The 62,581-nt window shown below is 38.7% G+C and overlaps 1 protein-coding gene across 1 annotated transcript; it reads left to right on the top strand.

The window, feature by feature from the left end:
* Nucleotides 1-3,754: 3,754 nt before the first annotated feature.
* Nucleotides 3,755-48,936, top strand: smc3 (structural maintenance of chromosomes 3). The gene is made up of 29 exons (XM_072916385.1): nt 3,755-3,918; nt 8,849-8,924; nt 11,026-11,064; nt 11,178-11,245; nt 11,330-11,401; nt 16,037-16,116; nt 16,220-16,298; nt 16,448-16,565; nt 16,807-16,982; nt 17,130-17,210; nt 19,572-19,736; nt 20,650-20,771; nt 21,150-21,363; nt 23,379-23,482; nt 23,863-23,962; nt 24,372-24,532; nt 25,350-25,491; nt 25,689-25,839; nt 27,495-27,647; nt 29,145-29,296; nt 30,163-30,321; nt 30,946-31,053; nt 31,839-31,947; nt 33,358-33,605; nt 42,473-42,685; nt 42,770-42,961; nt 43,741-43,918; nt 44,973-45,079; nt 48,170-48,936. The coding sequence occupies exons 1-29, from the start codon at nt 3,904-3,906 to the stop codon at nt 48,239-48,241; spliced, it is 3,654 nt and encodes a 1,217-aa protein (XP_072772486.1). The 5' UTR covers nt 3,755-3,903; the 3' UTR covers nt 48,242-48,936.
* Nucleotides 48,937-62,581: the final 13,645 nt, after the last annotated feature.

Genomic DNA, 62,581 nt, shown 5'->3' with positions numbered 1-62,581 from the left:
TCCAGACAGATTTATTTTTGTATTTTTGGTCCAATATGGCTCTTTCAACATTTTGGGTTGCCGACCCCTGCTCTAGGGGAGACCGGATGCAATGGACGTCGAGTGGGTCTAGCATAATATTGTGAAAATCCAGTCCATAGTGGATCTAACATAATAGTGAGAGTCCAGTCTATAGTGGGGCCAGCAGGAGACCATCCCGAGCGGAGACGGGTCAGCAGCGCAGAGATGTCCCCAACCGATGCACAGGCGAGCGGTCCACCCCGGGTCCCGACTCTGGACAGCCAGCACTTCATCCATGGCCACCGGACCTGTGCCGGCCCCCTCCACAAGGGAGAGCGGGGCAGAGGAGAAAAGAAAAGAAACGGCAGATCAACTGGTCTAAAAAGGGGGTCTATTTAAAGGCTAGAGCAGGGGTCACCAACGCGATGCCCGCGGGCACCAGGTCGCCCGTAAGGACCAGATAAGTCGCCCGCTGGCCTGTTGTAAAAATAGCTCAAAGAGCAGCACTTACCAGTGAGCTGCCTCTTTTTTTTTTTTTTTACTTATTTACTAGCAAGCTGGTCTCCCTTTGCTCTACATTTTTAATTTTAAGAGAGACAAAACTCAAATAGAATTTGAAAATCCAAGAAAAGAGTTTGAAGACTTGGTTTTCACTTGTTTAAATAAATTCATTTATTTTTTTGCTTTGCGTCTTATAACTTTCAGAAAAACAATTTTAGAGAAAAAATACAACCTTAAAAATTATTTTAGGATTTTTAAACACCTATGCCTTTTTACCTTTTAAATTCCTTCCTCTTCTTTCCTGACAATTTAAATCAATGTTCAAGTGAATTTTTTTTATTTTTATTGTAAAGAATAATAAATACATTTTAATTTAATTCTTCATTTTAGCTTCTGTTTTTTCGACGAAGAATATTTGTGAAATATTTCTTCAAACATATTATGATTAAAATTCAAAAAAATTATTCTGGCAAATCTAGAAAATCTGTAGAATCAAATTTAAATCTGATTTCAAAGTCTTTTGAATTTCTTTTAAAAATTTTGTTCTGGAAAATCTACAAGAAATAATGATTTGTCTTTGTTAGAAATATAGCTTGGTCCAATTTGTTATATATTCTAACAAAGTGCAGATTGGATTTTAACCTATTTAAAACATATCATCAAAATTCTAAAATGAATCTTAATCAGGAAAAATTACTAATGATGTTCCATAAATTATATTTTGAATATTTTCAAAAAGATTCAAATTAGCTAGTTTTTCTCTTCTTTTTGTCGGTTGAATTTTGAATTTTAAAGAGTCGAAATTGAAGATAAACTATGTTTCAAAATTGTATTTTATTTTTTTCGTGTTTTCTCCTCTTTTAAACCGTCCAATTATTAATAATAACATAGAGTTAAAGGTAAATTGAGCAAATTGGCTATTTCTGGCAATTTATTTAAGTGGGTATCAAACTGGTAACCCTTCGCATAAATCAGTACCCAAGAAGTAGCTCTTGGTTTCAAAAAGGTTGGTGACCCCTGGGCTAGAGTATACAAATGAGTTTTAAGATGGGACTTAAATGCTTCTACTAGTATGGGGAACATATTCACCATTAATTAGTTGCTTATTAACATGCAAATTAGTATCATATTGGCTCTTAATTAGTCATTATTAAGTACTTATTAATACCTTATCCTGCATGGCCTTATTATACAACCAGTAAGCCATTAACTAAGAGTCTTCCCTCAATAACCTCAGAATTATTGCTTATTAGTATGTTATATGTTCCCCTAGTGTCCAAATAACTCTAAATTAAGTATTTGTTACTTTAATAAGCAACTAATTAATGGTGAATATGTTCCCCATACTAAAGTGTTACCGTATCTTTCATTGCCTGCTTGTTGAGGACAAAAAGTGACAATAATTTAAAACATTTGGTTATTAATAGAGATGTATGTGGTTACCAATATCGATATTCCTTGGTGCTCTCATCTAATTGGCGTAAAGATGTGAAAAACAGCATTTGGTTATTAACACATAAGGTTGTACACCACCAACATCCTGTAACATCTCACAGCAAGGAAGTCTTTTATCAACACCTACTTTTTATGTTGTAAAAAAACTCAACTATGTTTGCTAATGCAGTTGTTATGTCATCATCTTGTAAAGACCACACATTCATTACAATTCAACTTGGCCTGAAATAATAATATTATGTTCAAAGCACAGACCACAGATACATCAAATAAATCAATACCACCAATTAGCACGCAAGTTGTGTTTTGATGCCGCACAAACGTGGCGCTGTGGAGTGACGTCAGACGGCGACTATAGACCTGTCAGAGGATGCTATCTTCCTTCAGAGCAACTTTATGGGTTGTTATATTTCTTCATTTTTTTAATTTATTGGATTAATATAGGTCTGTGGATTATTGGGTCGATCGGAGGACGGTTGGTTAAAGCTAACTCTTACAGCGTGTGTGACTTTGAGAGACTTTTAAGAAGAAACAATTGTTGTGTTCCAAACTTTTGTGCGGTGTTGCTTCCTTATTTGTGATTATTCCAAGCTGATTATCACATCCTACCCGTGTTTTTTTGTATGCGTATGGTGGCCGCACCTGAATGAATTTGACATTGTGTGTCATAATTATGACGGATAAAAAAAATACAGACAAATATCATTTGGACCGGTACCAAAACATACCAGTACTCGTACACATCTCTAGTTGATCACATATAATATTATGGTACTACAGTCCATCGCCACAATGCGCTTTTAATATTGGGCCTTTGCCGCATCGCAGATTTTGGGGGGGGGATTTTTTTCAGCATATTTAAAAAAAAATGTTGGTCCGGAATTAAGCATTTTCAAGCATAAACGGCACAATAAACAAACTATCAATACTACGCTAGTTTAGGCCACTAAGGGAAACCAAACTAATTACAGTACGCTGTTCAGTATAATGGCTGTTGATTGGCTCAGCCTCAGACAACAATATTATATTGAATTAAAAGCGTGTTATTTCATGTCCAAATATTTTTTTTGATTGATTGAAACTTTTATTAGTAGATTGTACAGTACAGTGCATATTCCGTACAATTGACCACTAAATGGTAGCACCCGAAAACGTTTTTCAACTTGTTTAAGTCGGGGTCCACGTTAATCAATTCATGGGCTCTCATAATGTTGACAAAACGTATTTTAATTCTAGTTATGAAAATATTCCATTTATAATGAATGATTCATACTTACATATGGGTGGGACCAGTTGATAAACGAGGGAGGACTGTAGTTTAATTATTTTCAACATGCATACAGTTACAACAAACTATGCTGTGTTTTTCTGTTTATAATTATGATCACTAGTTTGAAGCAGTAATCACAAACTTTATTCAATGATGTTGAAAAAAAGTGCCAGTAAATGGTGCCGGTATCAGTAGTCCCTGACCTATGTTTACTTGGTATCGAGTCGACACCAAATGCCCGCCACTATCGTCTTGCCTGCCTTTGGCGCCTAGAAGACAAGACAGTCGGTCCATACCATGTTACAAATAGGTACGTAGTCAAAGAACACAGGTTTTAAATCCGCTTTTTATTCACGCTTACACGATATAAACAGATTAAAAGTGTACTTTTCAGAAGTAATACATACGCATCTATCCATGATTTGAACATAATTGATAAGTGTCGTGTGTTGTCATTTTCATATACAACCATTCTCCCCCTGTTTTTACACTATGGTATGATCCATTACAGCCCGCCCCCCGCCGCCATTTTCCGTGTTTTCTTCACCACTTTTGAATGCACAAACTGTAATATTTCAACTCCTGCGGGGATTTGACATACCTGGCCTCTCCAATTTTAGTGGGGGGCGAAAGGTTGCCTCCGAATTTGGCCAAGGATACGTCAGAACTAGACGACCATGTACATCAAACAGGTAAACTAACACTGTTGTTTTCTCTCCCTCTTAGCGGGCCGACTAGCTAAATGTTAGCCTGCCCGGGCTAGCTTAATGTTATCCAGCGAATGAACGCCGTTTAGAGTGTGTCGGTTTAATGCTGAATCCGAGGCCTTAACTTTATTTGCATACAAAAACTCATATAGTTAACGAAAGCACGCACGCTTTTAAACCAAACTCGCCCGCCCCTTTTCAAAGAGGCTAGGCTGACGCTACATGGCTAATGCTAACTGAGGCTGCACACTTCTCCAAACTATGCATTGCTTAGTTTCTATTTGTAAGTACTTTTTATATGCAGGTCTCGAATTTTACCTTTTTAAGTCAAGGTAAGTGTTGCCTTAAAGGAGGGCTCCTATTTTAGGGCACCAAAAAACACAGAGGCTATATCATCCCTACATGTTTCCCTGCTCGTTAGGGGATTTTCTAAATATATATATATATATATATATTAGGGGTGTGGGAAAAATGTTTATTCGAATTCGAATCGTGATTCTCACGTTGTGCGATTCATAATCGATTCTCATTTTTAAAAAATCGATTTTTATTGTTAATTTTTTTGATTTTTATTGAATTTTTTAAAATTAATCAATCCAACAAAACAATACACAACAATACCATAACAATACAATTCCAAAACCAAACCCGACCCAGCAACACTCAGAACTGCAATAAACAGAGCAATTGAGAGGAGACACAAACACGACGCAGAACAAACCAAAAGTAGTGAAACAAAAATGAATATCATCAACAACAGTATCAATATTAGTTACAATTTCAACATAGCAGTGATTAAAAATCCCTCATTGACATTATCATTAGACATTTATAAAAAAAGAACAATAGTCTCACAGTGGCTTACACTTGCATCACATCTCATAAGCTTGACACAAGCTTGAGGGATACCCTCCAATATTTGTGAAAATATTGGAATATTTTCACAAAGAAAAAATAAGTCATATTTTTGGTTCATTTAATAGTTAAAACAAATTTACATTATTGCAATCAGTTGATAAAACATTGTCCTTTACAATTATAAAAGCTTTTTACAAATATCTACTACTCTGCTTGCATGTAAGCAGACTGGGGTAGATCCTGCTGAAATCCTATGTATCGAATGAATAGAGAATCGTTTTGAATCGGGGAAAAAAATAGTTTTTGAATCGAGAACCGTGTTGAATTGGAAAAAAAATCGATTTTGAATCGAATCGTGACCCCAAGAATCGATATTGAATCGAATCGTGGGACACCCAAGGATTCACAGCCCTAATATATATATATAAATATATATATATATGCAATCCCCTGACGAGCAGCACACAGGGTTTCCCACACATTCATTTATTTGTGGCGGCCCGCCACGATAGAATTACGTCCGCCACAAATGGATTTTTCGGCTTTTGACTCGCTCTACCGCTCATAAAAGCAATGAGACTCTGTCTGTGAATGGAGCTTGTAGTTACAACACCGGTGCAGTAGGTGGCGGTAGCCTACTATGCATTGTAACTCGCCAATAGCAATTCATTCACCTGGTGCGCCAGAAGAAGAAGAAGAGGACGGAACGGACCGACCGGATGAAAATACGAGGGTAAGACGTCTTGGCGTTTCACCGACGTGAGCAGCCTGACGCTGCTTTATTAACATCGCCGCTGTTTGCTCGGGGGGCGGGGCAGACGCACGTAGTAACAGTCAGGTGTTTTCATTCGACGAGCTAACGTGTCCAGGTTATAACCCTGTTGTCAATATACACACGTGGAGACGGTGCTTCAGATATTGCATTAATACTGGAGCTAAATTGTCCACTGTCCACTGCAGCATGTGAATGCAATGAAAAGAATAAAATCTGAGCCAAGCAGCTCTTAAAAAGCTGTCCAGGTTAATGTGTTGGCCATTAAAGGCCCTTCATTTCAAGATGTCAACTGTGATTAGGCTTTAAACAGGTGGCTGACCTGTTCAGATGAGTGTAACTGCTACTGGTCAAATAATGTGAAATAGCATTTAATTTTACATGTATGCAATGCCATTTAAATGTAGTTATAGATAATAATAATAATAATAAATACTGTGTAGTGTTGTAAATAGTCAACGGGAAGGATTTTAGTAAGATATAAGCCATGAGCACTGGCTCCTGCATGTGTTGAGCTGCTGCCGCTTAAGGTTAGACGGCACTGTACATAGAGCGGTTCTGTTGTTAGTAATAAATTCTAATGTTGGATGTTCACTCCTTCACACAGATGAGTATAGAAAAATATTTCCAACGGCCGAAAAGGGCTCGACTTGGAGAGGAGGTAGGCCTACAGTCCAGACCACAGGAGGTATTATCAAAACGGTGTATACCAGGGGTGTCAAACTCAAATACAGAGTGAGCCAAAATTTAAAATTGAACAAAGCCGCGGGCCAAGGTTGAACAAATTAACCTTTTAATAGGGACCCAAACAAGTTTTGCATTAAATATTGAACAAGCAAGGCTTATATAACTTTATAGTGACATGCAAACTCCATCCATCCATCCATTTTCTACCGCTTATTCCCTTTGGGGTCGCGGGGGGCGCTGTTGCCTATCTCAGCTACAATCGGGCGGAATGCAAAATTGAGTTTCAAATAATAATAATAATAATAATTAAAAAATATCAATGGCATATCAAATACAATTTAAATAAAAATTGAATGCCTCTTTTCTATTTGCAGCCTTCTGAGGTAAATATCAACATTAACTTTTTCCACAGGCTAGTAAATTTGAAAATAAAATAATGAGTAGGCTAAAGTTAAATTATTTAGTATGCACTAATTAAAGGGGCAGAGCTTTAAGAGACATTTATAAGATATATTTTTTGTAAGAACCACAATTAATATATTTCAGTGAATAACTAATTGTTCAAATCTGTATATAAAAATGTACATAAAGTGTTGTAATTATATTCCAACTCCCCCCCCCCCCCCCCGGCCGGCCAGCCGGCCACACCACCGCAAATCGATGCCTGTCCTGTGGGAAACACTGGCACATATATATATGTGTGTGTGTGTGTGTGAGTGTATATATAAATGAGTTATATACAGTATATATAAGTACGTTTTTTTTATTCATTACTAATATAAACGTGTCAGCTTTTTGTCATGGCATGATGCCTTTGTCTCTATTTTTTACCTTTTGATAGAGGTAAGTATATTTTTTTAAATTTAAGTTGTGTACATGTAAAGGCTGTATCGGGACAGATCCATTAAGAGTTTGAGCAGAAACATGTGGTATAGGAATTAACTATACACAATAAAACATTAACAAAATGATGTGTCAAATGGTTTTTAATGTACCGTATTTTTCGGACTATAAGTTGCAGTTTTTTTTCATAGTTTGGTCGAGGGTGCGACTTATACTCAGGAGCGACTTATGTGTGAAATTATTAACACATTACCGTAAAATATCAAATAATATTTAGCTCATTCATGTAAGAGACTAGACGTATAAGATTTCATGGGATTTACCGATTAGGAGTGACAGATTGTTTGGTAAACGTATAGCATGTTCTATATGTTATAGTTATTTGAATGACTCTTACCATAATATGTTATGTTAACATACCAGGCATGTTCTCAGTTGGTTATTTATGCGTCATATAACGTACACTTATTCAGCCTGTTGTTCACTATTCTTTATTTATTTTAAATTACCTTTCAAATGTCTATTCTTGGTGTTGGGTTTTATCAAATAAATTTCCCCAAAAAATGCGACTTATCCTCCAGTGCGACTTATATATGTTTTTTTCCTTCTTTTTTATGCATTTTCGGCAGGTGCGACTTATACTCCTGAGCGATTTATACTCCGAAAAATACGGTAATACCTTTTGTGACATGAAAAAAACACAAGTAATGTAAACAATACATGGCGTTTACTTTTTGATATCAAAATAAAACACAAAGCAGTTTGGCTAATGAAGATGAAGTCTAATAAACAAGATGTGTTCTTCTCCAATGCCCCCTTGTGGTGCAGTACGACAGTTTGGCCAACAACAACAAAAAACCAGGAGTGACAGCGTGTTTCCTCACCTCATTAACTCTCAGTCACAGCAGCTGATGGACGCTGTATTGTCAAAATGGAAGTAACATCATATACCGGTAGTTGTTCTCCTTCGCTGTATACTTTTAGTGTGGGGACAAGTTACTCCAATATTGTCCACACCTGTCTCCATATAACAGCAATGCGCTCTTAAACACACAGCAGGAAGCGAGGGAAAATGACTGTAGCGTTCCGGAAGAGTTGGTACTGCAAGGCATTCTGGGAATGGGTTCTGTTGTGTTTATGTTGTGTTGCGGTACAAATATTCTCCCGAAATGTAATTGTCATTGTTGTTTAGTGTGGTCTCACTATATGGCACAGGTTTATAACAGTGTTGGCGTTGTTTATACAGCCACCCTTAGTGTGACATGCAAGTCTGTTGTCTTAAGTATACTCCAAAGGGATACCCTCCAAACGAAATTAACGTTGTTAGTCCATCATGAGTAATGAACCAAACAACGTTATTTCGCATGCGCCTGATTTCATGTAATCTAACATGCATGAATAAATGATGGCGTATTATAAAGGAGACTGTGTGACTAACCGTCTGGAATTTCCTCGCGAATTATCATTATGCCATTGACCATTATACCCCTCGTCCATTACCAAGTGAAAAGTCAAAGGCGGTCACGGCAAGTTGTTACCGCAAATGTTGGTCAATTTTTATGGGCATTACGGCAAATGAGAATGCAGTCGCGCCAATTGCCGTGGTTAAATTCGAGCCCTGTATATGTATTGTTTATATGAATGGTAGCCTAAGTATTTAATAAAACACAGAACACTGGTGGTGAAATTCATGCACAGAAGATAGTTGCTTTGTAGCGTACTCTGACAGATGACGATTTTTGTTTATTTGTGCAGGTCATCATCCAGGGGTTCCGAAGTTACAGGGACCAGACTGTGGTAGATCCATTCAGCTCCAAGCACAATGTCATCGGTGGGTATTGACGTCTTGCATAATTTGCACTTCTTAGTTCATTAGACTGTTGTCGTCAGGCTATTGTTGTGATGAAGACAAGCACTCATTAACGTTGACAAAAAAGGCTCATACAAGTGCATCTCTACAGTCATAGCCAGAAATATTGGCACCCCTGCATTTCTGTCAGATAATGCACCACTTTTCCCAGAAAATTGTTGAAATTACAAATACTTTGGTATTCACATGTTACCGTAGTTTGTTTTGGAACAGCACACAAAAAAAAAAAGCCAATTCTGGTATTATTTTACACAGAACTCCAAAAATGGACTGGACAAAATTATTGACACCCTCAACTTAATATTTGGTAGCACACCCTTTGGAAAAAATAACTGAAATCAATCGTTTCCTGTACCCATTAATGAGTTTTTTACATCTTGCTACTGGAATTTTGGACCACTGTTCTTTTGCAAACTGCTTCCGGTCTCTCAGATTTGAAGGATGTCTTCTCCCAACTGCTGTTTTTAGATCTGTCCGCAGATGTTCTATAGCAGGGGTCCCCAAACTTTTTGGCTCAGGGGCCGCATTTGGTAAAAAAAACCTGTCCTGGGCCCGTGCTGTGTATATATGTATATGTATGTATGTATGTATATATATATATATATATATATACTGTATATGTATTTTTTTTCCAAGCGCGATGATGTCACGTTATCGATGGGAAAAGGCATTTTTAGACAATATGATTTGCCTGAGCGGCTCGGAGACACCGAGAGTAACAAGGGGTAGAAAATGGATTTGAATGGACAGATTTAAAATATTGAAAAAAAACCCCAAAAAACCATTTTTTAAATTTTTTTACTTGGGACTTCGGGCCGTAGTGTGGGGACCCTTGTTCTATAGGATTTAGATCTGGATTCATTGATGGCCACTTCAGAACTTTCCAGCCCTTTGCCTTAAACCATTCAGTATCTAATTAGATGGGTGTAATTATGTTTGAGAAAATGATCTGGAAATCTCATAATAGATATACCACACAAGGTGGCAGTAAATATTTAAATAATGAACAAAGCAAAATATGTTCTAGACCACAAATCACTTTATATTCTCTGTTGCTCACTTGTGTTACCACATCTGAGTTATTGTGTAGAAATATGGGGAAATTAGGGCTGGTCGATATATCGCGGGTTTGTCTCTGCGATATAGAAAATGACTATATCGTGATATTTGAGTATACGTTCTCACGCAGTTGCTTTTAGCTGCGGGCATTACACTACAGGCTCTTCCCACTCCTTCTTGTGTCTCCTTCTCACAGAGACATAAAGCAAGCGCACCTTCTTACATACGTCACATACATATACGCCCTCGCGGAGCAGAGAGGTAGCGGCATGGGTAACGTTAGCTGTGGTGCGAGTGGTAATACGAGAGAAAGAAGATGTAAATCTGGTAACAAATGAAGGAAGAATTAATTCCCAAGAAAAACAGCAGGGGTCTATCGTCTGGCGGTGGTTTGGCTTCAAGCGGGAATATGTCGAACAGACAACCGTAATTTGTGAAGTGTGGGGCAAAATTTGTTAGTAAATATATCGTCCATCAGAATTTGTTATTGGCTCAGGCCTAGTTGTACAGGTACGTGCATACAAGTGTTTTAAGTTAGATTTTCTCTAAGGTTATATTTCTTGGGAAGCAGGTTATAGATTTCTCTATTAATTTTAGCTGTTTGCAAATGCAGCATATCATTGAATTTAAAGGTTTGATTAAATAAATAAAGGGTTTGTATGTTCTCTATATCCAACCCGATGTATTATTCTGCCTGACCTTTTTTGTAACACAATTAGTGAATGAAGTGTGCTTTTTAAATTATTTCCCCTAGGGCTGAGCGATATGGCTTTTTATACATCGAGTATATCGATATATCGTCCAGCCCTAGATTGAAGTCAGATTGCGTGCACAGCAAACTTGAAGAGATTGGATTCGACAAACAAATCTGAATCAGACATCCTATCCTGCAGTGTGAACATAGCCATAGTCTGAATTGAATACTTTGCATTCTAATTTATTGAGCTGAACTTGCATTGTTTTTTGTGACAACGTTCTCCTCATATTGTTTCTTCTGTCATAGTTGGGCGAAATGGATCAGGAAAAAGTAACTTTTTCTATGGTAAGTGAGCCCCCATGAAATGTTTCTGAACAACAACATACCGTAATTCGGTTCTTTCATTTGGAGGCAACTGTTCACTCTTTTTTTGTTGTCCTTTTTGTTGTCCTCCTCAGCCATTCAGTTTGTGCTCAGTGATGAGTTCAGCCATCTTCGACCTGAACAGCGCTTGGCCTTGCTCCATGTAAGTACCTGCAAGCTCTGTCACAATTTTAAACATTTATTTGTATAAGTACATCAATTATATCCCTCCATGATGTATCTGTAGGAGGGAACTGGGCCTCGTGTTATTTCTGCATTTGTGGAAATTATATTTGACAACTCTGACAACCGTCTACCGGTAAGACAGACAAACGTTCTGTGTTGTTTTTCCCTGCTTGTGCATCCAACGAATTATATGCAGTATATCATACAAATTCAAGTTAGAAATGTATTACTGTTTGGGTTAGACCAGGACTCACAAGCCATTTCTCCTTAAGATCTAATTTGCATAGTTAGTTCCTTCCTTAAACTCAAAACCCTACACATTATATGATGTATCACAACAGAACATTGCCATATTCTATATATACTTTTACGGAAGCACCATTTTTTTTTCAAGCCATTGCGGATAACTTTCTGCATCTCAAGGCCGAAATCTTATTTATTATAGCTATTATTTTTTACATTTTGATTTCACTGTAGTTTGTGCACATCTGGAGGTAAGAAAGACTCAAATGAAGTAGGGCTGGGGCAATTTGTCAATAGGGAAGTAACGATAAATAGTATAATGATGAACTGCAGTAAAACTTCCCACGGTTAGTATTCTCGTTTTAAATTAAAATGATTGTAAAACTGTGATTGATAACACTTGGATAAACTCACGTGCTGTTGACACTGTTCATTAACTGGAAAAGCAAACTAGTACTAGCTAGCTTGAATGCTTACATGAATAAAAGAGATATTAAACTATTTCCCCTTTAAAAGCATTTCACAATCTAAACTTGAATAAACACTTTACTGTTTGAGCAACTAAGATATTCAATTGTGCACGTAAAACCCTACAGGCTGCGCTCTCTTCGACAGAGAGATATTGAAGCAATATGACAACATGAAGTGAATTTGCGTGGTGTCACTGTCGGACGTGACGCACCCAAAACAGGTTTTTCCTTTAACATGGAAATAAACAATAAACTTTTACAAATTCAAACGGAAGAAGATAAACATATTCAAACACTCAAATAAAAAGTACCGGTAGTCAATGTCATCGGTGATGTACAGTAAATATGTTGACGTTGCATATTTTGCGTCACAGAGAAAAAAATGTCACCAGTGGTGTTCCTTTTATTCAGCCACTCATTAATGTTCGCCAATTCGCCACGGCAAAATTTAAAACTGAAAATGAGGGTATTTTACTTGACCATGTATATATGGATACATACAGTATAGCCCAGGCGTCGGCAAACCCAAAATGTTGAAAGAGCCGTACTAGGCCAAAAATACAAAAAAAATCTGTCTGGAGCCGGAAAAAATTAAATCTCTACATAAGTCTTACAATAAAGGCAACACGTGATGTTGAAATTTAATATTTATTCTACACATTTTTGCAACATTGGAATACATTCGTAAAATGGAGGCTTTTCAGAGGGTGAGATTACTCCTGAAAAATGCTGGCTTACAATGGCAAAAAGGTATTGATTTGTGTCAAGTTAAAGGAAACGGCAGGCTGTCTTCTTCTAATGGATTCATTACAATCTTTGCAAGCTGGGTAACATTTGCTGCGGTCTATAAGGGAGACAAACAACTGTCAGAAATGCAGCCAAAATTACATACTAGAATAGAATAGAAAGTACTTTGTGATCCCTGTGGGAAATTCAGCACCCAGTTCGCTCACAATAGACAATAAACATTTAGGTATTTTTACATGTGAATAATATAAATACAGTCTATTATACAGCATTATTCACATGTGAAAAACATAACAGTCTATTATACAGCATTATTCACATGTGAATAATATAAATACAGTCTATTATACATTTAAGTACGGTAGTCAAAAAGGAACATATGCATTATACAGTCTGATGGCTGTCGGTATGAAGGACTTCCTGTGTTGTTTCGTGTTGCATTTTGGGAGTCAGAGCCTTCCACTGAACGTGCTCATTCTCTCCGCCAGGTCCGAGTATAGTGGGTGGGAGGTGTTGTCCATAATGGCTAGGAGCTTTGCTAGATTTCTCCTCTCTGACACCACCGCCAGAGAGTCTAGCTCCACTCTCACCACGTTACTGGCCTTCCTTACCAACTTGTCCAGCCTGTTTGCGTCCCCCCTCTCAGTCCGCTAGGGCTGCAACTAACGACTATTTTGATAGTTGATTAGTTAACGATTATTTTAACAATTAGTCCACTAATCGGATAATAAAGCGGACACATATTTAATGGCTGTAAGTTTTTCATCGACTTCTAAATGCTGCTCATTCAGCTGTTACAAAAATGTTAATGCCTAATAAAATGTTGTCCATTTAAAATAAATAAAAGGCAAAGTGCTAAAAAAACAGTACTTTTTAGAGGCAGTATAGTACCGAATATGATTCATTAGTATCGCGGTATAGTATCGAATATGATTCATTAGTATCGCGGTACTATACTAATACCGGTATACCGTACAACCCGAGCCGCAACACACGGCTATTCCCGCTTCACACCACAGCCCAACCGACGCAGCCCTTAAAATAGAGTTGCGCAATTATGGCCAAAATAATAATTGCAATGATTTTCATTAATATTGAAATCACAATTAATAATCAAGATTATTCACAACGTTATGTAAAACATTTTTATTGCACTTATTATTTTAAACATCTGTGAACTTGGCTTTAATTTCTCAATAAAACTTAAAATAAAAGTAATTACCGTATTTTTCGGACTATAAATCGACGTTTTTTTCATATTTTGGCCGTGGGTGCGACGTATACTCCGGAGCGACTTATGTGTGAAATTAATAACATATTACCGTAAAATATCAAATAATATTATTTATCTCATTCGCGTGAGCGATGAAGCAAATGTCCGCAATCGTCACACACACGTCAGCAATCGTCACTCACACGCCAACCAATAGGAATTTGGCGGGGGCGGGTCATGGCAGAAGTGCATTGTGCGCTTTGGAATGCTAACTGCTGTATGCTATACGCTACTGCCGGAGCTATTAAAATGGATTACATCAACAATCGCGGTAACTTATAAAAACTGAGAAGGACTGAACTAAAATGGCACCGAAAAGGAAATCATATACTGTAGATTACAAGCTGAACGTAGTGAAATATGCACCAGAAAACGGCGATCGAGCAGCAGAAAGAATGGACGCTAGCGGGGCGCATACCAGGAGCGACACCGAGGAGGAAGATTTCATGGGATTTAGCGATCGGGAGTGACAGATTGTTTGGTAAACGTATAGCATGTTCTATATGTTATAGTTATTTGAATGACTCTTGCCATGATGTGTTGGTTAACATACCAGGCACGTTCTCAGTTAATGCGTCATATGGCATACACTTATTCAGCCTGTTGTTCACTATTCTTTATTTATCTTAAATTGCCTTTCAAATGTCTATTCTTGGTGTTGGGTTTTATCAAATAAATTTCCCCCAAAAATGCGACTTATACTCCAGTGCGACGTATATATGTTTTTTTTCTTCTTTATTGTGCATTTTCGGCCGGTGCGACGTATACCCCGGAGCGACTTATAGTCCGAAAAATACGGTAATCAGTAATAAAATAAAATGTACAAAAGACAAAGGGCTGACTTAAAAATTGATATGCCATTGCGGAGTGTGATCAATTAGTGCAAACAAGTGAAAAAATAAGATTACGCACAAAAGGCACACATTACAAAGAATACAGTGTGCTGCTCAGAGTATATAAATGTAGGACACATTTCTTTAGCCAAATAAAACATTACTACATACTGTGTTTTGCCGTGTCTTAGCGGTGAATGGATATGGGGTCTCTAGGTGCATGATTGACATTACGGTAGTTTTAGTCTGTACTTTTTGTTGCTATTAGTCAGGGATTTGCGCGTGTGGCAGGCTCTGTGAGCAACCATCATTGTATTTGAAGTGTTAGCTTTATGTCGCTGGCAAACGGGCAAAACCTTACCATATATGGGGATATCACAAATTAGAAAAACTTCAAATTGAGCAAATTCCAAATGGTTCGTTTGGAGGAAAAGGCAAGAGTGTGTTATAAACATCTTCGCCATGCCTTCATGGTTTAAAATTTTTGGGACTTATACAGATCCCAAATACAGAACAGGTACCAATAGGTAAGAAAAGTTGATACAGATCCCAAGTACAGAACAGGTACGAATAGGTGAGAAAAGTTTTGCATAAATCGTTCCCTTTAAAGCAGAACCAGACAACGAGGAGTCTAAAAGTAATGATAATCATTTTTATAAAAGTGTCATGTAGGTGCACACGCATGTGTAAAAAAAAATGGTTCAAGAGAATTGCAATGTCAATTCTAAGCAAGAAAAATCGTGACTCAATGATTTTTTTGATTTTTTTCATGCAGCTATATAACACATTAATATCAAGTTGTAACAACAAAATATGGTTTTGACATTAGTTTATTTTGCACATGCATACAGTTACAATATGGTATGTATTTCCAGTTTCTCATTCCTATATTTTCTAAAAGAAGTAGGAAGCAGCACAGTTTATTTAATCCTACCCTCTTTTCGTTTTATAGCAATTTCTAACATCTTTCGTTGTAATTATTGATTGTTTTTATTAAGTTCTCATAAATGAAAGTTATTTGTAAGGTTAAATAAGTCTAAATTGTCACCTTCACTGTGTGTTGTCCTACTTCTTACGACTTTTTTTCATAAAAGGCATGTCCCCTAAATTGGAAAATCAATTTGGTGTTAAAAAAATGTGATAATGTGGATGCAGGATAAGATGTCATAAGCAGCCATTTGTGATTGTGTCGACCCCCCCAGATTGACAAAGAGGAAGTCTCCCTTCGTCGTGTCATCGGTGCAAAGAAGGACCAGTATTTTTTGGACAAGAAGATGGTGACGTAAGTGTTACTGCATAGCAACTGGCCATGTCCTAATCACAGGAAATAGTGAGTCAGTGAATTCATGTAATCACATGTTTGATGGTGTCTGTGATTGGTGCAGCAAGAATGATGTGATGAACCTTCTGGAAAGTGCTGGCTTCTCCCGCTGTAACCCCTACTACATTGTCAAGCAGGGCAAGGTGATCAAACTTGAACGTGTTTTAATGCATCATAAGTATTGTTACTTTGTAAAAATCAGTAAGTCATCAGATGTGAGATTCGATAAAATAATGACAGGCACAAAATATGTAATGTTGTACTTGACAAATCTTTATCATATCTGACCCAGATCAACCAAATGGCCACCGCTCCTGACTCCCAGCGTCTGAAACTATTGAGAGAGGTAGCAGGAACACGAGTGTATGATGAACGCAAAGAGGAGAGTATTTCACTCATGAAGGAAACAGGTGGGTTCCAAGCCATGATATAACAACACACTGTCTCCCATTGTGTTGCTTTGGTGCAGAGAGGGGGGTCAGATTGACAATACTGGAGGCATAATAAGCTGTTTTGACACAATCCAATTTTGTCACCAATAAAAATGACACTATACTGTAGTTTCTTAGATAATTATGCCACTTAATCAGTTACCCTGTTTGTGTCCCTTTAGCAGTAAATATTAATAATGATAATGATTGTGTTCATCAGAGGGAAAGAGGGAAAAGATCAATGAACTGTTGAAGTACATTGAGGAGCGTCTGCACACTCTGGAAGATGAGAAAGAGGAGCTTGCTCAATACCAAAAGTGGGACAAGATGAGAAGGGCCCTTGAGTACACCATCTACAACCAGGAGCTCAATGAAACCCGTGCTAAACTGGACGAGGTCATTGTTGTTAAAATATTACCTCCATTCCGGATCACTTCTAGAGTTCTTTCCTTGCTTATTTGAATATTTAGAAGTCATCAAAATTACAACTTCTGTTGTACCAAATCCCAACATATAGTCATGTTTTTGTGTTGTTTTTTTCAGCTGTCCTCCAAGAGAGAGACATGTGGTGATAAATCCAGACAGCTACGTGATGCTCAGCAAGATGCCAGAGACAAAGTAGAGGTAAAAAATTAAATAATAGAAACGACTGTAATGTAACCGTGAATGTTAATTGATGTCCTTCCCATTCCATTCCCGTTTTTCCTTTTGAGTTAGTGACAATTTACCAAAACTTTGTACATGTGTGTCTAAATTTATAAATATGTTTTGATAGTTGGTATTGTTTGCAGAAATGTTGTGCCAGCAACTTTGTGTCAGTGTTTGTACGAATAGATAAATATTATCAGGTTCCCAATAATATTTAAATTGTTTAAAAGATGTCCCCTGGGCAAGGGATGTCCCGATCCAGGTTTTTGCACTTCCGATCCGATACCGATGTTGTTTTTGCACTTCCATTCCGATACCGATATTGACCGATACCGATACTGACCGATAATGGCCTATCAGAGCATGTATTAAAGTTTAAAGTTATTTAGCCTACTTAGTTGTCAGAATCATGTTGAAAAGGGTTTTAGTACTCTTGATAACAACTAACCAGCTGAATTAGGTGAGTTTGAATAATACACAATGGTTGGTAACAAGAAACTGACCTGTTTATTCAAGGATAAACACAAAATAGACAAAATTATACATGACAAACAGAAATGGCATCATTGAAACAAGGGCTGGGCGATATGGCCTTTTTTTAATATTGCGATATTTTAAGGCCATATTGCGATACACGATATATATCTCGATATTTTGCCTTAGCCTTGAATGAACACTTGATGCATATAATCACATCAGTATGATGATTCTATGTGTTTTGATTGATTGATTGAGACTTGTATTAGTAGGTTGCACAGTGAAGTACATATTCCGTACAATTGACCACTAAATGGTAACACCCGAATAAGTTTTTCAACTTGTTTAAGTCGGGGTCCACTTAAATTGATTCATGATACAGATATATACTATCAGATATATACTATCATCATAATACAGTCATCACACAAGATAATCACATTGAATTATTTACATTATTTATAATCCAGGGTGTGGAGGGGGGCGCCGGATGTAAGTGTCAAAAAGACAACTAAAAGAGTTTGATATGAGAATAAATCTAAAGTTAAAATATAGGGTAGAAATGCACCCATTTGCAGGAAATGTAGTCTTGATTTTCAAAATGTTCTTTCAAGGCTTGCATGTCTACATTAAAACATTCTTCTTCATACTGCATTAATATATGCTACTTTTAAACTTTCATGCAGAGGGAGAAATCACAACTAAAAAAAATCACTATTTTTTTCATACGGTGTTGATGTGGATATGTTTGCCTCGGCATTTTGATGGTGTGGACGTGTGGCACCGAATGGAGATAAGCGTCTCGACAGACCTTACAATATTTGAACAATGATGACGAAAACTGTTTTCTCTGTCATGTCTGTGTGTCGAAAATTGTTATGCGCTTATTTTTTTTATTTGATTTTGTGCGTGGCATAGATTTGCCGTGCGCAGAGGACGCTTGAGCAGGCGCGCACCTTAGCGCCTGCGCTAGCATCACAGCTAATGTTAGCCATGCTGCTACCTCGCTCTCTGCTGGGAGAGGGCGTATACGTATGTGACGTATGACGTGACAGTATGTGACGTGTGTAAGAAGGTGCGCTTGCTGTCTGTGAGAGGGAGACACAGGAAAGAGTGAGAAGAGCCTGTCGTGTAATGCCAGCAGCTAAAAGCAACTGTGTGAGAATCCACAGACCTGTGGATGTGTTGAAGGTGTGCCGGAAAATGCGGAACGGAAATTAGGGAGCAGCAGAAAAGTGGAATGAATTATTTAAATCGGTGCGTTGGAAAACACGGACCGAATTTTTTTTAAACTGGATCTGGATCGGCATTTTCCCATGCCTTGCCGATACGCATTTTTTTGCAAATATCGGCGGCCGATCCGTTCCAAATATCGGATCGGGACATCCCTTCCCTGGGGTAGCATGTCAGAAAATAACCGAGAACTGCTGAATTAACCAATCAACAAACTGTCATTGGGTGTAGTTCACACTCTTGAGTTTAAAGAACAGTTTTAAACAGTAGGAGAGAAAAAAACACGCCAAATGTTTGCTTTGTTGGGTTGGTGGCAGAAGCATCTAACGCTGGCAGTCCTACAACCATCTGGTGACGCTCTTAACGAGTTTATTTTATCATGCTCAATGTTTTAAATGCTTTACAAAGTTATTAAAATTATACAGAAAAACTTTTTGGCTTGGTAAATAACAATGTATGATATAATCATATTTTGTGAACGATACTCAATCCCTACAAAAAACACTGACAATTTTTTGGCCACATTAATTTATAATAATTAAGTACCTTCCTAAAAAGTCAACTGAAGTTAAACTCATATGAATGAATTGAATAGCATTAACTGCTCCTCTAACTGCCCTTGTGTAGGAGACAGAGCGTGTTGTGCGAGAATTAAAATCCAAGATCTCGGCCATGAAGGAAGAGAGGGAGCAATTGTCGGCTGAGCGCCAGGAGCAGATTAAACAGAGGACCAAACTAGAGCTGAAGGCCAAGGACCTGCAGGATGAGCTGGCAGGCAACAGCGAACAGAGGGTATGGAAGCCTCCCATCTGCGTCACTGTGCTCACTATCAACACTCGCTTCCCTTGCATCGCTGCATGTGTACCCCCTACTCACAGCCCCATCACGTGCACAATTGTTCATCTTTTATTTGTTTGCCTCAGCTACAATTGCATGTAGACATTTGTCTTTGTTATTCCAATGAGATATCTCGGTAATTAGATTATGTAACAAATTTCTTGGCATCTAATTTTCTTCTTTAATGATAATAACCATTAACGCTCGTAATGAAATCAGTTCTATTGCAAAAAGAAGGCTCTTCTTGTGTTGCTATTTGTGATTTAAGAGACCGAAGCAGCAGCCTGCATAATCAAACTATACATATTTTATTGGCATGGGTTTATGTTTGCAGAGCTGGTATGACTCACTGTCCGTATGGTCTCATATTTACAGTGTACTTGTGTGCACGTGTGAGTATGACGATCATACACAGCAGCTTTATTGGCTCAGTTTTTGTGAACACCATGATGGGTCCCAGGCAGACTGCTGGCTTAGAATCTGCCAAATGTTATTTGAGCAAATGGAAAAGTGCCGTCACTATCTGTAGCCTTAATGATTATTTGAGGGTTGACCAACTTAATGTTTCACTTTTCCCAAGTCTACAAAGATTCTATTTTCAGCATTTGATAGTCATGTGAAGCTAGAAGAAAGTATGCAAAGCCAAATGCAACCCATTATTTCAGTCCTACTGCTTTTGAATTGTAGCTGCATCGTTTAAAATACCTCAACATATATTGACAGATTGTGCACAGTGAACTCATCCTGATTCATACTGCTCAAAAAATAGCCATGCATGCATGTGGGATATTGTTTTTGTAATTACTCTTTTTCCCTTTTTCTTTAATTCATTATTTAACTTGTGTTTTAAAACGATGCACTCCACTAGAAACGCCTTTTGAAAGAGCGTCAGAAGTTGCTGGAGAAAATCGAGGAGAAACAAAAAGAACTACAGGAGACGGAGCCAAAATTCAATATGGTGAAAGAAAAAGAAGAGCGGGGTATCTCCAGGTAGAGATGACTCACTCACAGCTTTAGTTCCCCAAGCAACAGGGGAGCAGCCCTAGTTTCAAGAGTTAGTCATCTAATAATTGTATTTTGACAGTGGCAGTGGGAGGTCATTAGGTGGGTGCATAATGTTATTATATACACTTACATCTATAAATACACTCCCGTACCTTTGATATTTTTATGGAAAAGTATATTTTCTACATGCCAAGGCTTTTTTCTAGTATTACCATTGGAGAATATGGACATTCTTGATTTCAAATGACTACCAATTGTCAACATGATAATGCATTTGTATCTAATACATTTGACTTACGATATAATCAATTAGTGATTTCTGTTTGGTGAGATGATGTTTTGTCTCCTGACAATATTTTCTAGACTGGCCCAGGCTACTCAAGAGAGGACAGACTTGTATGCCAAGCAGGGCCGTGGCAGTCAGTTCACCTCCAAAGAGGAAAGGGATAAATGGATAAAGAAAGAGCTGAAGTCGCTAGACCAGGCCATTAATGATAAAAAAAGGCAGATTGCAGCCATCAACAAAGATCTGGAGGACACAGAGACCAACAAAGAGAAAAACCTGGAACAGTATAGTGTAAGTATATTGTAGTAATGGTACTTTTTGCATGTTGTAAAAATGTCTAAGCGGAAATAACATACATTGTATTAAGAGGTGGGGGGGGGATAGAATAACTTTACCACAAAAACTTCTTTCCACGTCTTTTTTAAATATAAGGAGTGCAACAATACAATGTCACAACGATCCGATTCAGAGTTTGTGGTGAACGATACAATCTGAAACGATTCAGTAATTTATTTAGCAAAAAAAAAATTGTGTTTGTAAAATAAATATTGGATACTAGGCTCTGCAAGTGAAGTTTCCTGTATTCCTGTTATATCTTGTAAGGGAGTTGGATATCAATGAATTATGGATACGGGCAATACAAAGGTCCTGAGTAGTCCTGGGTTCAATCCCGGGCTCGGGCTCTTTCTGTGTGGAGTTTGCATGTTCTCCCCGTGACTGCGTGGGTTCCCTCCGGGTACTCCGGCTTCCTCCCACCACCAAAAACATGCACCTGGGGATAGGTTGATTGGCAACACTAAATTAGCCCTAGTGTGTTGAGTGTGAATGTTGTCTGTGTTGGCCCTGCGATGAGGTGGCGACTTGTCCAGGGTGTACCCCGCCTTCCGCCAGAATGCAGCTGAGATAGGCTCCAGCACCCCCCGCGACCCTGAAAGGGACAAGCGGTAGAAAATGGATGGATGGCAAGTAAACACAAAAATAATGGCCAATGCATTTACATCTTATGTGAATAAAATGCAACCAACACTTCAGTTTGAATTAACAAGAGGAAATATTTTCTGCTCACATTTTCAACATTCAAGCAACTTTCAATAAAAGTATAGTAACCAACATTTTAAGAGTACATTTTCCTGCTAAATAAAGTTCCCCGACCCGGGCATACAGTATCTGTTCTCCGCCCCGGCGTTGCCGATGCGTGCCAATTGTGCGGAAGCATGTATTCCGCCTCATTCCTGTTGGTGTTGGCCCCTCGCTTCCTAATTGTCATAGCCTCCTTGATCCATTTCTTCTATTTATTTTTGATGAAATACATTTTCATGTCGTGTTCCGAAAATGGGTGCCTCGCCATAACTTGCTACGCTGTCACTTCTGTTGTCGATCGCATATTTTTTTTGGCTTAAAATTGAGGCATTATGTTATTGTTGTAGTCGTTTTTGTTTTGGATTTTGCAATTGTGCTGTAGCTGAAAGTTTTTGTGTTGTAATTTATTCAATAGTCTTGTGATGTTTGCGTTTGTTCTAACCTTTTTCGGCTACCGTAGGTATCCGCCATTGTTTTGATGACGCCACAGATGGCCAGACACTTAACGGCCCATAACTTGCTACGCTGTCACTTCTGTTGTCGATCGCGTATTTTTTGGTTTAAAATTGAGGCATTATGTTATTGTTGTGTCGTTTTTGTTTTGGATTTTGAAATTGTGCTGTAGCTGAAAGTTTTTGTGTTGTAATTTATTCAATAGTCTTGTGATATTTGCGTTTGTTCTAACCTTTTTCGGCTACCATAGGTATCCGCCATTGTTTTGATGACGCCACAGATGGCCAGACACTTAACGGCCCATAACTTGCTACGCTGTCACTTCTGTTGTCGATCGCGTATTTTTTGGTTTAAAATTGAGGCATTATGTTATTGTTGTGTCGTTTTTGTTTTGGATTTTGCAATTGTGCTGTAGCTGAAAGTTTTTGTGTTGTAATTTATTCAATAGTCTTGTGATATTTGCGTTTGTTCTAACCTTTTTCGGCTACCATAGGTATCCGCCATTGTTTTGATGACGCCACAGATGGCCAGACAGACTAAACGGTTAACGTCCTCATTGTTAAAAGTGCTATACTTCATATTAAATTTGCCGTTCTTACATTTTCCTTTTTCCAGTATTGATAAAATCAATCGATTTAAACAATTTTGGCTCGATACAATATATCGATCAATCAAATATGAATATGTAATGTTTATTTTTTCCTTACAAAATAAATCAATGATTTAAACAAATGAAAATTTTTTCCTTGTCACACTTTTATTTGTCTCTGCAGAAACTTGATCAAGATCTAAATGAGGTCAAGACCCGAGTTGAGGAGTTGGACAAAAAGTACTACGAAGTGAAGAACCGGAAGGACGAACTGCAGAGTGAAAGAAAGTAAGTATCAGTCTTAAATTTTTGTAAAAAATACCCCATTACGCAATTGTTTCAAAAGACAAAACCATAAAAAATGTAGGCACAGGGTGAAAACATGCTATAATAACTGCATTATTAGAGGCACATCATTATAAATCATCCATAGCTAGTATTTTGTAATACAACAGTTTACACATTTTTTTTGTTTGTTTTGTTCTGCAATAACACCCTTATGACTGTTTTGGAACAATAGATTAATTTACTTCTTTGTGTCTATCTAGCTTCCACACCAGTGTTTTACACTTGCTTCCTTGATATGCCTTTACCCGATTGGCCTTTCAGTATCCTTGCTTTAGGTGTGACTTAAGTGTAACAATGTGCGATATTGTGTGTCTGCCCAGCTACCTGTGGCGTGAGGAGAATGCAGAGCAGCAAGCCCTGGCAGCCAAGCGTGAGGACCTGGAGAAGAAACAGCAGCTCCTTCGAGCAGCCACCGGCAAGGTCTGTCTGTGACTTGCATAACAGCTCTACAGGGTTTTGCGCCTGTAGCGGTCCTTTCTCGACATGCATCTTTTAAACCTTTTCAAATGCACGAACATTCGAAGGCATCGTGTGAAATTGGCAAATGGCAAAAAAATCAAACGGCACAATGTCAAAATAGTTATTATGTAATCATTAATCCCCTTTACTATAGACTTCAAATTTGTCTTGCTGCCTTATTCAGTTACTGTAATTACCCTGCGTGTTGGTCAGCCTAATCCCTGTCGAATAGTGACTGAACAAAAAAGATGCCATGTGATTTCATGGACAAACTCCCTGTTGCGACTGACCCATGTTGTTTCTGCTTTTAAACTACCCATCCTGTTGTCACATTTTTAATATAAATGTATCAATGTTATCTTCCCTCCAGGCTATCCTGAATGGCAGCGACAGCATCAACAAAGTCCTTGAACATTTTCGCCGCAAGGGCATCAACCAGCACGTGATCAATGGTTACCACGGCATTGTCATGAATAACTTCGAGTGCGAGCCTGCCTTTTACACTTGTGTGGAGGTGACTGCTGGTACCAGGTGGGGATTGCTTTTGTTCTTATTTTTGGCTTTCTTTATATTCTTAAGAAAACAACACCTCATCTGGTTTAACTATAACAATATCTGTTAATGAAGCCCTCATTCATTAGGTGTTTGGCTTTCTTTATATTCTTAAGGAAACAACACCTCATCTGGTTTAACTATAACAATATCTGTTTATGAAGCCCTCATTCATTAGGTTAGGGGTCGGCAACCCAAAATGTTGAAAGCGCCATATTGGTCCAAAAAAAATACAGGAGCCGCAAATAATTAAAAGCCTTTTGTCTTATGACAGTAACATATGATGTAAGTGCAAATAATTAAAAGCATTATGTCTTATGACGGCGACGTATGATGAAAGTGCAAATAATTAAAAGCCTTATATATGTCCTAAGGCAACATATGTCTATATTAGCTATATTAGTTTGAAAGCTCTTATCTGTTAGGCAGGTGCGGTATTTGGATTTTATGTTTGAGAATATCTGCTTGCACAGGTAGTTTTTGTTTGCAATAGCCACCTGCATGACACCGTGCTGAAAGAAACGTGTATCGCAGGCTAACGCAAATCTTCATTGACAGCAATGTTGAAATGTAGTATTTATTCTGCACATTTATACAACATTGGTAAAATGGCGGCTTCTCAGAGGGTAAGATAACTCCTGGTAATTACTGCCTTGAGTTACCAAAGGTATAGAAAGGGATTGCATTATACATTTTGAAAAATAATTGATCATGCACAATATTCGATGCACTTAATTAAATGGAGTCTGTCGTTTATTTCAATGTTTTATTTTGTAATGCATGTTTTCATGTTCAGACTCTTCTACCACATCGTGGAGACGGATGAAGTCAGCACCAAAATATTGATGGAGTTCAACAAGATGAATTTGCCTGGGGAAGTCACATTCCTGCCGCTAAGCAAGCTGGATGTCAGGGACACTGCCTACCCGGAGACCAACGTAAGCATTATTATACTTTTTAGTGTTCTAATGAGGTTTTTTTAGGCATATGATTGACATAAAAAAATGACTAGCATGTACTTTTGTTGTCACTAAATATCTATTCAACACTATCCTGTCATTAAATCCTATTTGACCCTATCGTATGTAGTGCATTTACCCCATGTTTATACATTCTTGTATTACTATCGTATCAGGATGCCATTCCGATGATCAGCAAGCTGCGATACAGCACCAACTTTGACAAGGCCTTTAAGCATGTGTTTGGGAAGACCCTGATATGCCGCAGCATGGAAGTTTCAACACAACTGGCCAGAGCATTCACCATGGACTGTATCACGCTAGAAGGTAATTTTTACATCACTTCCACGATGGGGGAGGATTCCCTTGTCCTAGAAAACCTAATTGACCAATTTTCCTGAAAAAAGTTAATTGTCCAAAAATTAAGGCTACATTATCCTGGAATACTGATATGACACAAAAGCACACTCTATGGTGGTAAAATAAGTGGTAAAAGGTAAACAGGATTAATACGGAAAAACATAATTTTATTGTTTTTATATTGCAATTGTTCTTTATATTTATTTTTACTATTTTACTTGTTGTGGTTTATTTGTTACTAATTTATATCCGTTTTTTAAAACTATATTTAAATATTTTCTAAGTAATTGATCGTGTTATCAATCGTGATTACAATATCAAAATAATCGTGATTATTTTTGCCATAATCCTCCAGCCCTATCTTTTAGAATATTTTCTAAGTAATTGATCGTGTTATCAATCGTGATTACAATATCAAAATAATCATGATTATTTTTGTCATAATCCTCCAGCCCTATCTTTTAGAATATTTTCTAAGTAATTGATCGTGTTATCAATCGTGATTACAATATCAAAATAATCATGATTATTTTTGCCATAATCCTCCAGCCCTATAGTATTTGGCGTGATTTATCTTCTTGGAATTGCAAATGTATGCAAAGTCTACTATATAATACTATCAATGAGACTTAAACTAGACAGTTATTTTCAGCTCATTGTTAAACGGCAAATACAAAAATTATATTAAAACATGTGAACACACACAAAAGTGTATGGCACCGGTACTTGTAATGTGAACCGTACCTACTACCCTTATCTGAAAATATATTAATCCTCACCTGACTTGAGTGATTTAATAAAATCATGTGCATGCATGCCTGTTGTCACCTTATCTTCACATATCACTTGTTTGTCGTCCTCACAGCACCCCACGTTAACAGCCAATCAAATATACATTTATAGTTGGAACAGTTCTGCACCCCAGTGCTTCCAATTGATTTTGTAGTTAGATTTGGATATTTTTCAGAACCTGCTAAGGTAGTTGCACCAAGGCACAGTTCTAGCCCCCATGTCGCGAGTATTGATCCGCCCGTGTAAGTTTTCCCGTGGCCACAGGTTCATCTCTGCTCTGCTAAGTGAGTACAGTTATAGTGGGCTTAACGTATCTACAATGTATTAGCATATGACGTGATAACTTGTCTCTGTGGTGGCTGAATAATGACTTGGAAGGGAGAAAGTCCAAGAAAATGTATTTTGTGGAAGGAGTTTTGGCGGCGTGGCTCGGTCGGTAGAGCTACCGTGCCAGCAACTTGAGGGTTCCAGGTTGGATTCAGGCTTCTGACATCCTCGTCACACCCCTCGTGTTCTTGGGCAAGACACTTACCCACCTGCTCCCAGTGCCACCCACACTGGTTTAAATGTAGCTTGAAGGTGTAAATAATGGGTTTCACTATGTAAAGGGCTTTGAGTCACTAGAGAAAAAGTGCTTTGTAAATATAATTTACTTCACAACACTGTGGGAGAATAATGACGTGATGGTCATAAAAACAATGAAAATTATTCCAGTTCAGAAGAAGAAGAAAAAAATGGCGCCTGATTAAATCGTGTTGTTTTATAGCAAAGCATTGCCTACATTATCTTTCTCAGGTGTATAAGAAAATGACATTTGTGTGACTTTGTAGGTGACCAGGTGAGTCACCGAGGAGCCTTAACAGGCGGCTATTACGATACCAGAAAGTCTCGCCTGGAGTTGCAGAAAGACATGAGGAAGGCTGAGGAAGAGCTGGGTGAGCTGGAGGCCAAACTCAATGAGAATCTGCGCAGGAACATTGAACATATCCTTTTTTTGTTGGTACAGCTCATCCTTATTTTTCAGACAGGTAGTTTTGCTTTCCCAATTATTAAACTGCCCCTTGAATAGTGTTCTATAGGGACATGTCCTCCAATGTGCTCTTGTACCTGCAGTCTAGAACTTAAAACTGCTGCACTTTTGCTGGCCTTTTCATTTAAAAAATGGTTGCCCCCAAAGCCGGACTGCGCATATACAAAATTGGAGACATGTTTCATACTTAATATTTTTGAAGACAGTCACTTTTGCTTAGGCCTGATGTACATTTGTTGTGGTAAATCGGGCAACGTACTGTACGTGTATGTGCGCACATCTCCTGGTCATGTATATGTGCAAGTCGGCAGGTGAAAAAGGACCAATCAGCAGGTGGCGTGACCTCATCCTTCTCTACCGCAGTGGTGAGTCACAGTTGACATCAATTATTTAAAAGCCTATTGTGGTCCACTCTGCACCTCTGCACCGTTGATGAGCATGAGATTACACTGATTCATCCCACCCGTCACTTATTTAGGTTTTGCTGAGAGCACAACAGCACAGCGCACTTAAAAGCAGGGATATTCAACTACATATTGAAGAGGGCTGCAGTTTCCAGAGCTGAAAGGCTCGGGCCTGACGTACACAATCTCATCGAAATTTGGATCTTTCGTCGGAAAGTGCCCCTGAAGGTCATATTCCATCGAGACTGCGTTTACTTCATTGTAAAGTAAACACATCGGCTTTCCTACTGCACTGTCAATTAATCCATACATTGTTGTTCAGTCGCTGTTGAAATGCTGACTTTTGTTTTTTTTGGTCGAATGTTCCATTTTTGGTTTGAATGAGTACACTTCTACTCAGCCCACTGCTGCTTCATTGTGACACACATGGTGGGAGTTCTGCATACATGAGCAACCCTCGTTTGGTTGGTTTCTTCAAGCCTATTTGGGTGATGTTTGGTGGGCCAAATGAAAAGCTTTGGCGGGCTGGATTTTGTCCACCAGCCTCCAGTTGAATAGGCCTACTTTAGAGGAACTCATGTTGATATTGTTTAAAACCTCAAGCACTAATTCTTTTAGCCTTGTTTATGTAGTGTAATTGTGTTTGGTATCAGTGTGCTATCACATTTTGCACTTATTTCAATATCTTGTTTTCAGTAAGGGTAATGTGGACAAGACTACACTACTTATTAATAAATCAATTAATCCTCCAGCTCATTGATTTGCCTGTTAATAGAGTTCATTAAAACCTCCAAGTGGATTGTAGCAGTCATGACCAATCAATAGTGCTGTCTATTCAATTAACGGTACCTACGGCTGAGATTGTTCAGACTGGTTTTCTTTCATTTGTATTTCAATGCTTTTTGTTTTCAGTCTATTTGTGTTAATCTATGTTGCTCACAATTATGTCATGTACCGGTAGTTTCACTGTACTTCGAAAGTATTTTTTTAAAACACACCAGTAAACACTTTTCTATTGTGGCAACTTCCTTAACATCTGCTTCCACGTATCAACAATGAGATTGACCAACTGATGAACCAGATGCAGCAGATTGAGACCCAACAGAGGAAGTTCAAGGCTTCCCGGGATAGTATTCTTTCTGAGATGAAGATGCTGAAAGAGAAGAGGCAACAATCTGAGAAGACGTTCATGCCAAAGGTGACCAAGTGTTAAATATTTTCTGTTTTTCATTGACTACAGAATTAGCACCAATTGGGGATGCAACGATTAACTGGTTGACTAATAACCGCGATTAAAATTGACACATTAGCTTAAAAATGGCAGCAGGACGAAGCAGCAAATTGTTCCAACCCCAAAAAAGACTTAAGACTGCAGCATGGAAACATTTTTGGGAGGCAAAAGATGCCATTGAAGACGATGGCTTATCTATTTGAAAAGCTTGCCAAAAAAAGTTGCGGCTATAAAGTCTAATAGGTCCAACATGGTGCATTGTTTGCGGGATCTCCAGTAAGACATAAGAAAAGCGTTAATTACGTTAGTTGCAAGTTACTTAATGAAGAATTAAGTTTGTTAGGAATTACATATACCTGTAAATGTGTCACTTACAATCAGCAACATGGCGTAGAATCAGTTCAGTGTAAACAAACAGCAACAGGTACCCCTGTCAAGGTCTTCAATCAGTGACCATTATGTGTTAGATTGCTGCTTCCTGTCTGTGTTGTCTAAACTACTGTATAGGCATTGTAAGTTAATAATAGTGTAAAACACTAACACAACACAAGGATGTTTATAGAGCAGAGGTTACTTTTAATTGCAAGAGAGAGACTTTTTCTTTATATTATTTTGTACTGTTACGTTATTTGAATGTCTATGAGTTTATATTTTTTATTGTGAAAATAATTAATGCTTAATAATTGTGAAACCGTGATTATTACTCAGACTTTAATCGTACAGTCAAAATCTATAATTGTCGCATCCCTAGCTCCAATACTGTATGTTCACGCATCGTAATCTCTCCTGTACAATCTACTCATGTTTTTTTCTTCTTTCTGTGTTTGTTGCAGCAACGGAGTCTTCAAAGTCTGGAGGCCAGCCTTCACGCCATGGAGTCCACTAGAGAGTCACTAAAGGCTGAGCTGGGGACAGATCTGCTTGCTCAGCTCAGCTTGGAGGACCAGAGGCGAGTGGATGACCTCAATGATGAGATCCGACAGCTTCAGCAGGTGAGGAGTTAGCTGACTCACTTATTCTTAATTCTAGTTAAACACAGATGTTTGAAAGTCATAACTGCAGCACCAAGCCTTTGAAGTTTGTGTAACTAGTAGATGCATCTAATTTGTGCTGATGCTGTTGGTGGAATACCAAGTCATTTTGATGCAAAAATAAATAAATATGTATATATGTAAATATTTTTAGCTGCCCTGATAAGGTTTTGTAGAATCCCCATAATTTTACTTGTTTCCCATTGTCCACTTCTTTCTTGTGCTTCTGTAAGTGCGTTTAAATGACCCGGGTGAGGTGTGGGGAGCAGGAGGCAGCTGTGTGGGGGAGGTTCCTGTGATCTTTTTTTTTCCGTCTGCCAGTTTCTTTCAGCTCTCACCTGAATAAACTTAGTCATCCCCACTTGTGTTACACAATGACTTCGCCCACAAAACATGAATCCTTTCGTGTGTGCTTCTGCAGTGTTAGCGCTTGCATGTATAGGTCATGAACACTTAATTTAGATTTTACAGTTACGGTAAAAGTTACGACATTTTCCATGACTTCAAGTTGGGGTCAGTACACAGAGGAGTTGCTATTACGTTGGTGACCCAAGAAATACGCAACATTGTTTCATTCGCCCACAGGACAACAGACAGTTGCTGAATGAGAGAATTAAGTTGGAGGGGATCATGACCAGAGTCGAGACGTATCTTAATGAAAATTTGCGGAAGCGTCTCGATCAAGTGGAGCAGGTACCGTGTTCCTTCAATGTCTTTTCAAATCTCTATTTTATACTGTATGCTTTGTTGATATTCTGTTTGTTTGTGCTTCACCACAGTAGGCTTACTACAAAGATATCCATGACCATGCTAATTACGGTACATTGGATATGTTTTAGAACTGTGAATCTTTGGGCATCACACGATTCGATTCTTGAGGGTAACGATTCGATTCAGAATCGATTCCCGATTCAAAACGATTCCAAGTTATAATCAATACTTTTTAATAACATTGGGTGCCAGTTTTATGATACAGCCTTGATACAATTTTTTATTACTTATCTGTACAGCAAATATGGGCATCCACATCAACAATATGATTTGCCTGGCTGGAAAGGACAGATTAAATAAGAAATTTAAAAAATATGATTTTTTTCTTAACAATTAAGAATAGTTACAAATAAGAATCGCGATTCAATCGAAAAACTATTTTTTTTGACACCCATATTCTTTACTAATCGATACATACTTGAACAATTCCTTAACTGACACAGGAAACACTGCTGTCTTCTTATTAAACACTGGGAATTAATACGTGTGTTTTATTTGCACAGAAAGCGGGGAATTGAGAGCCAAGGCTCAAGTGGTCACTCGGGCCAATGTTTAAAGGCCAGGTGTAAACCTGTGTATTTATTTGTATTCACTTGTGGTCTGATCCACTCAAATGCATGTTAATGTGTGCTCTGGACAGAGCTCTGACTGTTAATGAGGAGGGAATTAGAAATACTCTTTTTGATGTGTTTTGATTTGCATTACAGGAGCTAAATGAGTTGCGAGAGACTGAAGGAGGCACGGTGCTCACAGCCACAACATCTGAGCTGGATGGCATCAACAAAAGAGTCAAGGATACACTAGCCCGATCAGAAGGTATGGTCACACTCGACTTGCAGTACATGAAGGTTGCTAAGTTGATAGGTTGATATAGACATTGATCAATCAGTATAATTAAAGTACCGTATTTTCCGCACCATAAGCCGCCCTGGGTTATAAGCCGCGCCTTCAATGAACGGCATATTTCAAAACTTTGTCCACCTATAAGCCGCCCCGTGTTATAAGCCGCATCTAACTGCGCTAAAGGAATGTCAAAAAAACAGTCAGATAGGTCAGTCAAACTTTAATAATATATTAAAAACCAGCGTGATGTGGGCGCGCATGGAGTCGTATATCAACATGGACGGAGCTGCGTGAAAAAAGCCACCCGGCCTCTTCGCGTAAACTTACCTTAACCACTCGCTCATCTTTTCTTCATCCATCCATCCCTTCGAGTTAGCTTTTATGATGACGCCGGCTGGAAAGGTCTCTTTTGGCAAGGTCTTCCTTTTGAATATCACCATGGGTGGAAGTTTCTGGCCATTAGCATGGCAAGCTAGAACCACAGTGAAGGATGACTTCTCATTCCCTGTGGTGCGAATATTCACCGTACGTGCTCCCGTTGTATCCACAGTGCGGTTCACAGGAATATCAAAAGTCAGTGGAACCTCGTCCATGTTGATAATGTTCTCTGGCCGGATCTTTTTTTCAGCTATCTTGTTTTTACAATATGCACGGAAAGTAGCCAGCTTTTCTTGAAAGTCTTTAGGCAGTTGCTGTGAAATAGTAGTCCGTGTGCGGATGGAGAGATTGTGTCTTTTCATGAACCGGAAACCTGTCGCTTAGTAGGAGCCATTTTGTGGTCTTTACAGATGTAAACACACAAAGGAAATGAAACGTAATATCCGCGCGCTTTTTCTTCTTCTACGCGGGCGGGTGGTTGCTTTCAGTAGAAGAAGAAGCGCTTCCTCTTCTATGGGGGCGGGTGCTTACCTTGGCGGTTGCTTGCGTAGAAGAAGAAGCACTTCCTCTTCTACGGGGAAAAAAGATGGCGGCTGTTTACCGTAGTTGCGAGACCGAAACTTTATGAAAATGAATCTTAATATTAATCCATATATAAAGCGCACCGGGTTATAAGCCGCACTGTCAGCTTTTGAGTAAATTTGTGGTTTTTAGGTGCGGCTAATAGTGCGGAAAATACGGTACAAGTTCAGTTACTTTGCTATTATTTTTATATTATTGTGTCGTATTACAATGCTGTGTGCAGTGGTTTTTGGCCGTCGAGTAAGTGGTTTTAAACGCCAACCAAAGTGTGTTCAAACATAGTTATTTATGTATTTAGATTTTATATGGTTTATCATGTAACCTTTTAAGGTGTATCTTGCTATTTAACATCCGATATATGAGAATCAAAGACAACACAATCAAATCTGATGACTCGTCAACTACCCATTTGTCGTCCCCCAGATCTGGACACTTTGATTGACAAGACAGAGGTGGAGATCAAGGACCACATTAAGAGCATGGACCGCTGGAAGAACGTAGAGAAGGAGCAAAACGATGCAATCAACCATGACACCAAGGAACTGGAGAAGATGACGAATCGGCAGGGCATGCTGCTTAAGAAGAAGGAAGAGTGCATGAAGAAAATTCGAGAGTTGGGCTCGCTGCCTCAGGAGGCGTTTGAGAAGTACCAGACCCTCACACTCAAACAGGTGCCAAACACACACATCCACCGCTTCTGGTCTGAGTCAATATTTCTTAGGCTATGTTCACAATGTTTTACAAATATTTTTAAGTCAAAATAATGTTAAAGTATGTAGTTTCTGCAGTCCATCCACATAGCAACAGTATTCTGGGTGCCCTGCAACAATAATATTTTAGAACAGGTACTAGAGTGGGAAAATATGTCGCCGCCTCAGTGCTTTTTAAGAATATTGAAGAATATATACAGCTTTATCAACTCAACAACTCCAGTAGATTTTGTAGGGTTTATTCTAAACCACATCTATTACGGGAACTTGTCAATATAGGTTGATAATCTTAAACCAATGGTGTCCAAACTATGGCCTGAGGGCCAAGTGTGGCCCATTAGCGTCACAAATTTAGGAAGAAGTTTGAAGTTTGGCCCGCAATATGTCTAGGGGTTACCGTACTTTTGATTGTTTTAAAAGTCTATGCACTGTAAACATGCCGTGAAAGTCTATCCACTATAAACATGACGCCATCTTGTGGATGACGGTTCCCGCTCATGGTACAAATAAACAATATTCAAAATAGAAAGCTAGCACATGTGGTCTCACATAAACTGCTAACTGAACTTTGTGGACATTATAAAAAAAAGACTAAGGAGTGTACACAACTTAAAAAGTTGTCCATTGAAATCCACTCCCAAGCCTGATGGTTAATATGCAACATTCTCTCTACACTTTGACATTTTTGACTCATTTTAGCTGCTTGATATTTCTGATTTTAATTTACAAAACTTTTAGGAGGTCGTCAGAGAAATAAACAAGATACAAGTTGTTCACATACCCCTAATATTTAATGTTTTATCGTTTATACTTCATGTTGTAGAGTCGTCAGGTTCTAAAGTTTCCCTTAGATAGCCACTATATACGTTGCGGTGGCGGTGCGGCGAGGAGTGTGGTCAATACGGTATCATATATGACATGATCATTATGATTTCCAATGATGCATATATTTTCTAAACAAATGTTTTAGGTATATTTTAAAACAAATATTAGTGTTATTACCGTATTTTCCGCACTATAAGGCGCACCGGATTATTAGCCGCACCTTCTATGAATTACATATTTCATAATTTTGTCCACCAATAAGCCGCCCCGGACTATAAGCCGCGCCTACGCTGCGCTAAAGTGAATGTCAAAAAAACGCTGCGCTAAAGTGAATGTCAAAAAAACAGTCAGATAGTTCAGTCAAACTTTAATAATATATTGAAAACCAGCGTTCTAACAACTCTGTCCCAAAATGTACAAATGTGCAATCACAAACATAGTAAAATTCAAAATGGTGTAGAGCAATAGCAACATACCGGTAATGTTGCTCGAACGTTAATGTCACAACACACAACACACAAAATAAACATAGCGCTCACTTTCTGAAGTTATTCTTCATTCGTACCGGTAAATCCTTCGAATTCTTCGTCTTCGGTGTCCGAATTGAAAAGTTGCGCTAGTGTGGCTTCCAAAATGGCGGGCTCCGTCTCTTCGAAATCATCGGATTCAGTGTCGCTGTTGTTGTGCAGCAGTTCTGTGAATCCTGCCTTCCGGAAAGCTCGGACCACAGTTGTGACAGAAATATCTGCCCAGGCATTTACAATCCACTGGCAGATGTTGGCGTATGTTGTCCGGCGTTGTCTGCCCGTCTTAGTGAAGGTGTGTTCACCTTCGGTCATCCATTTTTCCCACGCAGTTCGCAGTCGTGATTTGAATGCCCTGTTGACACCAATATCCAGCGGTTGGAGTTCTTTGGTTAATCCACCCGGAATGACGGCGAGTGTTGTATTTGTGTGCTTCACTTGTTTTTTGACACCATCTGTGATGTGGGCGCGCATAGAGTCATATATCAACATTGACGGAGCAGCGTGAAAAAAGCCACCCGGCCGCTTCGCGTAAACTTCCCTTAACCACTCGCTCATCTTTTCTTCATCCATCCATCCCTTCGAGTTAGCTTTTATGATGACGCCGGCTGGAAAGGTCTCTTTTGGCAAGGTCTTCCTTTTGAATATGACCATGGGAGGAAGTTTCTGGCCATTAGCATGGCAAGCTAGAACCACCGTGAAGGACGACTTTTCATTCCCAGTGGTGCGAATATTCACCGTACGTGCTCCCGTTATATCAACAGTGCGGTTCACAGGAATATCAAAAGTCAGTGGAACCTCGTCCATGTTGATAATGTTCTCTGGCCGGATCTTTTTTTCCGCTATCTTCTTTTTACAATATGCACGGAAAGTAGCCAGCTTTTCTTTAAAGTCGTTAGGCAGTTGCTGTGAAACAGTGGTCCGTGTGCGGATGGAGAGATTGCGTCTTTTCATAAACCGAAAACACCAAGAAGCACCACCTTTAAAATCATCCAGGTGAAGTTCGCTTGCTAGCGTTGTTGCCTTCATTCGAATAGTGATGGTGCTGACACTTCTGCTTGCTGCTCTCTGCTCAACAACCCACTGTTCGAGTTCGTCCTCCAACTGTTGCCATCGTGCTTTGTTCCCTCGGAAGCTCTGTTTTGTCTTCTTTACCTGGCGCAGGTCATCTTCTTGCTTCCTCCACCTACGCACCATTGATTCATTGATGTTATATTCTCTTGCTGCTGCTCTATTTCCGTGTTCTTCGGCATGACTTATTGCCTTAAGTTTAAATTCTGCGTTATAAGCGTGTCGCTTAGTAGGAGCCATTTTGTAGTCTGGTCTTTACAGATGTAGACAAACAAAGGAAATGAAACGAAATATCCGCGCGCTTCTTTTTCTTCCGGGGGCGGGCGGTAGGTAGCGCTTCCTGTTCTATGGGGGCGGGTGCTTACCTTGGCGGTTGCTTGCGTAGAAGAAGAAGCACTTCCTGTTCTACCGGGAAAAAAGATGGCGGCTGTTTACCGAAGTTGCGAGATCGAAACTTTATGAAAATTAATCGTAATAAAGCGCACCGGGTTATAAGGCGCACTGTCATCTTTTGAGAAAAATTGTGGTTTTTAGGTGCGCCTTATAGTGCGGAAAATACGGTACTATATATTCTGGACCATAGGGCACACCGGATTAAAAGGCGAACTGCCGATGAGTGGGTCTATTCAGGTCTTTTTTTCATACAAAAGGCGCACCGGATTATAAGGCGCAATAAAGGGGTCCTATTATAATTTTTTTCTAAATTTAAAACATTTCCTTGTGGTGTACATAACATGTAATAGTGGTTCCTTGGTCAAAATGTTGCATAGATTGTTTTAGAGACCATCTTCAAGTCGCTTTCTGACAGTCGCTTCAGGATGCACCGTTTTGTAGGCGGTCTTATTTACGTGGCTCACCTATGACAGCGTCTTCTCCCCGTCATCTTTGTTGTATCGGTGTAGTGTGCAAGGACGAGAGTTAAAGAAGTGTCAAAAGATGGAGCTAACAGTTTTAAAAACATTCAGACTTTACTTAAATCAACAACGGAGCAGCATCTTCTCATCGGTGGCTCACTAGTGCAACAACGCCAGAAATGTGTACCGTGAAAATCCGTCCGACCAGAACTCTAATAACTAAGGTTCCGTGGATGAATTATGTAAACCCACTACACTGGTAGTTTTTAGCGAGATATAATTTAGAACTTCACGCTACTTTATACAACAAATGGCAACAACAGAGGGTGAATGCCCCATAACAAGAAGATAGTCGAGAAAAAAAAAGAAACTTATGGAATAAGTGGCGTACGTGCGCAAATTTTCAGGACTTATGCAGATCTCAAATAAACATCAGCAGGTACCAGAAGGTAAGAAAAGTTGGTTTTGCATAATGTTGTGAAACAAAACGCCAGATAATATGTCTGCTAATGGGTGCCATTTTGCGGTTCTTATACACACACCATAGTAATACTTGTATCTCTGACTACGTTAGCCGCAATGGGCCAACATTCCATCAAGCGGTGGGATTCAAAGTCATACTACCGTAAAACATTTTGACAGATTTTTGAGTGCTGTGTGTAATGTTCTTTATTTTCAATGGAACATTTAATTTTTTGGTGTTCTACATGTATCTCTTATGTGTGACTACCATCTACTGGTCACACTTATCATTACACCATGTACCAAATAAAATTGCTTTGAGGTCGGTAAGCACAACCAGAATTTTTCCATACATTAGGCGGACCGGGTTATAAGGCGCAGTGTCGATTTTTGAGAAAATGAAAGGATTTTAAGCGCAACTCATTGTCCGAAAAATACAGAAGTTATCAATAATACAATTATTATTAATAATAATATTGACTTTTTTTTCTTTATCATCACAATCACAATCAGCTTTAACACAAGAAATTTGACTTGGTAGTCTGTGCTCTTTGTTCAATGCAGTTTCAATTGTTGCTTATTGTAAAATGTAACAGACTGCACTTTATTTTGCCCTCCCTGAATGTTGCAATTTAGCTTGCCAAATACGTAAACAGTCGTTTGAGTTAGATTTGGAAAAAAATTACTTTCGGTGTTTTGTTGATATTCTTTACAATAAAGTCACTTTAAAACCTCTGAAGTCTTAGTGGCCACAAATGAAGCTTGCATACATATTTTTGGAATATGGGAGAAAACTGGTATGAAATTAATATGCATACTTAAATCATTGCGATCGCTGGTTACTTGTAAAATCGATTAGCATGAGCGCACAGGTATTCTATCTGAATGGGACAGCACACAGTGTTGAAATAAATAATAGTAAAAAACTGAGTTTTTGCTTTAAAATTGTCACTACAACTGAAGTTGGTAAACGTAATTACCTACCAGTGGTCTCTCCGGGCCTCTCATTAAAATGTAATTTATGGCGGGGCACTCAATGTTAAAGGTGCATAACTGCCACCTACTATTAGAGTGTGAACTCTGAACAATTCCCTTCTTTATATGTTATGCATGTCACAATATGAAGAATCAAACACATCAAACATTCATATTTGGCAATGCCATAAAGAATAATACATCATCATCATTGGTATAGAGTTTTGAAAGATGTATTGTACCCATGCTATATAGGTATCATAGTCTTCAAAGATGTGTCAGCGGTATCTTTAGCTTTGAGAATCATTGTGGTTATTTACATTTTCCACAATTTGACCAAACATAACTAATTTTACTTCATCGACAGTTCAAACCAGAGACTCAGGTTTCTTGCGTGCATTCCCCATCATCTTCTTCTTGTGTCTATTTGGTGTGGTCTGGACGTGACTATTTATTGATTCAATACATTTGTGGACACAATTTTTTTGTACCCGCCCAAAAAAATTACTAACCTTGGGCATAGAAGTTTGGACAGAAAAATTATTTTAAATCATGTAGTTCCTCACTTTGATTTTGTTTTACCTTTATATTATAGTAGTGATCATGTTAATTCGTTGAAGGGAATTGTCAACAACTGTACAGAAGTAGGCTTTATGGAAACGTATTTACAAGCTGACTTCAAAAGCCTGAAAGCTTGTGTAAATTTTAATGGTAGCTCTGAATGAGATTAATATATTTACAGCAAACATTACATAGCCCAAGATTTGCTTTTGTCTTGTTTACTTTTTCTTTCAGATAGGCCCTTCAAAATTTCGGCCATGTACTGTAATTGTCTACTTGAATGACAGTGCCAGTGAAAAAACAACTGTTTTTAACTCTGATGTGGACAAAGAAAGCTGTACCTCCCCTTGGGAACAAAGCCTGAGGCCATCACCTACCCTCCCACTCAGCAGTGACTCAGACACTATTTAGTGCTTAGCTTGCTGCCTTTGGGAGCCCACAATGGGACTGAGTGCACCTGGCTGCAACTTCATGAATATCTAAGCATGTACCGGTACTCCGTGAATGTGCGTGTGTGTATGCATTGTCGGCCCTTCCGTAACCATGCTCAAAATAGCTTCACACTTAATCTAACACTTTGCTTAATACAGACATTGGCAAAATACAGGCTGCGGGCCAAATACGGCCCGTTAAACTTTTCAATCCTGCCCAACGAACGTTTCCATTTGATTTTTATTATACTTTTAACATCGAAACTATGAATGTGCAGTGTCATTTTCAAATAACTAAGTCTTGAAATATACAAAAATATTCCAAGGGTTAGAATCTGCGCTTTTGAGTGATATACGAGTTATCACGTTAATTCTAGGAACTACGTCACAGCAGCTCTAGGCAGAGGAGGCACGAAGCACAGTGGGCGGGGTTTGTTTACAGAGCAGCCAGCCCAAGACACGGGTGTCAGGGACGGACGCAGAAGCAGATTTTTACAACAAAGTTATTATATCAGGTTGTGGTTGTTTTTTACCCTTTGTGTTCGTTTTTCACTGTTGCATTTTGGTTACGCTTCGCTTGATTGTAAAAGATGTCAATTAAGGAGGTGGTCGAAGAAGTAAAATAGGAGCAACGTTCATATGTTCCTAATATTCAGTCTTTAATCGTTCCTAGCTGATATTGTAAATCCCACATTATTTATTTTCATGTACATTCTGGGTGTCTCATTCCGTAAAAAAATAAAAATAACAATATATATATACCGTATTTTTCGAACTATAAGTCGCTCCGGAGTATAAGTCGCACCGGCCGAAAATGCACAATAAAGAAGGAAAAAAACATATATACGTCGCACTGGAGTATAAGTCGCATTTTTGGGGGACATTTATTTGATAAAATCCAATACCAAGAATAGACATTTGAAAGGCAATTTAAAATAAATAAAAAATAGTGAACAACAGGCTGAATAAGTGTACGCCATATGACGCACAAATAACCAACTGAGAACGTGCCTGATATGTTAACGCAACACATCATGGCAAGAGTCATTCAAATAACTATAACATATAGAACATGCTATACGTTTACCAAACAATCTGTCACTCCCGATCGCTAAATCCCATGAAATCTTCCTCCCTGGTGTCGCCTATGGTATGTCCTTTCTTTCTGCTGCTCGATTGCCGTTCTCTGCTGCATATTTCACAACGTTCAGCTTGTAATCTGCAGTATATGATTTCCTTTTCGGTGCCATTTTAGTTCAGCCCTTCTCAGTTTTTATAAGTTACCGCCAATGTTGATGTGATCCATTTTAATAGCTACGGCAGTAGCATATAGCAGTTCGCATTCCATGACCCACAATGCACTTCTGCCATGCCCCTCCCACGCCAAATTCTTATTGGTTGACGTGTGAGTGACGATTGCTGACGAGTGTGTGACGATTGCTGCCATTTGCTTCATCTCTTACGCGAATTAGATAAATAATATTTGATATTTTACGGTAATGTTTTATTAATTTCACACATAAGTGGCTCCGGAGTATATGTCGCAACCACGGCCAAACTATGAAAAAAAACTGCGACCTATAATCCGAAAAATGCGGTATATATATATATATATATATATATATATATATATATATATATATATATATATATATATATATATATATATATATATATATATATATATTTAAGGTGGTCTGTCATTTTTAGCATTCTATCAGACATTGTGTTTTTTTACTGGTCTGCCTGAAAAAAAGCAAAATATATATGTGTGTGTGTGTGTATATATATATATATATATATATATATATATATATATATATATATATATATATATATATATTAATATTAGGGTCACAGACACTTTTTTTCTCTCAATATGGCCCCCAAGTCAAAATAATTGCCCAGGTCTGACTTAATATAATTGCTCTGAAGGCAAGATGATGTCCATTGATTGCAGAAGTGGATCAGAGAGCCCATAGCAAAGCTAATATTCCTTTTGCCTTGTGCAAGACAGATGGTAGAATTCATAGGTCAAGGGTTTGGAGAGTTTCTCCTTTTTTTAGGCTAAGCTTCTTACTAATTCATCAACTAACCTCATTTTGAGATGGTACAAAAATCAGATCATACACTTTTAATCCATTTCAACAAGCTAATTATGACTCAAACGACCATTAGCACTGGCTGTATCTTAAGTTTGGGATATGCTGATTCTTCAAATCAATGTATTTGGTGTGAAAATGCATTGACACTTAACTGTTTTAATAGCTTACATGCAGAGTAGAACTGGGAGTACCTCATGATGGCAATGCGATTATGGCTCATGATAACACTAATATCTTGATATTTCGATGTTGCGATAGAGCTGAAACAAAAAAAAACAACAACAAAAAAATATATATATATATGTATAAATACAGTAATTTACATTTTGCAGAACACAAATAGCAATAGTGCAAAAACAATTACCGTACACTGTTTTAGTGCAATTTAATTTGAAAACAATTACACTTTTTAAAACTAATTCAGAAAACACGACATCTCATATCATGTCGTATAGAAATATTAAATCAACATTCATCTTACTCAGCCAGGGTGGTGACATCACAACAATGTGACCGGCTGTGCAAGTTTATTATGTGCATATTGTATTTTCATAGAAACTTCTTACATACGGTATGTCAAAATCCTTATCTAGCAGTATCCCATTGACACCAAAAAAGCCAAAGTGAGTCCACATGTTTGATTTCAATGATGCCGGTTAATCTTGCAATATTCTTCCATATGCATATTCCAAATCCACCATTGCTGTGCCTTTGTTTCGTCTTCTGTGACCAGTGTGAGGAGCAAAATAAATGTGCCTTACAGGATGCTGTAGTATTGAAGGCATTGCAATACTCCAGATCCAAGGTAGCTCATGCGGCAGATTATTATGATAACATACGACGACGTACCAAAGGGTAAAATACAATTAACTATCAATATATTTCATCTCAGGCTTATGTTATATGTATTGTACAATTTAGCAACCTAGCTTGGAACAATTGAACACATGGAGCCAACATTCTCTCTGATACATTTGCACTGACTAACTTGTATTACATTTTTCTTTTCCCCCCTGCCAGTTGTTTCGGAAACTAGAGCAGTGCAACACAGAGCTGAAGAAATACAGTCATGTCAACAAAAAGGCCCTGGATCAGTTTGTTAACTTCTCTGAGCAGAAAGAGAAACTGATCAAGCGTCAAGATGAGCTGGACCGAGGCTACAAATCTATCATGGAGCTAATGAAAGTCTTGGAGTTGCGGAAGTATGAGGCAATACAGCTCACCTTCAAACAGGTACAGTTTTTCTAAAACCTTTCAACTGTGTCTTAATGTCTTATATTTGATTTGCCTGCTCATTGTTTTGTCTCTCACCTGCAGGTGTCGAAGAACTTCAGTGAAGTATTCCAGAAGCTGGTGCCTGGAGGCAAAGCTACACTGGTGATGAAGAAGGGAGACGCTGAAGGCAGCCAGTCCCAGGATGAAAGTGAGGGCGGTGCAGACAGCGAGAGGGGTTCCGGGTCGCAGAGCAGCGTTCCGTCAGTAGACCAGTTCACTGGTGTCGGAATCAGGGTAAGAGTCTTCTATCCATATTGCTGTTATTTTTTGATTGCATTATCCTTCAAATTGGCTTTGACTACTTTTCAAGTGGTCTGAAAGATGTGATTTCCAGTACATTCCACAGTATTTACTGTAATCCACTTATCATTAGTTTATTGCAAATGTCCATATGGGGAGTATATCTATTCATCTAATACTAAACGGCTGCGCTCTGTTCAATGTACTGCTAGTTACTTAACACCGCATTAAGCCCACGAACACCACAAAGCGATTCTCTAAAGATGTCCTAAATGTATGACTTGCAATTGAATGTACTGTTTTTAGGATGCTTTTGTGTCAAGTCAATAAATGTGATTACGGCATGTGCTCAAATTAAGGTCAAACAACAATGACAAGCATTTTTTTTTACTTGAGGATATCAAATTATCTTTTTAGGAAAATGTACTTATGAATACATGCTTGATTGGATTTAAGTCCTTCTGAGCTGTAGTATCTTTTCAGCCAAGTAGCATAAGCAACCCATGTTCCAACCGTTTGGTGTTATTTGGTTTTATCATTACATTGTGCAATATGCTGACATTTGCTGTGTTCAGAGGTCAAATAACATTGGGAATAAAATAAGTATATTTATACTACGCATTTTCTCCTTAGTTTTGTCTTTCAAAAATGCCCATTTCTGGTCTTCTGTCAAATATTATTTACCTAGCAGGAATATAAACTATCAGATTCAAACCCATTTAGTCAAATGACCACACATCTGTCTAATGCGCCACCTTCCTTGTGGTGCGTAGGTGTCGTTCACAGGGAAGCAGGGTGAGATGAGAGAAATGCAGCAGTTGTCTGGAGGTCAAAAGTCTCTGGTGGCTCTGGCTCTGATCTTTGCCATCCAAAAGTGTGACCCTGCCCCTTTCTACCTGTTTGATGAGATCGACCAGGCCCTCGACGCCCAGCACAGGAAGGCTGTCTCAGGTATAGGATGACAGTTTTATATACAGTATACTGTGGGCCCTGATTTACTAAAATCTAAATACCATGCCCTAAACAGCGTGTGCAATCTGTAAAATAGCCTTCACTATTACCAAGGAGACACTGTCATATACTGCAAGTTCATGTCATCATTTTCTTATCTGTGGCGTTTTGCTATGTTTTCAAACATGCAGTAGACATCAGTGTTGGCGCTAGGAATTTTCAAAATGGTGTCTCAGAGACCCCATCAAGTCATAAAAATGGGGTCCCACAGTAAATGTTTGGGGTCCCACTTTTTTGTAACCGTTTTGAAAACAAATGATAAATGTATGCATTATCTTCTTATATCTCACATTCTATATTGTTTTGGAAAAAGGTTGTCATAAACATTAATACAAAAGAAAACAAATTTTTATGCATATGTAGATTTATTGTTATAAACATTCATTCACTTTCTTCTTTCCATCATGTATCTAAACTTTACCGCTGCCGCCCCAAAATCAAAGTTATCTGGCTGACGAGGACCACTGACACATCTCATCTCTGCATATTTTACTAGAATAGCCTTATGAGCATTACATATATCAAAATCAAGTACCTACTGTACTGTTTGCTTGTTGAAATACCTTTTTTAGAGCAATTATCTACCCATACGACCACTTTGCTGCTGCCAAAAATTGCTCACTTAACAGATGCAATCCACTTTGTACACGTTTTGTAGCTATCCAGCTTGATCGTGTTTTGGCACACGCAAACTTTTGGTAAATCAGGCCCTATGTATTTTTTCTGGTTACTCTAGTTTCCTCCCACTATTGTAAAGCATGTTTATGTTAGCTTAATTGGAGTCACAAAATGTGTGTGAATGTGACTGTGATTGGCTTGTTGTCTTACTCCCTGTGATTTACTGTTGACCAGTCAAGGATGTACCCAGCCTTGAGCCATTATTTGGCCAGGAAAGGCTCCAGTTTCCTTTTGACCCCGATAAACCGAAAATGGATGGACATACTACTACCTTAATGTAATTGTAAAAATATTTTGGTTTGCTTTTCTAATTCAGACATGATTGTTGAGCTGGCTGGTCACGCTCAGTTCATTACCACAACCTTCAGGCCTGAGCTATTGGAGTCGGCTGACAAATTCTATGGAGTAAAATTCAGAAACAAGGTAAGTTGTTGTTTTTCCCTGGGTGATGTTACTTACTGAACAATGCAACGGCGCCCTCTGCTGCCATTAAGTCAGTCTTGTCTAACTGCAGCTCAGCTTCATATTGCCTCGTATTCATTCATGCATCTGTTGACCGCTTACCATGAACACTCCATCTCTAAACATTTCATATTCTGTGTTATTCAACATGTAAGTGGTAGCAAACATAATTACATAGGCACAACATGTGTCATCAGCTGACTAATGGCCAACAGAATCCATGTATCAGTCGTTCATTTATTCCATTTGAAACCACCACTAAAAACACAGATAACTGTTTTTGTCTTAAGGGTAAAACAAAAACAATCGTAATGTATATTTAATGTTATTTTTATTTTATATATAATAAATCAAATATGGAAAAAAATGTAAATCATGCATATAAAATAGGGCTGTTAAAAGTATCAAGTTGACTTGTGAATAATCACTAAAAAATTATTGCATTAATCATGTATAATTGCAGAATATTCATGCAATTTATTGTGAGCGCACATGCTCCTCTACCTTAAGCTTTGGTGACTTTACCTTTATACTTAAGAAAAAAACTCTTACCAGGTTTATAAATGATATATATTCAAGTAAAACATTAAAAAAATTATTTGATTTAAAAAATGCAATCATCTGACAGCACTAATGTAAATATAATTTTGTAAATCCATTTGCAACGCCGAATTAACCGAAAAGTAGGGATATATACCAAGTACCAGAATGTTTGGTGCCGGTTCTTAATTGGGTTGGTTTAGGCCAGGGGTCGGCAACCCAAAATGTTGAAAGAGCTATATTGGACCAAAAATACAAAAACAAATCTGTCTGGAGCCGCAAAAAATTAAAAGCCATATTACATAGAGATAGTGTGTCATGAGATATACCGGTAAATTGAATTAAGGACTTAAAAGAAACTAAATTACCTCAAATATACCTACAAACGAGGCATAATGATGCAATATGTACATATAGCTAGCCTAAATAGCATGTTAACATCGATTAGCTTCCAGTCATGCAGTGACCAAATATGTCTGATTAGCACTCCACACAAGTCAATAACATCAACAAAACTCACCTTTGTGCATTCATGCACAACCTTAAAAGTTTGGTGGACAAAATGAGACAGAAAAAGAAGTGGCATAAAACACGTCCTAGAAAGTCGGAGAAAGTTATACATGTAAACAAACTACGGTGAGTTCAAGGACCGCCATAATTAGTCGGACAAAACGGCGCTCGCCAAATACTCGAAATCAGTGACGCATGTTTAATATAAACAGTGTGCTTTATAACAATTAGGGAGGTTTCTGTCATGTTTGTCCTCCTACAGAAACCATATTAAAACAAAAAATATATTTTTTCCCCTCATCTTTTTCCATTTTTCATACATTTTTGAAAAAGCTCCAGAGAGCCACTAGGGCGGCGCTAAAGAGCCGCATGCGGCTCTAGAGCCGCGGGTTGCCGACCCCTGGTTTAGGCGGACCATTAAGATTGTGGGCAAACAATACGGATATCAGTTTTTTTTTTTAATCCAGCTGACCGTCATAGTTATGACGCGCTCTCGCTGTCACATTTACTTAGGTGCCGTGCAACGCATAAAAAAAAAGATACAGATTTGATTATCAGCTTGGAATAATAACAAGGACATAAGGAGTCACATACTGAAGCAAAACCATGCAAAAGTTTGTAACTTAATAACCAATATTTGCGCCACAAAAGTACTTGAAATTTACGCACGCTAATAAGAGTTAGTGTTAGTTCGAAGTGAACGCGCTTTACTCACGAGTCATGAACGCTGCTCCCATGCTTTATCAGCCGTTGTTCTTGCGATCCAGTAAGCCATAGGCCATTATTTATCCACTCAAAAAGTGAACAATTTAAGTGATATAATAATCCATATAGTTGATCTAAAGCAAGATTGCATCCGCTACAGGTCTCTAGTCTCCGTCTGACGTCACTCCATCAAAACACACTTTAATTGTTTTTGAATAATTTGATATGATATATCATGTAAAAGTTCTGTGTTCTGTCATACATAAATATTATTTGGAGCTAAGTGTAATTGTAATTAATAGAAACACAGTGATGGATCTTCGTGGTCTTTTCAAGATGATTTCATAACATCTGCATTGCACCTTGCACTGCAAACACAATTGACTTGCTTAAATTTTCCTGAGGGAACTCTCCTGAAGGAATCAATAATGTACCATCTATCTATCTATCTATCCATCTATCCATCTATCCATCTATCCATCTATCCATCTATCCATCTATCTATCTATCTATCTATCTATCTATCTATCTATCTAAAACTTAAAATCAGGTGTTGATAAAAGACTTCCCAACTGTGAAATGTTACATGATGTTGGTGGTGTGCAATCTCTTGGGCTAATAAATATGTTAATAAAACACACATTTTGTTTACACTAATTACATATAGTTGTACCAATGAAGATCGATTGTAGGTAAATAAATGTAGAAGAAGACCAAGGAGGACCAGGAGAATTAGGAATACGCACAACGGCAGGTTTGGAGGCTTTTGCGGATGTAATTACATGTTTGGAAAGCGGCAAAACGCATGCCAAAATATCCAGCACCTTAGAGCAACTGGGTCTGTCAAAAATGTTGTACAAACTACTTCAGGGTGAATGCAACTATCAAGCACAAACTCACAAACATTGAGTTTAAACGTTTTTTCAATTTAATAGATGGACGATACATTTGGAAAACTATGGATATATATACATTTGTTTAGTCTTTGTTTAAGAAATGAAAGTAAAAAAGGTGATGTTGTTTTTTTTATATATTTTTTTATTGTTTGTTTCAAATGGGAAAATAAATGATACACGGATTCAACAGCAATGTTGAATGTGTTCAATTCAACAGCAATGTAATGTGAATGAAAATTCTCCACACATCTCTAAAACTCTCTTTGTTCCTATTTTGCTCACCTTTCAACGTTTTCTATTCTTTGAAGACTTGCTTTGTTTCAATCCATAAAGAAAATGAATCACAGACGTTATCAGAGTAACCAGAACTCATTATGTACGTGCTTGTTCTTTTTTGTAGGTGAGTCACATCGATGTGATCACAGCCGAGCAGGCTAAAGACTTTGTCGAGGATGACACCACCCATGGTTAAGCCCCCTGCTGTGTTTTCTTCTGCATACTTAAGGTGCAAAATACACCACTATTACACCTACAGACTTTTTTCCTTCTCGTTCTTATGTTGACAATAAAATATTGTTACCCTCTCGGATGTTCTGTAAGGTTCAGTTTTGAATATGGCTGAATTTGTTTAGGTTCTCTGAATTGCAGATACATATTTACAGTTTATACTCCACATATTTGACCCATCTTTCAATAAAACCGAACATTTGAACATAAACACATTTTAGCCATATTTCCTGCATGGTTATTCATGTGTTTATGTATATGGCACTGAGCTGAACAGCTTGTCTTTTTTTTATTGTAAGGAATTCATAAATTTTTGTTCAAGTGCATGAGGTGGTCGGAACCTTGGAAAAGCACATTCATTTGTACAGTCTGCTTAAATCCCAATTCAATGGGAACTGAAATCCATCTATTTAAACTATTCTTTACAATTGTTATTTCATCTGTCAAACTATACAAACGTCTTCTTTGCTGTGTTTTTTTAATAAATGTTCAAATACTGTGGATCTTTTCTGTAGCTGCCTTGAGGGATTTGCTTTTCAGCTCATTTGCATGATTGTAAAATGTAATTTTTCAACACCAATTCAATGGTGGAAAGTTGGAGGTAAATTAAAAGTTGATGTTGGGATTGACGTTTTAATTAGATTGCACTTACAACACTAACTATTTGTTTTGTGTTCCTTTTGTATGTACCGGTATTATTAATGGCAGCATTAGAGGGAAAACTTTCTTCTGTTGACCTTTAGAGGGCGCTGTTCGACTGATATCGAACAAGGCTATTTTACATATCTCCAAATGACTCAGTCAAGCATTTACACATTCTCAAGTTTACTATAAACACCAAAGTCAGGTAGTAGTCAATTTATTTAACTTTTTGTCACTCTGCTTTCATCATTCAAACCATGTTTTTCATGTCTTTCATACTTAAATTTGAAACAACTATCTCAATATTTGCTCTTGAACATATTCAGTGTCGAATACAGTCCACAGTGACTTGCTGTCTTTGTTACTATACGCTGACACTTAAGTAAAATGTTTTGGTGCTATCAGTCATCCTGTTGTGTTGCTTCTCTGTGGGGCCATCCCAGCATGTCAGATGTATGGCTCTTGTCCAGTGGGGAGGCACCGACCTTGCACTGGCAGCCCAACTGAAACACTACACTCTTTAATTGAAGTGTAGCACGTAAGTCCTTCTCAAGGCACAGTGCACACTTTAAAATACATCCTCATTTTTGCAGAAGGTCTGTTTTTAAAGGCAACGGAAGTAAGACAACTTACTTTACTTTATCACTTGTCACATTTCTGTTGCAAGTAATGGGCAATTTCAGCTTTATTAAGAGACTGGCCAACCAATTTGTTATACCTAATTCATCCATGAAATTAAATGCACTTTACACTCTGCAATTAGGCTTACAACTTAAAGCGAAACTGCACTTTAAAAAATGTTTAAAAAAATAGCCAGTCCACAATCCCTATGTGAATTGTATTCCAAATCGTAAAGAAACACTAGCAAGTGGTGACTCACTGGCCGTATTGGAGATTCGGTCTAATCCGCCTAAAAAGCCCTCTGGAAAAACTACTAACATTTTATATAATTGCTGTAAGTATATATGTGATGTACTAACATGTACATTTATAGTACCATGTAATATTCACCGTATATTGGTTATTTTAGTTTAGTAGTTTGTCATTTCCATCATCGACAACAATTACCACTACTCATGGGCGCCAATGACGAATACTTTGGGAAAAATAATGATCCAGACACTTATATTTTTGAGCCTGAATATACGGAGAATTAGCTACAAGTTTTAGAAGCTGAGCATGTCCAGCTGTAGTGAAACACTGCCAGAGACAGGAACATACTCAACAAAGCAACCAAGGGAGCTGACTACATCTAAGCTGCCCACTAGCTCTCGGCCAATGCCCAGTCTGCATGGCTGGGCGAGCATCAGTCCAAGGAGACCAAAGTGTAAGACATGCTCATTCAGCCAGGGCTCCGTGAAGCTCCTCCTTCTCAACGCTAGCTCCACAGCCCCGCATCTTCCTCCCGTCTTTCCACGCCGACTTCTTTGTGGCAGAGAGCCAGCAGCTTGTCTCAAGTACAAACATGGCCAAAAGGCTCCCCGGAGGCACATCCCAAAGTTCATAAAAAAGCATCGCAGAAGTCACGAAAGTGCCAGCCTTTGTTGCGTAGTACCAAAGCGACTCGGACCAAAAGGTAAAAAAAACTGATGAAAACGAGGGAAACATCAAGAACACTAAAGGAAGAAACAAAAGAGCACAGAGCTCCTGCAACCAGCAGTCACTACAGCGGCGCCATCTTGGAGGGGAAAAAAGCAGAATGATGGGATGTTTATATCTTTCAGCACAAGACTTGCATTCCCGGTTTAGATGATGAATTCATCACAACCCTCACTCCTCAGTTAAAAAATGCTGGGAGCAAACAAACATCTTCCTAGCGATGTCTACGACTTTAAGTTGACTTTCAAAGTTATCGGCCTATGGCCACAACCTTCTACTATACAGATGCAAGGCATGATTTACTGTATAATCTAGCACAAACTTTTATTAACTCAGTATGTCAATAACTGCAGTAGATACGTGATCAAGACGCACTGTTACTAAAATGTGTCCTCTGTGTTAACTCTTAAAATAGCAATGCTGCTCATACTTGGTCAATATACAGGTCGCGGCATGTAAATAGAGTATTAGCAGCAGTTTGTTTTAGAGAGATGGATTAATCAAATTATCTACATTGTTAGTCATGTTGAACTAGCCGTGTTTTACAATTTGAATGGACAAAAAAAAAAGTGTTTGTCTTACATAAGGGATTGTGAATGATTGGCAAAATTCTCCTTTAGGTGGGTGCACATGTTTTTGAAGAGAGACTTGCTGTCCTTGACTTTGCTGGTAATGCTGAGATATTCATGGGTGTTTGATTGATTGATTGAGAAGTTTATTGATATCTTCAAGGATTGAATCCATGGAATGCTTTAAAAAGGCAAATGAGCAGCACAAAAAGCCAAAAGGCTTGTTTCCATTGTGGTCCATTAAATATTCATCATATTTGATACATTCAATAATACAAGATATATAACCTGTAACATTTATATAACAAATTACGTTAAAAAATGGATAACTTATGTAGATATACACAGTATACATGTCAGGTGATTTGAAAAACAATATATACAAAAAATACTCTAGGTACATGACTTTGCACATGTTGACTCCAAGAGTGTGCAAAACAGAATGAGAAAATATATATACACTATAACCACATATAATCTTGTTTGATGCTTCGAAGAGTTGCTGGGGATCAATTTTGGTTCAGATCAGGTAGAGGTTGAGCTGGGCCATGATTTTATGGCAGTTTTAAAATTTAGTAGGGAAGTTCGAATTTTAAGGTCTGTTGGTAGTGCATTCCACTGTGTGGTGGCAAAATAGTAGAATGCATTTTTTCCCATGAGAGTTTTGAATTTGGGGGGGGGACGAGGTCTGAGGGAACTCCCTCTCGTGTAGTACCTGTGAGCATCACTTATTCTGGTGAAATAGTTGGACAGGTACTTAAGGACAGTTTCTCTGAGTATTTTGAATACCAGGCACATTGCAATTTGGTGTATTCTTTCCTCAACTCTAAGCCATCATAATTTGGTCAAGTGGGCTTGATTTAGGTGAGTCCTGTATGGGAGGTTGAGCAGGAGTCTCACCAGCTTGTTTTGGGAAGTTTGCAGTTTTATTTTTAGTGGCTTGGGGATACTGGTGAACCATGAGGTGCAGGCGTGGTCAAAATGACACTGTACTTGTACTCTTCAGAAATCTCAAGGAGAGTTTTGGACTGGCATTCTAAGACTTGTTGGACATTTCTCCCAGTTGTATAATGTATCTGTGGATGGTAGAGAGGATAGACAGGTTCACAGCCACTCATCTGGTTACTGCGCTCATGAAGTCAGCATAACTATGAGGCATTAAAGAGGCCCTAAGTCGGATTGTTTGCGGTTTTAAATATTCAGTCATGAAGATCCCTGATCATAGCAATGCAAAGGTAGACCGAGTGAGTTGGGTGGTTGCTATGGTCGATGCAGCAAATTAACTCTTCCGACCTGACCAGAATAATGTGAAGAAATTTGACGTACAAGCAGGCAAAAAAAGTGATCCTGACCACCTCTAATTTTTTAGGTGAAGTGTAACGGACTACCAGTGGAATCTTTCTAATGAAAACTCCTGTGGTTGAGCTATTCTGAATATGACTAAAACATCTGCCTGTAAATTTGCACAAAGCTTATGCAACATATTGCACCACGTCTCAGTTAACATCAATATATTTATTTTCTCCTTGTAAAAGACAACAGAAGGGAGGAAGAATAAAAACCACCTGTGTCTTCTACAGTGAACATTTGTTATTGGTCTATTTTGTCAGAATTACACATTTCTTGGAGAGAGAAAAATAATACTGCGTTGGGATGCAAAACACAAATATCCAGAGCAAAGGACGTTGGCTTTTAGGAGAATTTCCATGAAGCAGATTTACTTGCTTCTGCTTTTCACAGTGTTTATTTAACTTGACAATTTGCCTTTTGTCATTTAAGTTAAATGGACACCTCACTGACCGGTAAGAACAAAAAGCTTTTTTTTGTTTCTACATCCAAACGTCCGGTTGACGACTGTCCCAAAATGAAGTACCGTATTTTTTGGACTATAAGTCTCAGTTTTTTTCTAGTTTGGCCGGGGGTGCGACTTATACTCAGGAGCGACTTATGTGTGAAATTATTAACACATTATCGTAACATATCAAATAATATTATTTAGCTCTTTCACGTAAGAGACTAGACGTATAAGATTTCATGGGATTTAGCGATTAGGAGTGACAGATTGTTTGGTAAACGTATAGCATGTTCTATATGTTATAGTTATTTGAATGACTCTTACCATAATATGTTACGTTAACATACCAGGCACGTTCTCAGTTGGTTATTTATGCGTCATATAACGTACACTTATTCAGCCTGTTGTTCACTATTCTTTATTTATTTTAAATTACCTTTCAAATGTCTATTCTTGGTGTTGGGTTTTATCAAATAAATTTCCCCCAAAAATGCGACTTAAACTCCAGTGCGACTTACATATGTTTTTTTCCTTCTTATGCATTTTCGGCAGGTGCGACTTATACTCCGGTGCGACTTATACTCCGAAAAATACGGCACAAGGTTTTACTGCAGGGATATTTAAATTGTTTTGGGGGAAACACTTTCAGAAAACTAAGGACCGAAGGGGCCGACATCCCTCTTCACTATTAGTCTTATTTTGTAAATTCCGGATAACCAATGTCCTCTACGTTAGACATTTGATTTTGGTCTGTATATTTTGTCAGGGAGTTGCTGTTTTAAGGACTTTTTGCAAAAATGTGAGTCTCACAAGTTTTTTGAACCAGCAGTTGAATAAAGTTAAAGTGCCACTGATAGTGTCACACACACTAGGTGTGGTGCAATTACCCACTGCATTTGACCCATCCTCAGGAATCATTTGGGTGATTTAACCCCCAATTCCAACCCTTGATGCTGAGTGCCAAGCAGGGAGGTAATCTCGGCATATCTCGGAACATTTTTATAGTCTTTGGTATGACTCTGCCGGGGTTTGAACTCACGACCTACTGATCTCAAGGCGGACACTGAGCAGGTTTTTATATAGCCCAAATGTTAAAAAAGAGAAGACGTGAAATGGAACCTTGAGGAACACCATTAAGTATTTGAACAAATGACTACAGACTGCATCTGAAGTTACCCAGCTACAGCAATACCTTCGTAACACAAATCACAGTACAGAAAAAAATGTACTGGTAACTGCCAAAAAAAGAGAGGACTTAAGGGAATGTCTTAGGTTTTTAAATCACAAGTTTGGAAACCGATGTTTTATGTTTGCTAGCAATATTAAAATGCCAATGCAAGTATCTGCCTGTGTTTCTATTGGTCCAAGTTCCTCTGTACAACAGGAACACTGGTGTTTTTAGGAATTTGCTGCAAAAATGTTTGTCTCCCAAGTCTTGAACTGAACTTGGGGGCCGGTATGGTGTCATTCCCAGGCCGGATTTGGCCCCCGGGCCGCAAGTTGTTTAGCCCAGTTCTACTGTAAGTGGCATATGATTTCAGGTTTTTTTTTGGGAAGTATCTTACACTTGATAGGTGAGAGGAATTACTGTTACTCTCACTCCAAGCAAATATAGTATCTGGCTTTGGCTCAAAGGCACTGAGGCTGTGCTCAAGGAATGAGCCAGCATTTAGTTTTTTGTACCTGCAGCAGGTCTCGAAACATGACATCACTTCATCGACGTGATGAAGTGTCAAGGTATGAATAGTAGCGATAAAGAGTGTGCTGAAAATTAGTGGTGCCATTTGACGGGTGGAGGTCTTTAGGACCGCCCCGCCCTCTGAGGCAGTTGTCTGGAAAGCAGATGGCCACATGTCATTGAACTGGCAGTCCTATTGACAGAACACCTCATCTGCGTGAGCCGGTCAGCTCGCCAGCCGTTGATGGCTTTGCTTGCCAAACATTTACAACCCCGTGAACTACTGGATCTGTCACCAATTCACATGCTGACCGCCTGGGAAGATCCACGCTTCTTATCGTCCGACTGGCCTGCAACATTCCCCTAACTCATTACCTAAATATGTCCTAAGTTTATACCTCCCTGTCCTTAATCTTTCTACCATTATTACACAATAAACGACAATGAACAAAGCCCTATAGTTAAGATCTTCTCCCTAAAGTAAGACTTGAGTCTTGAGTTGTCCAGCAGGACACATCTCGTGAAGATTTTCCCTGCCCTTGCACTTTGTGGTGGTCCTGTCTGCAATGCTCTGGCTCCATGTCTGATTTATGTGCCTGTCACATGACCATGCACAGCCTTTCGGGCCTTTCCCTAAACTGGACATGGCTAATATAGTTGTCCATCCACTGTCGAGATCTGCGGGTCAATGGTCACAGTTTTATTTATACTGTGTTTACTTTGCTCTCTGTTTGCAAATAGGGACTTACTCTCATTAAGCCAATCGTACCGTGAGTGCACTGAACAGCACCCAAGTTTGGCACCATTCCCTTTCTTTTAGCACGGTTGGAACAGGTGGGCCGTGCACGGCACAACATAGCAGAGTCATGGACTGACGTTATAACGCATTTCACAGTATTTACAAATACTCCAAAGGTCAAACCCACACAATGCGTTCTTCCAAACCCATTTGTAGATTGTGCTATTTTTGCAACAGTTAACAACCTTCTGTAGTTTACGATGAACCATCGATACATGGACCATTAAAAAAAATCAGTTTTAACAAGCTGAGGCTGTTTATTGAGTTTGTTATGAGGTTGTATATTTTGCAAATAAATGTCACTTTGATGGCAACTGTATATAGGCAATACCAACAAATAGAGTTAACTATGCTTCCTTTTTAGAGAGTAATGCTTATTTAGAAGACACAAGCGTTGAGCCACTGCAGTCCTGTAGGAGGCCCCCGGCTCAGACAATGTGGAACCAGAGGTCACCAGCCAATTCGGCCCCACTTTTTACTACATAAGAATATCAGCCCTTCCTACGGTGTGTCATTATTTCTACTGCTCTGATTTCTTCAGTACTGAAACCTTTATATTTATCCAAGTCCGAGTCCATGGTTCTCGCCCGGAAAAGGGTGGAGTGCCATCTCCGGGTTGGGGATGAGACCCTGCCCCAAGTGGAGGAGTTCAAGTACCTCGGAGTCTTGTTCACGAGTGAGGGAAGAGTGGATTGTGAGATCGACAGGCGGATCGGTGCGGCATCTTCAGTAATGCGGACGCTGTATCGGTCCGTTGTGGTGAAGAAGGAGCTGAGCCGGAAGGCAAAGCTCTCAATTTACCGGTCGATCTACGTTCCCATACTCACCTATGGTCATGAGCTTTGGGTTATGACCGAAAGGACAAGATCACGGGTACAAGCGGCCGTAATGAGTTTCCTCCGCCGGGTGGCAGGGCTCTCCCTTAGAGATAGGGTGAGAAGCTCTGTCATCCGGGGGGAGCTCAAAGTAAAGCCGCTGCTCCTCCACATCGAGAGGAGCCAGATGAGGTGGTTCGGGCATCTGGTCAGGATGCCACCCGATCGCCTCCCTCGGGAGTTGTTTAGGGCACGTCCGACCGGTAGGAGGCCACGGGGAAGACCCAGGACACGTTGGGAAGACTATGTCTCCCGGCTGGCCTGGGAACGCCTCGGGATCCCCCGGGAAGAGCTGGACGAAGTGGCTGGGGAGAGAGAAGTCTGGGCTTCCCTGCTTAGGCTGCTGCCCCCGCGACCCGACCTCGGATAAGCGGAAGAAGATGGATGGATGGATGGATGAAACCTTTATAGTGTAAAACGAGATTTATTTAACAGAGCTTCTATGAGTGCAAATATATATATATATATATATATATATATATATATATATATATATATATATATTTTTTTTTTTTTTTTTTTTTTTTTTTAGTGCCTCAAAGGTTGCGCAAAATGTCATTAAAATGTTAATAGTTAATGTTAATTAGTTAATGACCTACTCAGTGGGCTTGTGGTTAGAGTGTCCGCCCTGAGACTGGAAGGTCGTGAGTTCAAACCCCAGCCGAGTCATACCAAAGACTATAAAAATGGGACCTATTGCCTCCCTGCTTGGCACTCAGCATCAAGCGATGGAATTGGGGGTTAAATCACCAAAATGATTCCCGAGCGCGGCCACCGCTGCTGCTCATTGCTCCTCTCACCTCCAATAGAGAGGATAATTTCACCACACCTAGTATGTATGTGTGACTATTGTTGGGACTTTAACTTGAACTTTTAACTATTCCCATACTTGAAAGGATCCATAGCGTCCAGATGACTGAAATTTTACTAACAAGTTTTCTTTATGTATTTTTTGCTACTAAAAACGAATCTGGCAGTCATTTCTTATATAATCAATTAGTAAAGGTAGGTAACTAACTACTTGGAACGCCCCCTTTCCATCGCCAGACTCGATAAGATGCCTCCTCTGTGGTAATCTGAAATTCCTTGCTCAATCTGTTTTGTCTGTACACCTGTTCACTCTCTCTCTCGTCCACAGTGTGGGGTGCAGCTGGCACGAGGCAGCAGCACACACCTGAGGACAATTAAGTGGCAGCCTATTTAACCTGGCTGCTGACAACATGTTAACGCCGGAACTTTGTCTACTGCTTGCAACAGACGCATATGTTGTTGGTCTTGCCAGAGAACTCCCTAGTTCGTCTTGTGCCCATCTTCTCAGGTTTGCCTGTATTTTTCCTAGCCTTGTCTAGTATTTTTATTTTGTACTTTGTTTTTCTATTTACTTCTTTCATGAAGTATTTTTTCCTAGCCTTGCCTAGCGTTTTTATTTTGTACTTTGTTTTTCTATTTACTTCTTTCATGAAGTATTTTTCCTAGCCTTGTCTAGCGCTTTTAGTTTTGTGTATTTTATTTTTCTTAGTAGTTTTTTACATGGTGTGTTTTTTGAGGTTACCACCATCGCCTTTGTTTTGCTACTTTGTGCTTCCTCCTAAATAAAAGGAAGAACTATTGTACACACAATACGTGTCTGCATCTTTGGGATCCACCTCGCCTGTTCCTAACATCCTCTTGGTGTGATGTCATCTTCAGAACTGGGGTCCACTTCACCGCATAGACAGTGTGGATAAAGGCATGTAAAACTGTTATTTTCATCACTTCATTGCATGTTTTTGTTGCCCTGGTCCATCATTACCGTATTTTTCGGAGTATAAGTCGCACCGGAGTTTAAGTAGCACCTGCAGAAAATGCATAATAAAAAAAGAAAAAAAACGTGTAAGTCGCACTGGAGCCCGGCCAAACTATGAAAAAACTGCGACTTATAGTCCGAAAAATACGGTACTTCAAAACGGATGTGGTTAGCAAAAAAAGGAATCTCCATTTCAATTTCCCTGCTATTCCATAGACTCCATAGCTTGTGTTTCCTCACACTCTTTCAGCATTTCCTCAAGTATCTTGAGAAAAACACCAGGAAAAGACAACACAATAATATAACAATAGTCGCCATATGCCTTCTTTTTGTCTTGTTTTTGAGCACCGAGCCTGCTCTTTCTCAGTTTGTCAGGTCTGGACTCAGTCTCCTAATTTTCGAGATCACATTTTTTTGATCCAAACTCCGACCAAAGTTCTTTGTCGAAATCAGATTAATTAAAATCAAAAAAATAAACTCCTCGCTTTTGGTCCGTACTCTCCTCATATTCCCTTTAATTGGAAATGTATGCAGGCGGACCCCTTCTTTAGTTGTACTGCTACTACCAGCATACTTGCCAACCTTGAGACCTCCGATTTCGGGAGGTGGGGGCGTGGTCGGGGGTAGGGCGGGGCGTGGTTGGGGGCGTGGTTAAGAGGGGAGGAGTATATTGACAGCTAGAATTCACCAAGTCAAGTATTTCATACACATATATATATATATATATATATATATATATATATATCCTGAAAATATGCAAACAAAACTGTTTAGATAATTGATACTTCAAACTTGCAAAATAAATATTAAGGAATATAACATAACTTGACTTCTGAGAGTTTCAAAATGTAATGAATAAAATGCTAAAGTTGTTGATAAACAAGCAATTTTAATAATTAAATTTGGTCATTTTAAATGAATTTTTATGATAATTTAAAATCAATTATTTCAAATATGTTTATTTTAATGTATAATTCTATGGTTGGATGTAATAAGGAGTCACAAAAAAATACAATTAATTTTGATGTTTTTAGCAAAATATAGTAAAAATGTATTTTATTTATTTTTTAATTAATACATTTATTTTTAGGTAAAATAAACATAATACAATTTATTTCTAGTCTGGATGATTTAGTTCTTGTCACCCTGTTGTCCTCCCGTCATAAAAAAAGGCTGTCCTCACTCAGGTCCGCATGGAGCTGGAGGGGGCGTGGCTTCCAGCTCCGGCTGAAAATCGGGAGATTTTCGGGAGAATATTTGTCCCGGGAGGTTTACGGGAGAGGCGCTGAATTTCGGGAGTCTCCCGGAAAATTCGGGAGGGTTGGCAAGTAACGACAACCAGCAACAATCCATCAGACAATTTTGCTCATTCCTCCAAAGTCTGCATGCAAGTATTGTGATGCTAGCAAAACACATACTAGGCCTCCAGTCTTCTGCAGATGACGTCAGCAGGCTGATGCAGGCCCACCCATGTTTTGGAGCTAAAAGTGGGTGTTCCAAAATCTGCTAAAACTCGTTAGAGCAATGGTTCTCAAACTTTCAGAAAACACTTAGTGTACCACCATAATGACCAACATTAAAAATACCGCAGTGTAGTAGGCCACATTATTTATTAAAAACAAGGCAGAGGCTTTATTTAACATGTATATTTAATATTTTTGGCCACTGTAGCATTACACTGTTTGAACAGTAACATTGTGTTTGAATATTTAATTGATTCTTTGGAAGCAGCAAAGCTTCCAGTCTAATCTGCAACACTCGGGAAACCTCAGCACACTGTAACACATTCTCGCCAGGTAAATAACCTGGTTGCACCACAGTAGGAAGTCTGGTCTTTCCCCTTTTTAATGTGGGTTGTGGGGCAGTGGAATAATTGCCCTTATTTTCCAAAAAAGTTTTCTTATCTAGCAATAAAAATAAAATCATAGAATGTACACCTTTTTGGTGCTGAAGGCGACATTTGCTTTGGTTAATCTGCTCAAGGGCGCTCACGTTTGAATGGGTTATAAGCCATATGTAGGAATTTCATGTCAAGTCATCATTAAATGGCCCTGATATGTCAAAAAGCATTAATAAATCATGTTATTTTCAAATTGTCAGGCTTGTCCCTGACAGTTTGACTATGTCTTAGTTTTTCCTCTGCGTTTGTCTTTGTTTCCTGGCAGCACTCTTATTTAGGTTATTTCCTGATTGTCTCCCTGAGTGCTTTTCCCCCTCAGCTGTGGCTGATTGGCACCGGGCCACACCTGGTGTCAATCAGCCAGCTACTATTTAAACCTGCTTTGTCCTCCACTCGGTGTTGGAGTATTGTCGTGTCGTGTCGTTGTTTGCTTCCTGGTTTTTGGTTTGTGTTTTCCTTTTCTTATTTTTGAACATTAAAACCATGTTTTCTTGTACCAAGGCTGCCGCCATCTCTGCATCTTGGGGTTCGTCAACAACACACCTTGACACAAATACCTCTAACTGATAACGGTAGTTCAGCCGGGATATGCTCATTTCAAAATTTGATTTACAGCCCCAAAATCTTGTTTTTATTTCGATGCCCCGCCCTCCACCGTTTGACCAATTAGAAAGTCAGTGAGTGTCTTACATCCAGGTTGCCAGTTACGCACAGTCACCTTTGTCTAGCTACTGCCACTGGTAAAGTTACTAAACATGTCAAACCTTAGTGAATCTAAAAGGCGTCGTTACGATTGTCAACTTATAGATGACAAAGCCAGGAACAAAACAAGGATTTGTATCGGGGATGCCTTTTGAAAGATGGAGACGATTGAAGGCGGTGAAGATTTTTTCATCTGACGCCAAACTTGCTAATTTCCTCCTTGATAGGCAAGTCAGGCATTTACATTTTCTTATTACTTGTAATAAATGGAAATGGACATTCCTCAATCGTGTTTGCATATTGTGGACTACATGTACAAAGTTATATGGCAATCTGAAACGTTTGAAACAGTAGCCTATAGGCATACCTTGGTCAAATGTCTCCTTTAGTTTTGGGCGTATATTCATACTTGCCAACCTTGAGACCTCAGATTTAGGGAGGTGGGGGGGGGCGTGGTTGGTAGGTAGGGCGGTGGGCGTGGTTTGGGACATGGTTAAGAGGGGAGGAGTATATTTACAGCTAGAATTCACCAAGTCAAGTATTTCATATATATATATATATATATATATACATAGCTAGAATTCACTGAAAGTCAAGTATTATATATATATATATATATATATATATATATAAAAATAAGAGAAATACTTGAATTTCAGTGTTCATTTATTTACACATATACACACACATAACACTCATCTACTCATTGTTGAGTTAAGGGTTGAATTGTCCATCCTTGTTCTATTCTCTGTCACTATTTTTCTAACCATGCTGAACACCCTCTCTGATGATGGATTCTGCTTCGTCTCCTTGTTGTGTGCGCAGTTGTGCACTGCACTCTCTAATAGCCCTAGATGTTATTGTCACATATGCATGTACAGTAGATGGCAGTATTGTCTTGTTTAAGAGTGTCACAACATTGCTGTTTACGGCAGACAAACTGCTTTAAGGTAGACGAAAACGTGACTGCTGTTGTGTGTTGTTACCGCGCTGGGAGGACGTTAATGAAACTGCCGAACAATAAACCCACATAAGAAACCAAGAACTCGCCCTCCATCATTCTACAGTTATAATGTGATTGGCAGGCACGCTGTTTATATTGTGGGAAAGCGGACGTGAAAAGGAGCTTGAGGGGGCGTGGCCTCCAGCTCCGCCTGAATTTCGGGAGAAAATTTGTCCCGGGAGGTTTTCGGGAGAGGCGCTGAATTTCGGGAGTCTCCCGGAAAATCCGGGAGGGTTGGCAAGTATGCGTATATTAGGCTGCTAAGCATGCTCTTCTTATTTTTACCAGTATAGCCATTGCTAGCGTTGGTTGTAGTTCGTTTTTGGCTTTGTTTTCTGTTAGTACTGACAATAACCATATGATTGCCATTTGTTGTGATATTGTACTCAGGCATGACATACTTCTTTCTGAAAATAGCCTAATTTCTGTGTAAAATGTGTTGGTTAGAGATTTGTGATTGACAAAATGCTTGTCTACTCAGCTATTATGGTCCAAGCACCTCAACCCCTACCAAGAGGCAGTGGAAGTTTGAAGTTCCTTGGAGAAGCCCAGTCGATGGAGCTGGATTCGGCTGCGTATCTGGCAACCTCAGTCAGGAAGAGGGGTAGGAGACTACAGAATTTTGACCGTGATTGCAGTACCATTTCCGGCCAGATTTTTACATATGGCTCCTTTTTAAGTTAAATTACGTCTCATTAATGCACAACAAAAGGATAGCATCCTGTTACAAAAGCCGTGTTTGGAAAAGTGGATGATTTCACTCAGTGGTTCAACAGCAATACAGAAATCATAATATTAGTTTTGAAATGATTCTGTTCTCACAGATCCCATTTGTGTACTTTATGTGCACACGGAACAGACATGTGTGTTTGTGTGAGACAGTTGTGACTTATTTGGCCTAAACCTGAAAGTTTATTTTGCAAATGTCAACTTCCATTTATAGCAAATAGACGTACT

This window comes from Nerophis lumbriciformis, linkage group LG27 (genome assembly GCF_033978685.3).
Source record: "Nerophis lumbriciformis linkage group LG27, RoL_Nlum_v2.1, whole genome shotgun sequence".
NCBI classification, from domain to species: Eukaryota; Metazoa; Chordata; class Actinopteri; order Syngnathiformes; family Syngnathidae; genus Nerophis; species Nerophis lumbriciformis.
The sequence above is the reverse complement of the archived record's forward strand: the minus strand, read 5'-3'. Positions and strand labels throughout refer to the sequence as shown.

Coding starts and splice junctions, on each gene's coding strand:
- smc3 (XM_072916385.1), top strand. Junction 16,117..16,219: donor TTGGACAAGAAGATGGTGAC/GTAAGTGTTACT, acceptor TGATTGGTGCAG/CAAGAATGATGTGATGAACC. Junction 24,533..25,349: donor GAGGTGACTGCTGGTACCAG/GTGGGGATTGCT, acceptor TTTCATGTTCAG/ACTCTTCTACCACATCGTGG.